This window comes from Scatophagus argus, chromosome 17 (assembly GCF_020382885.2).
Source record: "Scatophagus argus isolate fScaArg1 chromosome 17, fScaArg1.pri, whole genome shotgun sequence".
Lineage (NCBI taxonomy): Eukaryota > Metazoa > Chordata > Actinopteri > Scatophagidae > Scatophagus > Scatophagus argus.
The window spans coordinates 19,972,339-20,043,495 of NC_058509.1; the positions used below are offsets into that span (position 1 = coordinate 19,972,339).

The 71,157-nt window shown below is 40.5% G+C and overlaps 4 protein-coding genes across 14 annotated transcripts; 2 read left to right on the forward strand and 2 right to left on the reverse strand.

The window, feature by feature from the left end:
- Positions 1-1,859: 1,859 nt before the first annotated feature.
- On the reverse strand, positions 1,860-12,815 carry si:dkey-222b8.4 (uncharacterized protein KIAA0895). 4 transcript variants are annotated; one of them, XM_046418219.1, is made up of 7 exons: positions 12,460-12,815; positions 11,052-11,329; positions 8,414-8,557; positions 6,651-6,783; positions 6,055-6,360; positions 5,758-5,855; positions 1,860-4,054 (listed from the first exon to the last, which is right to left on the reverse strand). In XM_046418219.1, the coding sequence occupies exons 1-7, from the start codon at positions 12,482-12,484 to the stop codon at positions 3,896-3,898; spliced, it is 1,143 nt and encodes a 380-aa protein (XP_046274175.1). In that variant the 5' UTR covers positions 12,485-12,815; the 3' UTR covers positions 1,860-3,895. The 4 variants fall into 4 exon arrangements, with proteins under 4 accessions (XP_046274175.1, XP_046274172.1, XP_046274174.1 ...); XM_046418216.1 differs by having other exon boundaries at positions 10,656-11,329; positions 12,460-12,814; XM_046418218.1 differs by having other exon boundaries at positions 10,656-11,325; positions 12,460-12,813.
- Positions 12,816-13,655: 840 nt separating this feature from the next.
- anln (anillin, actin binding protein) lies at positions 13,656-31,414 on the forward strand. 5 transcript variants are annotated; one of them, XM_046417984.1, is made up of 25 exons: positions 13,656-13,866; positions 16,579-16,720; positions 16,836-17,252; positions 17,853-18,163; positions 19,460-19,772; positions 20,110-20,315; positions 20,428-20,535; positions 20,643-20,751; positions 21,580-21,887; positions 21,983-22,128; positions 23,321-23,462; positions 23,649-23,784; positions 24,155-24,337; positions 24,641-24,767; positions 24,942-24,990; positions 25,795-25,848; positions 25,923-25,967; positions 26,202-26,234; positions 26,346-26,364; positions 27,609-27,721; positions 28,005-28,049; positions 28,574-28,660; positions 28,761-28,868; positions 29,629-29,801; positions 29,917-31,414. In XM_046417984.1, the coding sequence occupies exons 1-25, from the start codon at positions 13,849-13,851 to the stop codon at positions 30,029-30,031; spliced, it is 3,507 nt and encodes a 1,168-aa protein (XP_046273940.1). In that variant the 5' UTR covers positions 13,656-13,848; the 3' UTR covers positions 30,032-31,414. The 5 variants fall into 5 exon arrangements, with proteins under 5 accessions (XP_046273940.1, XP_046273942.1, XP_046273944.1 ...); XM_046417986.1 differs by having other exon boundaries at positions 20,649-20,751; XM_046417988.1 differs by lacking the exon at positions 28,005-28,049.
- A 3,849-nt stretch (positions 31,415-35,263) lies between these two features.
- asns (asparagine synthetase) lies at positions 35,264-46,756 on the forward strand. 3 transcript variants are annotated; one of them, XM_046418040.1, is made up of 12 exons: positions 35,264-35,371; positions 36,496-36,751; positions 37,793-38,030; positions 38,141-38,326; positions 38,405-38,506; positions 39,838-39,965; positions 40,066-40,192; positions 41,971-42,077; positions 42,972-43,072; positions 44,091-44,172; positions 44,286-44,441; positions 44,766-46,756. In XM_046418040.1, exons 2-12 carry the CDS (start codon positions 36,503-36,505, stop codon positions 44,973-44,975), a joined length of 1,686 nt encoding a protein of 561 aa, XP_046273996.1. In that variant the 5' UTR covers positions 35,264-35,371; positions 36,496-36,502; the 3' UTR covers positions 44,976-46,756. The 3 variants fall into 3 exon arrangements, with proteins under 3 accessions (XP_046273996.1, XP_046273995.1, XP_046273994.1); XM_046418039.1 differs by lacking the exon at positions 35,264-35,371 and adding an exon at positions 35,579-35,714; XM_046418038.1 differs by lacking the exon at positions 35,264-35,371 and adding an exon at positions 35,986-36,054.
- Positions 46,757-47,314: 558 nt separating this feature from the next.
- Positions 47,315-52,362, reverse strand: tac1 (tachykinin precursor 1). 2 transcript variants are annotated; one of them, XM_046418041.1, is made up of 5 exons: positions 51,326-52,353; positions 49,937-50,039; positions 49,820-49,843; positions 47,605-47,661; positions 47,315-47,497 (listed from the first exon to the last, which is right to left on the reverse strand). In XM_046418041.1, the coding sequence occupies exons 1-5, from the start codon at positions 51,440-51,442 to the stop codon at positions 47,451-47,453; spliced, it is 348 nt and encodes a 115-aa protein (XP_046273997.1). In that variant the 5' UTR covers positions 51,443-52,353; the 3' UTR covers positions 47,315-47,450. The 2 variants fall into 2 exon arrangements, with proteins under 2 accessions (XP_046273997.1, XP_046273998.1); XM_046418042.1 differs by lacking the exons at positions 47,315-47,497; positions 47,605-47,661 and adding an exon at positions 48,452-48,756 and having other exon boundaries at positions 51,326-52,362.
- Positions 52,363-71,157: the final 18,795 nt, after the last annotated feature.

Below are 71,157 nucleotides of genomic sequence, written 5' to 3' on the forward strand. Positions count from 1 at the left end.
ACAGTGGACTTTATGGGGATATATATGTACTACATACAGTATGACAGGTGGCTGTGGCTCAGGAGGCAGAGGGAGGTCAGTGGTTCAATCCCTGACCACTGCAGACTACAAGTCAAAGTGTTCTTGGGCGAGACACTGAACCCCTAATTGCTCATGAATGCTGTTCCATTGGTGTGTGATTGCTCATGTGAATGGTTATTGCTCCTGATGGCACCTTGCATGGGATTCTCTGCCACCAGTGGATGAATGTTTGTGTGAATGGGTGAATGCTGGCTTGTGTTGTAAATCAGAATCAGATTGTGATTCTTCACTTACATGTTTTTATTGCCATGTAAGTGAAGAAGTTTCACAGGAATTTGTATTAGCGATGAAAACGGTTTGAATGGTGAGTCAGACTGGAAGAACAGTGTGTAAGTACAGTCCATTTACCGTCCATACTAGAAGAAAAAAAACAGTTGGCCTCTACATTCCTCTAAATGGTAAGATAGTTAATAGTTCCATGTGTTTTTATTATTGAGGTGTAGTTTTACTAAGGCCACCATATTGCAGCTGGTGTCTTTGTAACTTTGTCCCCTCAGACAGCTTGAGTCCAATGGTGGATAACTGATCAAAGTATTTGTTCATTTATTAAAATTTATCTGAATGTCACCTGAAATTATTCCATGGTGTATTTCATGACTGCCATTGACCTGTGGAACTGCAAGATTTCTCTCTCTTGAAAATACATTGTGTGCTGCTGTCCTCTAGTGGGGATGTGGCTCAGTTTCACATATTCACAAACTGGATGTCAAGGAAACAAAACAACATCCTCAACATTTCAGCATCAATCATATAACTCAATTTCATTGTTTAAATGTGGTCTTGCTAACAGTCAACTCTGAGAAGCTTGTTTCATCCTATAGTATAAATTAGTTGATTTCTTGATAATTATAACTTTAAAAAGTCATTAATAATCACTACTGTCAAGGCTGTGTTATTTGGAGTTCTAATCATTACGCAATTCATCCGTCAGATGATGATTGTTGTACAATGTAAAACGCACATCTCCTCAAAAAACTTCACATTTTCTAAAATTCTGTTTGACTTGACAAGAGAATTTAATTCAACATAACCCTCTGACCTGTCAAAAACTAAAAAGTAAATTAGTGCACTACAGAAAAGGGTGTCTAATAGGTCCTCAGAGAGTGCATTTTCATTAGACATTAACTCCATTTTGAGCACATTGCATTCATCCTACTAGAACCAAGTCTGAGGAGGATTAAGAATTGCTGTGTCTGTGTGTGTGTGTGACTGCGGTGTACTGTAGACTGATACCTATTGTCCATCATGTCACTGCTTGTAACTGTCAGTCACCACTCGGGTCCTCGGTGGTTTCTAGTTTCCCTGTGAAACCAGACTCTGATGAATGGGAAGTGTGAAACCTTCGGACAGGTTTCAGAGAGGTCAGCAGTGTGCGCTAAAACAGGTTTGGTTACTCAGATTGTAGGTGAGCACACTGAACTCAGGAACCTCTCTTCATTGAAGAGTTCTACCTGATTAGCACCCGACGTCAGACAAAATTAGTGACTTGTTTGTATGTACAACATTTAGCAGCTAAAGACACACAAAAATATATATTTTATCACTGGATGGTGGAGACTAAACCAGAGCAGGTTTCTAGATTATTACAGACCTTGTGGGCCATGTTTAAATAGGTGGGGTGTGTCAGCTGATTAATGTCATTCACTTTACCTGTCAGTGGTTTTAATGTTGTGGCTGATCTGTGCATATTATAAGCTGAAACATGACTGGTATGTGGGGGCTTACAACTGTGTGCCGAAAAGTTATATTACTGGGGGGGAAAAAAAGATACACAATCATTTTCAGGCAGTCCATTTTATTACTTTATTTGAAGAGTCTATCTATGAAAATCACAAAAAAATAATTCAAATATATAACATGACACAGAAACGCCATGTTATTAAATTGTACCATTTAAGGGGTTTTTGAGGAAAAAAGTAGCACACATGCTCCCAATTTTTAGGTCATTCTCGGTATTAACAACACAAAACTCATCAAGTATCACAGTAAAACCACGAGGCATTTGGTTTGTTTTGTAAAACGTGAAATATACCAATCTGTATAAATGACAACAACACAGAAACTGCCAAAGATCAGTGCAGTTGAAGAGTAGATCAAAGGTTGATCAACGGTAACAAAGTGCAAATAGTCTAACAGGGCTTCAAGTCAGTGCACTTGGACCACTAAGGCTTCATAGAGCATAATGAGGAACACACCGTCAAAATGTCAAATACAGTGTTACAACCAACTTTCCTACAAGGACAGTTTTTTCTTGAGGCAATGCAGAACAGTGCTGACAGGCTCAGCTTTAACAAGCAGGCCTGTGTGTGACAACACACACGGTCATCTGTTCATCTCTCTCCAGTAAGACAGAGCTGCTGTGAACCATCCTGCTTTCACTATCCTTCTCTCAAGTAGTAACTCTGTTTTAGTGCCTATAATCAGTACTACAACATTAGTCTTAAGTGGTATCTAGAGGAAATAAAGTGCAAGAATGTGTTTATCTTCTCTAAAGAGACAAATATAGGTAAGTACACTTAGATCACAGGTGCATGAGAGAAAGACAAACAATCATTATATTAGAACTGGATGACTAATGACTTCTTGATGCTAAAACTAATGAATATTCCACATTTCTAAATGTAACCATATTCATGCACAAGAGCCCATAAAATATAAGCATTCACATATTCTCCAAGAATTGAACTGCTGTCGGGCTAAAACCGCCTCTAGGGCAGCATTTAGAACATTTAGAGTCTGACATTGGCAATGAACTGTCACACCCGATTTCACATGCTAATTTAGCTCATCACAGAAATATCGGTGTGGCTTTTTCAAAAATATCTATCCGGAATAAATTTAAATGAGAAGAAAATTTTTTTGATTTGCTTGAATTAACTCAAACGCAAACACTCAGCCCTGTACCAAAATACAAATAATACCGTTAGATTCATCAACGGTTACTCGGTTGCCTTACTGAGTAACAAGCTAACGTTACTCAAGGCAGTTGCATTTTAAAAAAACAGCTTAGCCATTTTCCAGATTAAATGTTCAGTTATATTACTTCTCAAATGGTCCTGTGTCATGACTATCCTTTCAGTTGGCAAAGAGAACAACAAGCCTAGTTTACTGAAGGCAAAAGGGCAAAGTGAGTGTATTCTGAACTGTTAATTTTGCATTTTTTTGCTGTATTCAGAGGGTGGGTTGAAATTTCGTAATAACCAAATTTAAGGAAACTCTTATCAAATACTCTTTGTTCATGTGATGTATTTATGTTTTAAAAAGTCTCAAAAAGCAATATAAGTCTAAAAAAAAAATGAGTCATTGTGCCATTGTGGAACACTGAAACTCTCTTTTGAAAACTGGGCTAACAGAGCTACAGAAAAGCTAATAATAAAAATAATTCCAAACCTCAGACTGGGCTTCACACCACAAACTGAACTGACTATCAGAAACTGACACACACACACAAAAAAAGAAATGTTGGCAAGTGCTTAGTAAATGTAATAGAAAAGTTAAAATCAGATATTGAAAAAGTAGCATTTTTATACTGTATTGGCACAGGTCAAAAAAAAATTCTAACTACATCAAGCCCTAAACACAAAACAGTGAAATGATTCTCTGGGTGATCCTTCTATGTGAGCAGAGGAACAACCGAAAGCCAGCATCAAACTCATACATCCTGTCTAACACAACTCTACATTACATGCAATACAGCACGCTGCACAAGTCACACACTCATACTATGCACAATGGTGGTGCTGAGGCATGCAGGCCACGACTGGCAGTGGTGTGGCAGGTTTTATTCAGGTGTGATAAGGTTTGTGCAGTGGGCTCAGATGATGGCCTTGAGCTCTTCGTCAGTCAGCTGGTTGACTGCCATGATTTTCGTCAGCTGCTCGGCATACCTTGCCTGGTCCTGCATGAAGTGTGGAATGCGGATGTTCTCCATCTGAGCCAGTGCTTTCAGGCGGTCCACATCTTCAAATGACACCTGAGCACACGGAAAAATAGAACAGACACAATTAACAGCCTGCTGCACTGCAAATCAAATATCAAATTGTGATCAACCATTAGAACCAGTGTGTGCAAATGCAGCCACAGTAAGACATTCACTGCCATTAAATATCACACTAGAACACAAACCAATGCAAGTTGTATTCTCATTAAAGGAAGCAGCATCCAAACGCACACTGATCAACTCAGATCAAACAGTAAAATTAGGCAGTGCTGATTTTGTTACAGTGGAGCCATTATATTACAATATACTGCAATATGTCAGTGTACTGTTTAGCTTCGATATGAAAGCTTTTATGATGAGTCGACCGCCATTTTGCGTTCCGCTCACATTTTCAGATCAAACTGTAAAATTAGGATAAGATTCTGTCACTTCTTTTTTGCCATGTTTTCGGAAACATATTTTTGCAGGGAAGCATGATCGATATATCATCAAACCTCCAAAGGACAAGCAGTTATAGATAATGGATGGATGGATACGAGTATACAGCCTTGCGAGCAGCTCTCTTCTGTGAGCTTAATGCTGTGTTATTTAAAAACACATTACTTCTTACATCATCAAAACCTACAGCTGGAATGAGGACTTTGTTTAATTATCATTGCCTTCAGCTCTTCTGAAGCGGTCGGTTCCCTCCTTGGAGAGGTTATTATATAAGCCTGATTCAGCCTTGTTTTCCATTCATTTTACTCTATGTCTGAACTGTAATTGTCTTCCGTGAAGTTAAAGTTCTATTTTATGTGACTGAATGTCACAAATGATATAGTTCTGCGGTTACTTTCCCCTACAGTGGTGTTCTAGAAGCACTGGCAGAGAGCAAAGTGAACATAATTGACTGGGAAGTCAGATAAAGAATGTATTCATGTTTCTACGGGACACTGTCAGAGAAACACTGAGGCCTAATCTGCTACTCCGATACAAAGAGCCCATCATCATTGCTCTAATTTGAAGCTGAGAACATTTAGCCTTACAAATATCAGTCTATACTCAACGAATGCATCCAGAAAAGATGGAAAGAGAAGTGCCCAGCAGTGGAGGGGATCAAGCGAACAAGTCCACTGCTAGTATTACAACTATCACTACTAGCATTTTCAACTTTGTAGGTTGTTGTACCATAGTGATCATTTCAGAGCATGAAGTGACAGACTGACAGTTCTATCGGTGCAATATCAGCAGTTATACAGAGGATGTACCCAACTGTTGTCTGAAGGAAGAAGCAAGGTTTTCTGTGCACATGCAACTGGGAGGAGAACGGATGTCCGCGATATCTTGCTTAGCCTACCGCCATAGAATCTACGATTATATTGGGAGCAATGGATCCTAAGTACGATCCTAATGCACAGAAACTCAAAATGAAGCAAGCTCATTCAGCTCCTACAAAGGAGGTGGCCCCACAAATGGGACGCTGCAGCTGAAACCAAATGTCCGGACCTTCAGTGAACTTTGTGAAAACTTCCAGAACACGTCACAGTAAAATGCTTGCAAGTTTCTGCCAGACTGGAGGGCAAACGTTTGGATTCATTGGCAGGGACGAGCAGCCACACGATGCAGGTCCAATCAACCTGCTTGATACAGGATGGAATAATGCACAGAAACTGAAATGGAAGCAGTTATTCATCTACTGCTTAGTGACTCAGTAAATTGACTAATACCACCAGACAGAGATAGCTGAGCTGCCTAACCTTTCCCAGGGCCATTAGGAGTGGGAAGTTAATCTTGTCTCTGTATCTCAAGATCTTCAGGATACCATCTAGATAGACCTGGTCTTTACTGAAGCACCCTGCAATTTGAGAAGACAGAAAAGAAGTTCGACATATATAAACTGAAACACTGATATTAATACATTGAATGTTATTCTGAAAGTATGACATGTGAATCAATTTAGACAATCAGTGATGGACTGTCTGACTCTATCTCAAATGTGTAGTCAAGCCCAACATTTTGAATAACCTTTGAGTCTTGGCAAGTGACGTATATACCTGGCTGTGCTGTATCGGTCTGGCCTCTCTTGGCTCGGACACAGTAGTCCCAGCGGGTGTTGGGGTCCTGGACGAAGCGTCCCAGGTTGTGGAAGAGCTGAGAGAAGGACATGTGGCTGGCCTGGTAGACGGTGTAGTAGAGCAGGGCAGCGCGCCACAGCGTGGGGTCTTTCCTGAACAGGACGCTATGGATGCTGGCCAGGCCCTCCTCTGTGGGGTTCAGAGGCTTCAAGTTGTGCTTCTTCCTCCCCACGCTGCTGCTCCATGGCTGGTGGCAGTTGTTGATGCCACGGAAATAATGCGTGCCTGGTGGACCATGGCAAGGACCATTTATATAGTTATATTTTAGTTTGAATTCAACAAACGTTATAGCAACATGTACTATATCCATGCAATGGTTTACTGATGTAGTGTCTCAATATCAATATCAGTCTCTTAGGAGATACTAGATGAAAGCTAATCGGACCTGTGATTACAGTTGTTTGTAATGTATACACTGCAGTTGAATTGAAATGATTTTCTTTTCAGCTGATGACCTTCAGGAGTCCTGCATTAAGGAGATAAAATAAGCTCTGCATGAGAGCTTATGTACCCACCAATCTCATGCCTCAGCATGCCTTCCAGCCAGTGCTCACGAGCAGTGGAGATGTTGACAGTCAGTGTGGGCCTGCTGTTCACCACAGTCATGGAGGCTCTGGACAGGAGGTCATCTGTCACCTGGACTACAATCTGACAACACAGATACAAGACGTCTGGCATATTTTCCTTTAGCCTGTCTAATCCAAGATATTAGTGAGAACAACAACAAAAACACAGTGAAGATTAGCAAAATTACTGCATGGCGTCTATATTAGCTTGTATCAGATGGTGCATCATTTCATTTCTTGGAATGTGGTTTAGAAAAAGGAGGTCTGGGGATTCAGTGTGACAGCACCTGAAGCAAGGTCCTCCCCATTCACAAAGACATATACACTTCGTGTCGCAACATGATCCTGCCTTACACAGTGCAATCTGACTCTGTGAAGCTCCCATGTCAAGCAAATGTCAAAAGAGAGGGCATGACTGACCTGGTGTTCAGGAAGTGCTGATCATTAATATTCTTGTATATATAATATACAAGAATATTAAGCATATGCCCAAGTAATACAAGTAAGAATGCATGGCTGAAGTAAATCCAAGGACAGAACGAGTATTATCATTATTTTTTTTTCTTTAATTGTGAGCTTTTTTAAAGTGAGAGGCTGACATATCAGTCTCTCTAAAAGGCCACCAATACTAAATATACTATACTAAAATGAAAAAGAAAGTGTGCAGTCAGCGTATGCTCTCATAATCTCATGGGCAGTCGTGGATCAGCGGTTAGGGTGTCGGACCCGTAACCGGTGGATCGCTGGTTCGATTCCCCGTACCTGTGTCCATGGCTGAGGTACCCTTGAGCAAGGTACCTAACCCCCACTGCTCCCCGGGCGCTGCACGCGGTCGCCCACTGCCCCGGGTTTGCTGTGTGTGTGTGCACGTCACTTGGGTGGGTTAAATGCAGAGAACAAATTTCGTTGGAGTGAGTTCCCTCCAATGACAAAATATGTCACTTTAATCTTTTAAATCACTTTAATTTATAAATTTTAGGCTGCATTTGGATGTCCACACATATATCAGTGTAGACCCTCACAATTTAGGGCAAATGACAAAATGTTGTACGCCATGTAGACTCCTTATTATTATTCCAAAACCACTGAGTCTTTATATTGATGTATGACCTTCTTCTGCCATTTGTAGCTCCAACAACAAAACAGGCCTAAAAATTCAGACACTTGAATTTTTAGGCCTGTTTTGTGGATACTTCCCTTAATGCAATTCACTCCCTCCATTTTCACTTGTATGTCTAAACCCGCAGTACCTTCCCCAGCACACACAATGTGCTCTTGTATATGTGGTGTAATGTGTTCAGTGGAACATTATTAACTTGGTGATGTAACATGTATTTGTTGATGGTTACATAAACGTAGCTCCACATGAGCAAACTGCAGAATGACTTCAGTGAAGTGGCGGCTTTCTGCAAGGTCTTACTTTTCCCTGAAGCTAATTCACTTTGATGCTGTGTTGTCTATTCCTCTGTAATGATGATGTACAATCCATCATGACAAGCACTGCAGAATGCAGCTACAGAAGAATACCAGGCTTCAGCTTACCACCACTTATTAACCTTTTACTGAATGTAAAATGCTCTACGGCTGTAACTGTGTTGTGTTGTGTGAATCAAACTGAAAAAAATTATAACAACAACCATAACAATATGAGCATGTGCAAATAGAAATCTATGCATCTTCATCAAGCAAGCCACAGTCGCCTGTCCTCTGACCTCCCCCAGGCAGCCTTCCTTCTCCATGTATTTCTTGATGTTGTGCCAGATGCGACTCTTGGTGAGGAGGCTGCCCCCAGTGACCTGTTCAAACTTCTCATAGCTGCCATATCGCTGCAGGGCAAGCTCCATGATGTGCACCGCCTGCAAGAGATGATAAATTCAGAATGTAAAAGCTGCCCATGTCTAATAACTGTTACTACTGTACTTGGTAAAATTAAACCAGACAAAAACCACAGTCATATGATCAGACAGATATTAAAGCATAAGGGCACTTAGAAAGTGTGGACCTCTGCCAAGGCCAACAGTCCACTCTTCTCTCATATACAAATGTGCAAGTGCAACCACTATAAGCCTGGATATATTTTCAAAAGAATTAGAATTATTTGAAAATGTGCATGTAGCTAAAGTATCATCATCAGCTCTCACTCATCACTTATGAGCCACTAGAAGTACAAGGTGGCATCTGCAGAGATCCTATGTGTGCCTGTGTTCATCCCCAACACAGCAAAACAATAATAATATTTATTATTTTGCTGTGTTGGGGATGTTTCTGGGCATCAGTGTTTGGGTAGTGGGCTTGTAGCCCCCAGCCAGTAATAGTGCACAGAGTGAGAGGTCGTGCTATAGGCTAAAAATATCGAGAACCAGGTTCCATCTCTGTCTCTGTCTCTCTCCTCTGAGCTGCAGGTGTTTGTCTGTTTGATGTGGGTTTCATCTGAGTTCACACAAAAGAAACAGAGAGATGGCGCCTCAGTTGAAATGGCACCTGCCGATGCCAGCATCACTCCTTTCCTCTGTGACTCCCAAACTGACTGCACCTTGGTGTACTGAACCTGCCTGGGCTGTGCTGCTGAGTGACTGCAGAGGTGGTGATGGTAAAATGTCCTTTTTCATACATTTTGTAATACTCTAAACAGTCCAGATAGCCGTGGGGGGATGGCAAACCCTTTTTGTTGAACACTCTTTTCTTCTATTTATGTTACAAAGTTAAGGTAAGTTGCACATATATTTGCTTTGTTTGGTTAAAGTAAGGTTTGTGCTATATCAGAGTTTCCACTAGGCTGGGAATAAGGCTTTATATCACACTGAAATCATTCATGCTGAATATTAGCTTATGTCAGAAGGGATGCTCCACTCTTCCATGAACTATCATTCTGTGGAAGACTAGTGTCATAATACCATACGTATCACACTCTAACAGTCCTCTTTCAAAGTTCACCACGGAGTAAGAAAACATGACAACATGACACACTAGGGCAGACTCTAGCAAAAACAAAACAAGACACAAGCATCCTCCAAGGGATCGTTTTACTCTTTCCTTTCCTGAGTATGTTTGCACTTGGGTTACTAAAAGAGCCCACAACAGAACATACAGGGTGTGCAAATAATAATAAATGATGTGCAATTAGTGTGTGTGATTTTTCTACAGCTTTCTACAGATTTTTCTCCATTTGTTTCCTGAACTATTTAATCCCAGCCACTTTCAATAAGACAGCAGATTCAGCCTGTCTCAGCACTGACCAGCCCTGATACTAAGCAGCTTTGGCAACAAGACTGTGATGTCAGTGTCCAACTTGAATGCTGGCATGGCAGGAGGTTGGTGATCTAAAACAAGTATGCTCAGCACCAAGCTTGTGTAGTAAGGACACTGCTGCAGGTGTGATGAATGACCTGCCACTACCTCTGAGACAAGAACTGGTGAAATTCTGCTGCTTACCTCAGCTTATGTAAATTTAACACTTCACAAACAGGACCGTATCTATGATGTTAGAAATACAAGGGGTCATGAGTCCCCCAGAACGCACTGTCCTGACCACCTCGTGAAATTTTTATCGGACACTACGACAGAAAAACGCTGTTTCCATTCAGTTAGTTGACCCATTACAGGTTCTATTTCATTTGCTAACATGAAGGTTTAAATGTTGTTTCCACAATAATTAGAATCTAAAACTTTTTAGTTCTGTTTTGGTCTCCACCAACTCCTGAGGGATAAATATAGCTCTTGGGCTGCTAATTGCTAGACTAAAATACAAAAGAAAGTCAGCCTCAGTCAGCCTCCTCAATCATAGTTACATCAGTGTAGCAGAGATACTTACCATAGGAAATAACTACTTTTTCTGCATCTGCTACTATATGCAATTCTATGCAACCATGTCCAATTCAAGAAAGACATTATTAAACATTCCAATGAATGTTCGGCCAAACTAACCGAACCAAAGAACGAAAATTGCTCCCGTACCTGTGTCAGAAAACGATCTGAGGCGTTGTTATGCCGTGCCAGGACAATGGAAGAGACAGGGTTGCTGTACTCAAACTGTGGATTGTAGTTGAAGTCAGACTTAAAAAATTTGGCCTTCTCCTTGTCGACATTAAACGGCTTGATGGCTGTAAGGATGCAGAGCTTCTTGGCATTTTCCACTTCCCGTGTGACTGCTGCTTTATGCAAAGAGGGAAGTTTAGTGCGAGGGGAATTTGGAATGCACATCTTCCTGAGCTGTGGAACTGTGCGAGGGGAAAGGCCCATGGTGCTGCCTACTACTGCGATGTTCTGTGCTGGTTTAGGGAGATTAGACTCGCTGCCTGAGAGGACACAATTTGTGTGTGCAGTTTTTCGCCCACCTTCTGGAGCACGCACCTTTTTAGGTGCCATGCCTGGGCGGTTTCTTTTATTAAATGTGGCACCACATTTCAGTGTTGATTTTGGCCTCTTGTACGGGGACTGCTTAGGGCTTTTCTTTTCCTTGTCCTCAGCATGCAGCAGGATGTTGTAGCTGTTGGAGCCAGTGCTAAAGAGGTCTTTGAGGACACCCGAAGAAATCTTCTCCAGGTATACTTGGCTTGCACTCAGTGTCTTGTCAGTAGAGTTTAAGATATACTTTTTGGACATTTCTACCTCTGGCCAGTGGAGTCTTTCTGAAAGAAGATGAAAGACCGGTGAGGAATGACAGTACATGTACTTACTTTAGAATCATGTGCAGACCTTTTATAGATACCTTGATAGACTAATCCTCTTATGAAGGCAAGATAAAATTAGATCTATTCCAGCGTCAAGCTAAAAAAAGTTACTAAATAACTGCAACTTGTAATTTGTGTTTCTTGTAATAATGTGATCAGACTCAAACAAACCTAATTTCATTTGCTTTGAACCTCTGCTATGTCAGCGGTCCATCACCACTGAGTTTCATGAGTCAGTATCCTGCTATCACAGAGGAAATCATTCCCATCATGTTTGCAGTGACTGGCAGAACAACAATGAAGTCAGAGTGCAGCATCTCTGCAATTTTCCAGTAATGAGACCTGGAAAATCATCACAGTAAGAGCAGGCTCTCTGTTTGGACAGGAGCACTGAGATGGAATCTACACAACCACAGCCAGCAATGATCTCTGCTGCACAGTAATGATTGGGAAAGGGAAAGTACAAATAGAAGCTTCACTGGCCTGCTCTGCCAACACATCAGATACTATTATCTAACACATCATCTATCTCATCAGTGTGATAAGCTACTCTCACATCATATAGCAACTCAGCATTCCTATCTACTGAATACTGATGAACATTTTACTAAGTTAATTTAAGAAATTTTCAAACCTGAAATAAACGGAATAAATCAACAAATGAATGAACTGAACCTTAACGTAATTCAACTATACAAATCAAACAAATATCCAACACCTTAATAAAATCAAACAAATATCCAACACCTTAATTAAAATGACAGCGCACTAATGTTATGTTAAATCATATGTTTAGCAATGATCTGATGATGATTTAGCATGATTCAGCACTGAGCAACTTCGCAAGAAATGTTTTTCAGATTACGTCGTTCCGCCACAAATACGTAGGACTGCTGCATACATTATAGTCAGCCAGTCAAACTTAGGTACTTATGAGAAGTTAACTAATGACATATCACTAAGTTAGTTTCAAGAAAAGTTTCCTCTATTAATATTATTGCGGTATTGGTACCTGATATGTTAGTAATGCACTAAATAGACGAGCTCCTACCTAACGTCACAGGAAAATAAGAGAAATGTAACATTACCTGTAACCTTTATGGACTCCAGCATCCTCTGTTAAGGTCTCCGTGTAAACCACAAACAACCACAGTGCTGTTCGATGAATCCGAACGGTTCTTAGCAAATGAACCTAGCTAAATTAATCCGCTAATGTGGTCCAAACAGAAACAAGAAGACGTCATAGCTGTAACGAATATTTAATATAACCACTGACTGTATATGTCAGTGGTTGCGACACACAGAAATAATGGCTAACCGCTGAGCTGACATAAACCGTCCCGCCTACACTGAGCCCCGGTCAGGCTGAGAAGAAAGAGCCGACTCAGCCGAGCTGTCCGTGTGATATACTGTGCATTCACTGATCTGTTTCCATGGTTTCGTTGGCAACTACGCAATACAAATGGACACTCATGGGAAATGAAGTCCCTTTGAGAATAGGTTAGTACACTTGGGAGAAAATATCACGGTTTCTTAAGTGGTTTGAGATTCATTCAGCATTTGTATTGTCAGTGAACTGGATTTGTTGCTAATATAGACAACATGAATGTAGTTTTCGATGGACTGTTTGCACCTGCTGACTTTATCTTATGAATGTAATACACTTCCAGGGTCCAGACGGTCAAGATGTTTGAATCAGTCCACCGAGCTAGCCGACTCTATAGACTAGAGTGTGTAACGAGTTGACAGTTCAGTCTGTCCAACCATGTTTTACAGCTGTTTGCCCTGCTGGCATTTGCAAAATCATTAATTCAAACATGAAACTAAACGTATTTTTTGAAATTTAGTTTATGTCAACTTTTACTTTTTTAAAAATACACAACATAGTCCTTTCATTTGGCATGTCACCATAACTCATTTCTCCTTTTGTTTGAGTACCTTATATGATGACAAATGTTATTTGTGAATTTATGTATTGTGCATGACGATTATTTAGCTATAGTGAAAGGAATCTTCTGTGCATTGCACCGGTTGAAATTGGGTTTGTGCATTAGGGCTAAACAGCTTGTTTTCAATATTTGAAAACGCATATGAGTAATTCATGAAAATGTGGATATATATTGTGGTTTCATGGTCTGCGTGGTGGTTTGTTGTAAAGTGACAGCTCGTTTTCCACACACCCAGGTTGTGATTGGCTCAGCAAGTGTAAGCAGGGCTCGTTGATTCTGATTGGTTCTCAAGCATGCGTTCAACTGTCGGAGTCTGCGCAGTAAGTGCAGCGCTGAAATTCAAATTTGAACAGTAGTTGTTTTGTGCAGTGCAGACTGCGGAGAGAAGAGCAACCGAGAAGAGAGAAGAGAAGCTGAGAGCCGCTCAGCTCGCCTCATTACGTCCTTTTTGTGTGTATACAGTGGTGTACAAGACTTTTAAAATACCCACTTGTTGAAATATTGCTCAAGTAAGGAAAAACTGTCAAAATGGATCCATTTACTGAGGTGAGTAGGACAGCTAACTTTACTAGCATTAGCTGGTTAGCTATCCTCACATAAGTTATATATACGTAAGGTCCACTCGAAATAGTGGCGTCAACGTTACCTGCTAGTTACCGAACGTAACATTTTTATTTTTATATGATATACTATAGACATCGGGAGACCAACTTATTTACATTCATGGTTCTTTAATGTAAACGTTATGCAGAAAAGATAATACATTGAAACTAGACCAATGAAAACATGTCACGTGTTATTTCTTTGTCTTGTCAGTCATCAGCAACCACACATATGAAGTAAAAATAAGGTCTAACGGTTTTATATGTAGTTTTCTACGTGTTTTATCAATTGTCATTTAGTCAGGTTGCAGACTAACTTGCTCTTTATACAGTACTATAACACCCTTTGTACTATATATATATTTACTGAACCAAAACCCACCACAATTACAGCTTTGTCTCCATTTAAGGCAATGGTATGTATAAATACTACACTGCTTCATTTTCTCTCTTTGCCCTGATACACTCATGCTGTTGTTGCAAGCTAAAACTAGAAATGAATTATATCCAATAGCAATTCCTGTTACGCCAATATGTGAGCCAGCCAGTAGAGTTTGAAATTTCAAATCCAGGAGTGGCTCATTCGTAAAGAATGTTGGCTGATGTGACTTCAGCTTTTCCACACTGCCTGGAGAAAATGTGCAGGCGGTGCAGTGCAGCTGCAGGAATGTGTTGTGGCTTGTTAACGAACAGCACAGTAAATCAGATTGTGCGAGGCCAAGGGAGGGGAATGTCATGTAAAGAAAAGAGGAAGGAAGGCAGGCAAGCAAAGAGGGGCCTTTTTATATCTGTTAACAGACAATGTGCTCTGCCTAGTTGCAAGTCTCACAGCAACAAGATGTATAAAGAGTCCTTAATCTCAGATGCTGTGTCATAGCATAGAGAAATTTGTTGACTTGAGAAATTACAAGCTTTGCTGTAGAGCTAGAGTACATGTACAGTGAGAAGTTGTAAAACAGTCTCCTACTCGTTAGGAGTATTTGCGACTTCCCCTAATGGCAAATGCAAAACGTTCGGGGATTTTTTTTCTCCTTGGCTCTTCTAAACATCGCTCTCAGTGGCCACATTTGCACCACTTTGTGTTCATTGCCAATTGGAAAAATAGTGAATACAAGCTCCTCAACTGAAAATATTGTTTACCTCAAGTGACTAGCATTAATTCTGATATCGCAAAATACTTGTTATCAAATTGAGAGCGGTTCTTTAAAAATGTGATGTGTGGTTTCCAAGTGAACATCAATCAAGAAGATGGTCCAAAATTGCATTTGTGCACTTATTGAAGAACACTGATGTTTGTGTAATAAGTATGAAATTAAAGCTTAAAGGCAATCAAACCAGGGGTCAGACTGTTTCCATTCATAACTTGTTGGTATATCGCACAATGTCTTTTCTGACCAACTCAGAATATAGTTGTTTTGAATGGTCATACTTGAAAACAGGGTGAAAAGCTGGTTGTTGGGGTGTTGTTGTTTGAATATGGGGATAAAGGTGCATATTTCAGATCTCTGCATTTGTTTATTAAATGAAGGTGACAGAAATAGTTGCTATAAGAATGAATAAAGAGAGCTAGAGGAAAGTTCAAGTCCCGGCTCCACATCTCGGCACGGCCGTCCAGTCATGTTGTGAATGTGATTGTCTGTTTTGGGAAGTTGGAGAAATTTGTGGCTGACTTTTGTAGGTGTGGTGATTTTTGACATTGGCGCAAGTGGCTGCTGTTTGCAAAGAAACAGTTTTATTCTGCAACTCTTCCCGTTGTCAGAAGGTGTATTGTTGAACTTCGGGCAGAGCCAGGTTAGCTGTCTCCCTCTGCTTCAGTCTGCTAAGATTAACTAAGTGCTTTCTGGCTTGTGCTCTGCACAAGGATTACAGGGCACAGCAGCTTTAGAGCACATTCGTGTAGCTGCTGTAGGAGTAAATGAGACTCATTAAATTTAATTTGACTAACACACATCTAGCGATGTCTGCTCACCGCCATTGTTTTTCTTTATCATGGCGAATGAATGAGCACTGAAACTAAACTACATTAAAAAATAGTAAACACAGTTACTTTGGAGAATGTAATTAAAGCTTACTTTTTGTCTAGTGTTGCGGAGGTTGTATTTGTGCGACAAATCTATTGCTGAACTATGGCTGCCGCTAATGCTTTGCATTAAGTACAACAAACATGAGACTTGAAGACAAAAAAAAACAAAGTGAAAAACCATATTTCCCAAAGTGTGTATTGTTCTATTAGGTATGTACATCAAATTAAATCCTCCAAGAAATTTCACATTACAAGTTGTTACAATTATCCCTGCTGTTGTAGCATCAAAGCAGATGTTCTGATTTACTGTAATGGTGCTGACATTTGACTTGCTGTGGGAGCACTCCTTAGCTTGGCTTAAATAAAAAAACAAAAACAATTCTGCTATACACAGGAGATAGACATAATGAAAGCATCACCTGTGTAATGTAATACAGTGGTCCTGTTTTTTTTGTGTGTGTCATAATATAACATGGTAAGACTTCCCGTTCTTAATAATGTTTGAGTCTTTACTTTGTGGTGTTGTGTGGTACCTGATAATAAAACATTGTACAGGTGATTATTATTTGATTCAGTCCATATGTATAAAGTAGCTAAATGAGTAACAATTTAACTGTTTTTTGGTCAAACCAGAAACTGCTGGAGCGGACTCGGGCTCGCAGAGAAAACCTGCAGAAGAAAATGGCAGAGAGACCAAATGCCGCAAACAGACCAATGGTCAAAAGGCCACTGGCTGACACCAATAGTGTGATCAGTGAGCCAGTCATTGATAAAGGTATGAACACATTTTCTGGATTGCTGTGTGCTGAGACTTGTCAGTTTGACCACTGACGTGCAGCTCTACTCTTATATAATATATATGATGATATTTCTCCATCACCTCCTCCCAGTTCCCCAGGTGTCCTCCAAGCCTTCTCCTTCCAAGCGCAGGTGCTCAGAGGAAAATGTTCAGGCTGCACCTGGCGAGGAGAACCAGGAGCCAATGATGACTCGACCAGTGGCCCCCAGACTACCAGATCCTCCCACAGACAAGAAACCACCAGTGGGCCCTGCCAGCGTCCGAACCTCCTCCTCCCTGGAGAAGGCTGCTACCCAGCCTGCTGTCCAGTCTCAACCAGAGCCAGAAAAGATGACTGTCACCCCTGCTCCAGATCCTCCAAGCAGCAGAGAAGCAGAGATGATGTCTGCCAGATCAGCCCTGCGGAGTAACAAGGAAGACCTGATGGAGGATGCAACTCCATCTGCTGCTGGCATGAGGTCTCGTCTGCACAGACTAGCAGAGCAGAGAAAGTGTTGGGATGGTGATGGTAAGGCATTTTTGTGTACTGTTTGATATGATTTTATTTAATTTGATTAGCTTTCCAAATAAAATAATTTTAAAACAGCAGTTGGTCTAAAGGTCTAAACAAAGGAGAAGTTTCACACCAAAATATTAACAAAAGCTTTACAATCTACTATAATTCACTTACAGGATGTTTAATGCAAAAAAGTCAACAGAAACCAAATCCAAAGTTGCTAAAGATTTTTCATGTTGACTTTTTCCTTTTAAAACACACACATGCAGCTGGTCCACAACATTTAGACCAGTTATGCCTGTATGATTTTTATCAGTCAAAATGAATTCGGACTGAGTTGTCCTGTCTGTCTTCAAGTGGACCATCACTGTTTTGATTCTAGTAAGACTCAGGTGTCAAAGAAATAAAAGGCTACAGTGTCTCAAAAGAAACAATGTTTCACTTCTGTTTGTTCTGTAGTTGCACTGCCTGTTGTTGCAGTAGTGGTTACTCATGTGACTGCAGGCCGCTCGCTTGGTGTTTCAGGAATTCAAATCAAGGGTGTGATGTCCACTCTCTCAGTTGTATGATAGTTTGTCCCTGCCTAAATCAAACATATTATCACCTTTTCAGACACCTCCGATGCAGTTGAAAACTACACTCCCTTGTCCCTGTTGAAGAGAGATGCTGAGGTCCCATCAGCCACTGTCCACACAGTGTCCTCAGAAACTCCAGTGGGAAGGAGAGGTAGATTGGCCAACCTCGCTGCCACCATTGGATCCTGGGAAGACGACCTAAGCCATGCGAAAATTCACAGCGAGAATGCAAAAGAAAAGCCTGGCACAGCTGTTCCCAAATTAGGAGTCAGAGATGACACAGTGGCTGCCAGCCGTGTGGTGGCCAGTTCAACTGCAAGTAGCAAGACCACACCCACCTTTAATCAGGTAGGTTTACCAGAGGTTCTTTTCTTCTTTAACATAATCAGTTCTTTCTGTCTGAGTGATACATGAGCTGTCTGCTTTGGTGAATATGGCTACTTTTTAAATTCTCTCTAATGTGTATACAGGTGTGAATAATTTCTGTGACTGCCTGATCTGATATGAGCACCATTAAAAGGACTAAAATCCACTACTTTAGTGCATAATATGAATATGATATAGATTCTGAGAAGGGATGGGCATTGAGAAATAATTTCCATTTTTGAATACGCATTAAATTATTATTGAGAACTCAGGTGACTACAGGAAACATCTAACATAAGATTAGCGTCTAAAATTAATAACACCCAAGCAAAAATGCAGGGAGGTTTGCGTTTAGTGATGGCTAACCACTGTCACTGTCGTATAGTCAGTAGTAATAGCCACCTTGTCAGCATATTGCAGATCAACTTTCAATTTCACTACACTTTCATCATAATCTCACATCTTCTCAAGTCTTGTAGTTGTTGTTCAACGCAATGCTAATTTGTACCTCGACTCAACCATACGTCAACAGCTCAGGGAAGCCGTGTCCTTGCACTTAACAGCAGCAGATTTCCAGTCACCTTCGTCATGATTATCTGGTGACATCACCACAGCACATGCTAACCCTTCTGGCCAATGACATGATAAGACTGGTTTCTCCTTGTGATGAATGTGCAGATGGTTAATCACCAAACCACTTGTTCTCTGATACACAAGTTTAACATTACACAGATTGCGCTGAAGATTTATGTAGGGTTTTTTCGTTTGTTTTTAATAATTCCACACATCACTATTCACCTGCTGGTCACCTTTTTTTTTTCATTCATGTATGTAACATTAGATTGAATGATGAATTAGTGCAGATTAACACAAACCGTCATTGCATCACTGCACCCTGTCCAAAAATTAATGTTAATATGACCCTGGGCAACATACTTTTATATTTATTATATGAAAAAATGCCTTACTCACTACTGAATACTCATGCCAATCTCTTATGCTAACAAATATCTTGTACATCCTACATTATTTTTTTATTTATTACACTATTTTTATTTGCATAATGAAGAGTACACTTTAATTTTTATTGTTTGCTCGTGTCTTCGAGAAGTCAGTTTCTCATTATTCTTGCTGAATGACTTTGTAGTGATTACATGTAAAGCTGCAATGATAAGTCAAACAACAGAAAATAACCCCTCGACCACCAGGATGCCCCAACTTGTATTGTTTTTTTGTAAATGCTTCATACATTAATGGACCGTTGTATATTTTTATCAGGCTGCATATTCTCCAGGAAAGTCCAGCCGAGTGGTTCTCCCAAGCCCTCAGAAAGCTGACGTTCCTGCAACCGGGCCAGCACTTAAGTCAGTAAGCAGTCCTCAGAAAAGCTCCATTCAGGGAACAACGTTCCCATCCAGTCCTCAGAAGGCCAGCACCTCTTCCTCATCAGTGCCCCCAAGTCCCCTGAAGAATCAGCCCCTCTCCAGGGGTCTCAACCCCACTTCCAGCCCTCAGAAGCCAGAACTCTGTGCCAAGCCCAACATTGCTGGCCACTCTGTCCCCCAGGACAAGGCCACTGCTGGAGCACCTAGTGAGTAATGTTGCAGAAAATTGGGTAATGGACCGATGGTCGAGTTCTTCAGATCTCTTTCGGTTACTTGAAACACAATATGTCGTATCATGCTGTTTATTGACACAAAAATGACTTCATATATTTTGGCATGTCTGTGGAGAGCATTACAAACTACATCCTTGTTGGTTTTTAGTGCTAAAAATGATTAGAACTATCCCTAAGTTTATATTTATACTCAACCTTATATTTTAATCATATACACACACCAGCAATATTACAGCTAGATTTGTTTAGTGTCTGATGGTTTGGTTATTTTCCTCCACATGTATTAAAGTTTATGGGATATTCTTTATAGGTGTAAAGTCTTTCCTGGAGCGCTTTGGAGAGAGGTGCCAGGAGCGTACCAACCAGAGCTCCCCAGCAGGGGGCGTTAATCATGCCAACATTGCCCCTGGAACTCCATCATCAGTCACACCAAACACCAGACTGGTACAGGAAAGGCTCAGAGCTGTCCAAGCTGCAAACACAACCACTGCCGATCTCACCCTGAAACAGAAACTGGTAGGTTAATGTTAGAGATACTGTAGGGTATCCTGTTACTGTTGTACTCATTTTGTTTGATATCATGGTAGCAAAGTATAATTTAAAAAATATAAATAAAATTTTATTTCAGGAGCGAGAGTCAGAGCTGGCTCAGATTCGTAGCCGCTTTCAGAAGGGAAACAATATGTGGAAAAACAAAGATGAAGCAGCAGAAACCAGTAAACACACAGACACCAAGGTTGGCCAAGTATTACACACACAAATGACAAAAATGTCATCTCACGCAACAGTCACATATTCATAGAATATGCAAGATTACATTTAATTAATGATTATTCTTTCTAGGAACAGCTTAACAACCCTGTGGAGGTTGAAGTTTCCCCATGGCCACAAGATGAACCCACAGCACCTTCTGCTGAGAGTACAGATACTCCCACAAAGTGCACTCCTCCAGGTATTCAATGATATCTGAGACTGAGATTTCAGCTGTTTCTGTCGGTCGTGTGTTTGAGAGATCAGTTACAAGTACTGACAGTTTTTCTTCCAGCCACTGGGCCTTCTGATGCACAAAGTTCTCCTGTCTTGAAACTTTGGTTCATCAAAGCTGTAAGCTATGAGTTAAGAATTTCACACACTTTGAGGCTGAAAAATTTATTAGATGGAGCTAATAAGTTTTACATATAAGACAGCAGAGTGTATCCATTGCAACATTTAAAACACTAGCATGATGAAAGTTGTCAAAGCTGTAGGAGTAATTATTTGCTTTGGTTTTAACTTTACAGTCTTCAAAGTTGTGTCCTAATTTGAGTGTATGTGCTCCTGTCAGTTAAAAAACATCTTCCATCAGTCAAATTCCCCCTTCAAATTTCATGCTATTCAACACCCACATGCAACAGTAGTATGTACAGACAGCTTCTGTTTACACTGAAAAATAAATAATTTTTAAATTTGAACTTCCCGTAGTGCTGAAATTCGGTTGGTTGGAAGATTTCTCAGCAATTGGAGATTAAGTTGACAATTATAATATAATAAAATAACTCATTTTCTTATCTGATATTTGGTAAGAATTTCTGCTATTATTTTTTATTTAATTATGTATTTATTTGTAGCTGAACTCTGTCAGTAATTCAGTTGGCCTTTCATGAAAACGATGCGATAGAATGTTAAAACAGGTTTGACGGTTTGCAAGGGGTGGTAAAGGTGTTCAGTCGGCACACGCCTGTGCGAAATTCAGTTGTAAATTGGGAAAATAATTAACATAGATTATGTTTTAAAAAAACAGGTCATGAGTTGATGGTCTCTCCTCCGGCCTCAACATCCAGTCCTCTGAAGATGGTTGCCAATACTGTAGAGAAACCAGCTGATGAAACCCCAGATGACGAGGAGGTGGTTAAGGAGATTGAGATGAATGTGGACCAGTCCATCAACTCTGCAGTTATCAACGGGCTGTTTGATGGAATCCTGGAGCAGAGTGAAGATCAGAGTGATGAGGAGGGGGAAGATGCTTTGAATATCTCCTCCATGTCCCTCCTCACTCCACTAGCAGAGACTGTGGCTGCTGTTGTAAAGAGTCCAGAAAGAAGAATGATGGTAGGCACAGATGATATCTATCCCTTTGTGGGTCAGGCCAGCATGGCAAAAACAGCTCAACAAAAACATTAACATTTCTGTATGTCTTTGTGCAGACGTCAACTCCAGCCACCTCATTCATCATAAAGAGCAATACTCCGGACAGTACCAAACCTAGCAAGTTCCAGAGAACCAACATGATACGGACTGCCTCCTCAGACAGCATTGAGGCTTCAGATGAGGACCACAAGTTGCCATATAGGTAAGAGGAGCACTTTACCATATGCTCTATATGTAGCAGTCAGATTACTACTGTTTAGTCATAGTTTATTTTAATTCTCTCACTACACTACAGCTACAGCTAGCCGGGGTCTGCTCTGAGGTTTCTGACTGTCGTCAAGAGCTGGGTTCTCTTTATTACAAAATTTAAGAGTTTGGTCTAGGCCTGCTCTGATTGGAAAATGTCATGAGATAACTTTTGTTGTGAATTGATGCTATATAAATTAACTGAATTGAATTGAATAGATGTATTGAAGAGGTTGTATTACTCCCATTGCCAGGTACATGCTTTTTTTTAGTTGTCTGCTAAAACAGTTTTACATGCTTCAATATTCAAAATACATTTTTCTTATACTGTCGATTTCGATTCACCCTCTGAGGCCCATTTCTGCTCTGATTTCTCTTCTTGCCTGAGCCAGCACCTCCTGTCAGCTCTGCTGGTCTTTTTAGCTTCAAGTTAGCAACAATTCAATTGTGAATATCACCCCAGTAACTGCCTCCAAACCAAAATATCCACCAGCAGGAATCTGATCTGTATTAACCTTACATATCTGTAATGCCAAAAACATTACAGATATGTAATAGTGTTTGTACAGCGTGATCCAGCCTACTTCTCTCATTATTTAGTTGGCTTCAATTGAGGCTTTACATTCAGTTTGTTTTGACTGTCCTTCAGTATTACAACATTTGTCCAACATCATCCCAGACTGGGGACACCTAATTCAACAGACTAATCTGAATAATCTACAAATTAAATGGTAAAATAAACATGGCAAAGCTTCCATTTAAAATCAGGTCACAAACAGTTGGCATTGATCCATCCTTTGAGCTTGTACTGTTACTGGCCCTTGTTGATAATACACTCACAATTCATTCATATTTCCGTCATACTGGGGTTTTACATCCTCAGGTAGATGACAGTAGATTGAGACTTTGCTGCTTTTCTTGTACCTTCCACATCTTCATATAACAACAGCAGAGAGCGAGACAGATGACACATTTGCTAGGGAACAGTCTCCAAGATGAAGGTGATACTGCATTGTGACATAGATGAGTTGTAGAAGTAAAGGCTTTTCAGAAAAAAAACAAATAAAGCATAGTATGGCCTCTTTAAAGTTTGCTGTCCGTGCTGTATATGTGTTTTAATTCTGTGTGTGTGTGTGTGTGTGTGTCAGCATTGATGCATATAGGTCCACCAGGGTGAAAGAGATCGAGAGACCCAATGTGAAACAGGTGATTGTGAGAAAAGAGGATGTTTCTCACAGAGTGGAGGAAACCAGAGGATCCGGTCTCTTCAGTGTCAAGCAGAAGATGAAGGTTAGGGAAAATTTCAGAGTCTAAATTTTTCATGTGAACTCTGTTACACATTTGATTTACCTACATGAAAAAGGTGCACATTTGCTGAAAATATGCATCATTTTAGTGGCAGAATGTGTCAGTTTCAAACAGCCTTGTTTATCACATGGTGGACAGCTTTAACCATGACTCTTCATGTCTCTGCAGATTCTGACAAATGAGATGAACCTCCAGCAGACAGTTATTCATCAGGCCAGCCAGGCACTTAACTGCTGCACAGATGAAGAGCATGGCAAAGGATCCCAGGTGGAGGCTGAGGCACAGAGATTGCTACTGGTGGCAAGTGAGTGCTTGCATACAGTACTTGAATTATTTCAGAAGTTATTTCGCTTTATTAAAACCTGTAGCTGTCCTTGTGAATGCCTTTAAAATTAAAATTTCAGTATCAGGTCATTGGGTTCATTTTAATAATTACGGTAACTAGAACTCTGCCACTCACAAGCTAAATTTTGGGTGGAGGGAAAACGAAATACAAAAATAATTAATGCAAAAAGTCAAAGTACTAATGCATACAAGCAGCTAAGAGCAATCTCTTAGACATCTACTTTGTAAGACCACTGCAGCTCCTCTGTGTTAGCTTAAAGCCTCATATAGTAGGATTTAGCCCGTGTGGTGATATCAAAAACGAACTTTCGTTCTTTTGATATTCCTAGCGGAGAGGAGGGAAGCATTGAAGGCAGAGCTGGATCGCCTGAAAGGAGACCCAACAGGCCAGAAAAGGGCCCCTGCAGCGCCAGAACCTACAGCCGTGTCTGCCTCCAAGGGCTCCATCACCCTGCAGGAGTTACGCCTGCCTCTCAAAGCAGACTTTGTTTGCTCCACTGCTAACAAGCCAGGTAAGACTCCATATGCACATATAACCACATTTAAAGTAACAATCCACTGTTGAACATTTTCTCCTGACATCACTTGTCACTAATTCTCAGTGTTGTACATTTCTGTTCTCTTTCTCTGTCTTTCAACAAGTTGATATTTATCAAAACTACAATCTGTCTCTGTTAATAATTGGTCATATCTTCAGAGTGGTGCTAGTATATTTATAGATTTAATCCAGAGAAAGAAGCTCTATCTGCATTTAATCGCTGATTATTTACTCTACCGATTGTGATGAACGTCATTCTATTTTTGAATTATTTCAGAGGCAACCAAGTATTCCTTCTTCGTCATGATTCGTGCTGGAGCAGAGAACACTGTGGCCACACCATTAGCCAGCACACACCGCGGCCTGAGTGGAGACACCCTCACCTTCCCCACCAAGTTCACCATGTAAATAAAAACAGAATATGCACTGTGTTATTTGATACTGACTGATATCACATTACAGTGTTTAATGTGGTTGTTTGGTTAAATTTAATCCAGAACAGTGAACATGTCCAACTTTATGTAGATCATAATTGTTGAATATTGACCACAAATGCTCCTCTCCTTCTCCCTTTTCAGATCTGATGTCTCCAGTAACTTTGAAATTGATATCGAGGTCTATGGTCTGGTGAGTGTCTTCCCTTGTGATTGACAGATGCCAAATGATGATGCACTGTACACACATGGACTGTATTTTCTGTTTGTTTTTGTTTTGCTTTGTTCTTACATTTGTAAAGAAAGGCCCAAAACCTCTCGCACCTTTTAACATGTGATACAGCTATGAAATACTAATGAGGTATTCATCTCCTCAGTTTATCAGATCTGCTTCATATGTAATGCAAAACAAGTTTTTAAAGTCTTTTAAAATCTTTAATATCTTGGCAGATTTGTTGTTTTCATGATTGAACATGTGGTCCTTAAGATTCTGTCTTGTAACAACATTTAAATATATATATCTGTGCGCAATCCGTCTGCTGCAGGTGGCATTGACAAAATTATGTCATTTTCTATATGGATCATCCCAAAACAAGAAGCAAACTGTACCATTAGACTAGATTGGCACTATATAGACAAAAGTATCCAGAGACACCTCCTTATGAGCCTGTTTTTCAGGTGTTGGGCTAGGCCGCATACTTCCAGTGAAGGGAAATCTTAACACTTCAGCACACCAAGACATTTTGGACAATGTGAAGTGGTTATTCTAGTTTTTCAACTGTAATGATCCGGGTTCGCTAACTTGTTAGTATGGCTGTGTCTTGTTTTGGCTTTTGTTTTGTTTGTTTTTTTTTCCTCAAGTAATTTAATTTAAAAAACATTTTGAATAACTGATGCATGAATATTTTTAGTGTTGAGTCTCTGAGTAAAATTACTGACTACTTAGTGATATAAACTATATATATAGATACATAAACTTAACTGCTGACATCCCCAGGTGCAGAAGCGTGAGGTCTGCAGTGACAAGAAGAAGAAACCCAGCAAGTCAAAGGTAATTTCCCACAACAAGCACAGTGTCAGGCATGATGGATCCTTTAATACTAAAGTGAGTGTATGTTTGTCCAGATGATATGGAGGCAGGTTCATGAGGCCCATGATTTGTGTATGTCGGTATGAACCATTCCTGTTCCTCATATGTTGGTGGGTGTGCACTGTGTGGGCCAATAGCCTAAAGACCATCACTATTGTGAGACCTTCTCTACACAGCTTTGGGTGCTCATTTCATTTAGTGGAGGACAAAGTTTGCTGGCCAGCTACATGCAAATCACTGACACATTTGTGCTGTCGCTTCCATCTTTCCTTTTGAAGAAATATACATTAGTTGCTTTGCTTTCATTTTTGTAGGCTATCACTCCAAAGAGGTTCCTTGCCATCACTGTAAGTATTTAAGATTTCTTTTCAGCTTTCTTTCTAAGATTTTTATATCAGACTGTAACTTTTCATCTGTCTAACATTTGATCTATAATTTGTTCATTTTTTGTCTTTCAGAAAAGTGCCCAGACACCAGGTATGTCAAAATATAAAATCAGTCTGAAGATACAATATATAGCATTAAAGGAATGGCTGAAAATTCAGTCATTACCTATCTGTTCTTATCCATGTCAGTAACCCTAACACCAAACATTTCTGGATAGTCACTGCAAGACAGTGTTGCAGCATTCCCCCAAACAACCAGAGAAACCTGAGGAATTGTTTTAAAATGGGGGGGGGCAATAAAATGCTTCCATAGAACGTCTCCAGACATCTCCAGAAGCCCAAAGATCCCAAATTGATTTTAAGCAAAATATTTTCACTGTAGCCATTAACCTAAACATGTTAGCATGTCCCATGTTAGCATGTACCCCTAGATGAGATTAAGAACTGCCCATAGCTGCACACACCAGTGTTTACCTAGAGGCCCATGTTGCATCTCATCTAGTGCTGCATGTTTGAGCCCTTGAACCCACTTCAGATGGAGTGTGCACTAATGCCAATGACTGTAAAGTAAAGATGGATGACTTGACAGCTCCCCAAATGTGAAGCAAAAACATCAGGACTGTCCCCCTAGTGGCTGGCTGCAGTATAGGTCATAAACCCCTCTCCTCCTGTGTTCGCAGGTGGGACATGTAGCAGGTCTACACTGTCTAATAAACTTTTCCTAAAGATGGCTTCAGTCATTCTGGATGTTCTTTTCACACTAATGTATGCTCAAATGTTTTTCTGATGAGTTTGGTTTAAAATGGTTAAAGGCATAATGTGCAAGGAGAAAAAATTATATTAACTCATATAAACATGATCTCACTCAATCACCCTTTAGAAGTGTGTGGCTGATGGGGGTAAATGGGTGATGACTGAATTTCAGAATTCCTTTATTTATCCCTGAAGGGAAATTCTTAAAACTGTCCTTACCCTAGTATGGGTAAGGATCCAAAATCACTTAATCCCACTGTTCCCAAAATGCAAGTGGGATATATCCTTTGTTCACACCCTCTCTGTGTACTAAGTCTCCAAGTATTTCACACACTACTTTGTAACATAGGCTTTTCTGTTGTAAATTTGTGTACTCCAATCCAAAGCTGAGGTCTGGTAACATAACCTCTGATAACATTATCAGAGATATTTCCCCAGACTTGACAACGAACATTATACAATATTTTTCACTTGCTGAATAGCATTCATTGGGACAAGTAAACTAATCTGGATGTCTTAATTGGTGGAATGGCCCTTTAAACTTCATATGAAACTGATGATATCTTCTTTTTCTGTGTGTAGTTGTGGCCAGTCCAGGGGGCCCTAATGCTGTTCGCACCAGTAACTTCATTCTGGTTGGATCACACAAGCTCAATCTGTCGTCTATTGGGAAAAACAAATTTCCCTTGGAGAAGGTATAGAAGCCCCTGAAAGCACCTTTTCGTGATCTCCTCCTGTATTTTGTCCACACTTAAACACAGCACGCACAGAGTTTTGTTCTTTATTCTGAATTTTGTTGGGCTGGCCTTTGACTGAAGACTCTTCTCCATGCTTTACATATGTTGTCCAAAAGTAATTATCTTGGATCATAGCCATGTTTGCACAGGCTTTAGAGACTCACAGTAACCCTGTTTGTTCTCGTGGAACAGTGTGTTCTGCCTGTGCACTCATTCACCTGCCCTGCTATCTTTCTTTTAGATGAAATATGAAGGAGAACTACTCAGTGGCATGTTTCAGACCAAGGTTACTACTTGTATTTATGTATGTTTCTTTGGTGCTTTTTGTGTGGGAAGAAAGGTGAACACACTATGGCAAGTGATATTCTTAACATCAGTGTCACACTAACATCAGCTTCAACTACTCTTTTCTCATTAGGGAATGTAAATTGCTTTTTTTTTAAAATCAGTTTATGATTGTGAGCTTGAAGTAGGGATCAGCTATGAGATCCAATTTTCAGCATTTTTCATTTCAGTGTTTTTGTTTCAGATAAATATAATTTAATAGTAATAAAAATTCTTGAAATAAATAATAATTTAATTTAAAAATAACAATAAATAATTACACACCATAACTGGTTATTCTAAGTTTCGATGCTACGATTTTCGGTTGTCAGTTTTCCTGATGGCTACTAATCTGTATTGGCCTTGAAAACATCACATCAGTCAATCCCTACTTTTAAGCAACTGCAACCTTCTTTAAAGAAAAGCATTTCCAGTAACTTCAATGTTTTTGAATTGTAAACATGATGCTTGTGCTTTGGATTTAAGGTTCCGTTTTTGTGCCCTCTGGAGGGCCACATCTACCTCAAGATGCAGTGTGAAGTTGGCTCAAAGGTGGAGGAGAAGGGCTTCCTGGTGAGAGCAAGCAGGTCCAGTCGTGACCACAGATTGACTAATGCTAAGGTGGCCACTGATTTGCTGATCCAGATGTCATAATCTACATTTGCCTCCCCAGACAATGTTCGAAGATGTTAGCGGATTTGGAGCCTGGCACAGGAGGTGGTGTGTCCTGTCAGGATACTGCATCTCATACTGGACTTACCCAGACGATGAGAAGCGAAAGGTATCTGAGCTCTTCTAAAGCACAACTGTCATTTATAGAGCCTCTGTCAGTTTATCTGGGAGAGTGACACCATCTACAATCGATTAACTAGTGGACAATCTGCCCTGTCATTACCCCTCCTGTCAACTAAGTACTGACAATCACATTTGCTCTAGAGGCAAAGTAAGAAAGGGATGTTCTCTGGTATTATGTGCCTCCTTTAAGCTCTGCTGTTTAATGTAGGCTTTCTTCTACAATCGATTAACTAGTGGACAATCTGTTCACTGTTAGTCCACCTAGTTGGTGCGATGAGGTACTGAAAGGAAAAGCAAGGTGAGCAGTTTAAAGTAAGTTGTGAGTAAACACTAAAATAAGTCAGAGGGTTAACTCGAAAAGTGAAATAAGCTATAACCTACTTGAAATAGGGTAATGTATTCTTTCAGATATTTTCAAACTTGAGAAAAAACAGTTTGTCATAGTTTTTTGCCAGATCACCCACTCCTAGTGTAAAACAGAAGACTAAGCAATTAATAATTACAAGTCCTACATTTCACACTAGAGTTTTCAGTGATTTTGCAGCATGCAGCCATCCAGACATTGCTCAAAAATAAACAAAATAAATTTTATTTTAAGTGAAAAAGAAATTGATGTCATACTGTATCTCATTGTTGTATGGAAATCCTTTTGCATGGAATAATCCTGGTATTTTACCCACCTTTGTGTAGACCCTGTTTTGTTTTTTGTATTATTATTATTATTATTAATTGTCCTCTTCTGTCAGAATCCCATTGGTCGCATCAACCTGGCCAACTGCACCAGTCACAAGGTGGAACCAGCCAACAGAGAATTCTGTGCCAGACCCAACACATTTGAGCTCATCACAGTCCGACCACAAAGAGACGATGACAAAGAGACACTCGTCAGTCAGTGCCAGAATACAATGTGTGTCACCAAGTAAGTTCATATGATTTATGTGTTTACTGATCAACTTGTGTTTACTTATACACACATCCTTACGTGTCTATTTAAATTTCTGTCTATCAATAACACTGAGTGTTTTTCTGCACAGAAACTGGCTGAGCGCAGACACTAAGGATGAGAGGAATCTGTGGATGAAGAAACTGAACCAAATTCTGATGGATTTGCGTATGTGGCAACCAGACTCCTGTTACAGGCCACAGTGATTACTGCACTCTGTCAAAGTCAGCCATGCTGTTATTTGGACTGTCAATATCAATGACACATGCAGTTACTAAGTGCAATACATTATAAGAGTTGTTAAAGATTTCCATTTGGAGATGTTTCACAGGAGAATAAGTAAGCAAACATACAAGTTAAGGATCAGAGGAAAGTAAATAAAGCCATAAATTTGAAACATTTCAGTACGGTGTTTCGTGTAGGAGGTGTGGAGGTTTGGCACTATATTTTATACATTTCTAGACTGGTTTGATATCTAATGTTTTGGGGGTATTGTTGAGTTGTCACATTATGTTAATGCCAATCTTCAGTGCTCATGGCATATAATGCATGGCTTTAAATTATCTGGTTTCAGTGCTCAACATAATATATACGCGGTGTTGAAATTGCAGATGAATATTGATTTGAAGCACACCAGTTTTATTACATTTTATCCTGCATGACAGCACAGAACTATACTGAATGATACCTTTTGAGAAGTTTTTACTTTATATATTAGCTTTTATAACTTGTCGCAGGACATTCATGTGCTTTTGCTTAATTGCCGTGCTCAAGTCTTTGATAGGCACACCCCAGATTTTATTGTATTTGTAATGTTTGTTCAGTGTTCATTTAATTATTAGTGTGTGGAAGTGGAAGATGGATAACTGAGGCTAAGGTCTGTTACATATTCTACTTTAAACCGATATTGATGTGTGGGATCAAAAATCAGTAACATTTTGGCCAGTATGTTTTTCATATACCAAACGAAAAATGTTTTTTTATAAGGATCCAATTTTTGATATTACAGACTTGTAACCAACAAATCAAAAAAAAATTAAAAGTTGTCAATCACTCTGATGGACAATCTATGTAACAGTGATGCTGTAAATGACCATAAACACACCTTTTCTTTCTGTTTTTATTCTGTCTGGATTTTTTTTTTTATTTTTAAAGACACAGCTCACCTACACAGAGGAGGCTATTTAGTTCTGTCTGTGTAGCAATGGGCACTGAGAGTTGTGTTCTGTTAGCCTACATTGTTACTGGCTACAAACGCAGCTTTGTCAGGCTTGTGTATCCTGTGTAAAGAAGCATATGTGACAGACTTTACAGTGAAGCTGCAGGTGTTGGTGAACAGATTTCAGATTGTCAGGTTGAGGTAAAAGACGGTGCTTTTTCATCATGTTTATAATGAATACAAACTCACCAAATTAGTTAAGATGAATTAATTTTGCACACTTTATGCTTTTCTTTTCATTAGGATGAGTGTAAGTGAGCAGGGAATATGTTAGTAGTTTCAACTTCCTTACTTCAAGAGACTTTTGTCAGCTTGTTCAGGTATTTGTGGATCACTGAGACTTCAATAAATACCTATTTTGACCAAATTGGCCCACGTTACTAATGCTTTTTTTTTTTTCTGGGATTTTGTTAATATACCACATTAAATTCAATGTACAAGTTTGGAAGCTTTGGGATTTTAATGTCATGGTGTGTTTTATGTACTAGAAAAAATAAAAATAATTTCTGTTAACTTGAACATAAACCAAAATATTTTTACAAAGAACTCTATCCTGCCAATTGACACCTATTAAAATCTGTTTATATGTATATATATATATATATATATTTGAAATTATTGTTAAATAATCAGTATAGAATAAAATGCCAGCTTTCCTTTTTATTTGTAGCCTATGAAAAGGTTTGATCCAGTTCACCCTGAAATGTATGTGCAGTTGAATGGACATCAGGTGTATGCATCATGGATTATGAGAGTATTTCTTTTAATAGTGAGACTTTCTTTTCCACAGTTGAAGAATGATGATGTCATAACTAACAGCTGTGTCGGTTCTGTCAGCCATTCGATCACTGCTGCACAGACTCCGACTCCATGTGATTTCACCATGGCAGCACTCCACTGGGAGGAAGTCATCTTAGTGTACAGTCTATAGGCCGAATTAAGGTTGCACTCAATATATGATACTTTTATGTCTGATCATGTGATCTACTTTTATAACAACAGTAAATCAATGGCTACATGAAATTTGAATTAGATGCTCATAAAGACAAACTCAAAGAATTATCACCAGCTGCACTTCCCCTCGGAGGTTTTTTTTTTTAAAAAAAACAAAAAAAAAACAAAAAAACATTTATTAGCTCATTGCTGTTTTCAACTCTGCTGTTTTGATTCAGTCCTCACTGCTCTCACTCCCAGCAGCTGGCAGCTGATAAACCCACTGTACACTATCTTCAGCATGAAATCATATCACATGATGCTGTGATTGATGACTATGCAGAAAGTTTGAAGTGAATAACTTTTGCAGTGTTTCTGTTTCAGGTAATTGAAAACTACACTTAAACAAATAATGAATAGTAAGTCACAAATAATAAACCCTTAGAAAATACAAAAGTGGTTATTGAGTTCTAGGTATTGAATGTAAGAATCATCATTGAAATCATTGTTAAAATGTTCTAAATTAGTTTCCTATGCAGGGTGTCTGGACTAATAAACGGGGTGAGGACTCAGATATCCATAAGAAACTCAAAGTAGAAATGCTGCTCCTTAAAATTCTGAGGAGTCAGTTGAAGTTGTTGGGTGCCTATTCAGAATTCCTTCCTGTCACTCCCTATGGAGGCATTCTGCATATATTCAAAACTTAGAGTAGACCCCATGGTAGACCCATATGACACTTTGGGAATTAAACATCTAGCTTAGGAACTCCTTGGGTCCCTGGGCACAGCTGGAGGGCATAGCTAGGGAGAAGGGTGTATGGACTACTTTGCATAGTTTGTTGCCAGTGTGACTTCGACACAGATAAACTGTGGAATGGACTGATGGGTGGTATGAGGTGATGCTTCGCATTACTGATGTTGAGTTTCTGACAGAATGTTTCCTCCAGGCTCCAAGTCCCAGAGGGGCTTCAGAGGAAAGTGTTGGTTTGATGGAGGAACTTGACCTGTTTGAGGTCCACCGCTGCAACACATGGGTACATCCATTCATTCATTGTTTCACTGTTTCCAGCAGTTTTGTGTGGCCAGTGCTAGAGTATGTACATTTAAGCTTTAAAAACTATGAAACTGTATGATTAAAGCCACTATGTACAGGATTGCTTTTTTTATTTTTACATTGAAGTCATCAGGTACAAGAAAAACGCTGTGACAGACAACAGTATATGCAACAGGAATTAACCTGCTTGTATTTCATCAAGAGTGCTTGTCATACACTGTATGTATTTTAATTTAGCAAGAACTATGCCTGAGGAGCTCCTTTTTATCAGATTTTGCAGATGTTTTATCATCTATTATAATGCTGGACGAGGTCCTCACAGTTGGGGACTTTAGTCCTCATACTGATCTAATATTGTTTAATTCTTCAGTTTAGGCAACATGTGTCTGTCTCTGCCACATGGGTGTGCACGCTCTGGAGTTTTGTTTTACACATAGACATAGGCATAGATCCTACATTATGTTGGCTCTAAGGATTTATGTGTCAGTGAACACAAATGTATTTGACATTTGCTTTAATTTGGACGCTCAGTCTTCAGTATTTCACAGACGAGGCCATGACTGTCAGTTTTTCAATGCAGTACTGTAATTCAATGCAGTACTGTCACAATAGATGGAAATGTGTGGACTTAAGTGCGACCATTTACTAATAACTGCTGGATAAAGTAGCTCCTCTGGAGCTTGGAAAGACTCTCTCTAAAAATCCATCCTCATGAATAACTGAAACTGTGAAAGGTATGTGAAAGGTGCTATATAAATTAAATTTGCTTGCTTGCACAACACTAGCTACGTTAGTAAAGTTGATCAATAAATAAAAAATTGTACACCTACACACACATTGTGTGCTTATCCTTGGCATCCAGCATGACATGATCATGTTAAAATAGCTATTAGCATCAAGAAATGTAGTTGAATAGGTGCATCAGAACATTAAGGCAGTGTGCATGTTGCATGTTGTGTGTGCATACATGTTTTTCTGGAATCCACCAACTAAGCTGTGTTTCTCTTTATTTACAAAAGGACTGCATTTTGTGCTGGTAAAAATGTAATTATAATGCTCCATATCTTAATGGCTTTTTTAATCTTTCAGTAGTGTGCTTTTATTAGTATTTCATGCCTTTTTATCTTATGTCTGTGGATACTACTGGAATTCTGTGAATTTCCCCTGGGGATGAATAAGTATCTATCTATCTATCTATCTATCTATCTAGTATAAGTATTTTATAAAGTATTTTTTCATCATAAACATTATTTTTATACTTAATAATTCCATGCTTATCATTAGGAAGTACCAAACTAAACAAATACACCTGATCTGTCTTGGTCCAAAGATATTCCAGCATTCTGTGGACAGCTTTGTAAAAAGCTATATGACCAAAAGTATGTAGACAGCTGAGCAATGCATCCTTATGTTGAACATGTCCGTCCTTACTTCCACCAGCTCGTGGAACTTGGCTGCAGGTATTTGTTACCATTTAGCCACATGTGTGAAGTCCAATATGCTGTAGGATTAAGACTGCACTCATCTGAAACCATTTTAAGCTTAAACAATCCCCAGACTAAAAGTGCTCTAAAGAATTATGCATGTCAAGCCTCTGACTGAATTATTTCTGACTCAATTCGTGTGGTTGATTGCAAAGTTATTTGATGTTTTAGTAGGATTTTTTTTAAATATTTTGTTTAGGTGCTGATTGTTGCATCAGCATGCACCCTTCCCTGGTGATGCAACCTTGCATGTAGAGATTCAAGATGGCAGGGGGAAAACACAAGCATGTGGACCTAAAAATAAAACCCTTTCTACTGGAGCTGATGGAGTAAAATTATTTATGTCACGTCACTGTGCATCTCCACAGTCAAGGATCTCATTGGCACATAGCTAGGCCATTACCTTGGCACCTATGTCCGCATTCAGTGTAACTACTACTTTACGTGATAACACCATTGACTACAAATGCCACTTCTGTAGGTGATGCAACAGCACTTCGTGTTGCAGTCGGACGTGAACCGTCAAATGAACAAAATTGAAATAACAATCTGTCGCCATATCCTTCAAAATAAATCACAAATATGATGTCCATGCGACACACAACTGCTGTATGTCTGTCAAGCATTAAGCAGCTCTAAAAATCTGTCGATTTCAAAACGTGATTTAATTTTAGCTACATTGCCGTTGCTTTTCTTGGATGAGTGTAGGGCTAGTAGGTAGATTAACCCTCTTATTTTGAAGACACGATCACTGCTTCCGGTTGCACATTCCTCTTGCCTAACTAGAGTCAGTACGAACGGGCAAGTGCTGCAACTGTCTCAGTTCTCATCTCTACGGATATCATTTGGAGAAAAAGGTGAGTGTCTTAGCTTGGACTGAATGTCTGTGTTGTCTATGCATTTACATTCCCGTGGTGTGGACAGAAACCGTGACTTTAACTCGAATTTAGTTTTAAAACGAATCCCGCTCCCCAAACTCCTGAAATTTCAAATGTACTTTATTGGGCTATCGATGACAAAGCGCACATAGGCTCTTATAGAACATGATTTTTCACCAATTCAGAATTAGTGGGATGTTTCTGAAAATTCGGCGTAAACACGAACCACCGAGCAGCATCTTGACTCAAGATATTTCATTTCACGTTACTTCCGTCCGCTCGGTACGCCTGCTGCTATAATGATGTTAAAGCTCACGTTCAGGTGAGTCGTTGAACAGCCATGTCTGTATCGTGCACAGAATGAATTTTAAATATCTCACCGTGTCTCTGAATACCTAAGCCAATAATTCTTTCAAAGGATGAGCGGATATTTATGAGTCAGCCATTGACTTTGTGTGCTCATTTATCAAGAATTAGCCGCCTACGTTATTAGATAAATTAAAGGAAACGTGCTTTTGAAAAGAAAATCCCACTAATAGTATATTGTGTTCTTCGTTTGTCATACAGTTCAGTATGTGGTTTGACAGCATTTCGGAAAATGTAGCTGCCAAGTTTGACGTCCACATGTTAGCTGCTGCATTCAGGCGTGGGAAAGTGAAAATGTGTGTGAGTTAGTAACCCTGTGTGTCAACAATACCAGTCCTTTCTCTTCCTTGGACAAATGAATCCTCCGGCACATTGTAGCCGGAAGGCACGGCATGTCTCTGCGGACTTGTGTGCTTCTTTCTATCTGTAAACTGATCCTGTGTGATTCAGGAACTCAAGGCCAGGTGAAACAGCCGCCCCTTTGAATCTGTTTGTTGCAGTAACTCCTGCCTTTTTACTCACATTAACTCTTTATACTACCTTACTTGCATTTCTCAGAAATCAAAGCTTTCAAACAGATTAGGAAACTTCCCAAATGATTAAAATCAAACGGTTCTTGATACTGGACTTTGTTATTTTTTTTTCCATTTCAGATTATTACTATTTGGTTGTGTAATTATACAACATACTAGTCATCACTGCATATGTCTGTCTCTCTTTTCTCTCTCCATCTACAGCTGCAAAATGTGTGGTATCTGGGCAATATTTGGCAGTGATGAGTGCCTATCAGTTCAGTGCACCAGTGCCATGAAGATCGCTCACAGGGGCCCTGACGCCTTTCGCTTTGAGAATGTCAATGGCTTCACCAACTGCTGTTTTGGCTTCCACCGGCTGGCTATTGTGGACCAGTTGTATGGCATGCAGCCCTTGCGCATCAAGAAGTTCCCTTTTTTGTGGCTCTGCTACAATGGAGAGATTTACAACCATCACACTGTAAGGATATGCTGAACGCCTCTGTTATCCCCTAACATATTCACATACACTATTTGCAATGAGCTAATAATAATAATAATAATAATAGTATAATTTCCTGGTTGTTTTGTTGGTCAGGCTCCAGGTCTGTTTTCTTTGTATTGCATGCCAGCAGCAGCTTCTTCTGTTAGCAGTCTTTACCATGATCACTTTCAGTAGCGCCAAACACTTAGTACAGCTGCAGCTTAGAGGTAAAAAACCACAGTATTTGGTGAGTTAAAATTGTGACCTCATGATGGTGCAAGATGAATCATAAATTGATCACAAAAGTGATTACACTTGGTCCTGAACGATGAATGATGTGTGTGTCAGATTTTATGGCAAGACTCCAATAACTGCTAAAACAGTTCACCTGAAACCACAGTGTCAACCTGCTGGTGGCGCTACAGGTAAAAGTCAGTGTCAAAGCCAAATGGTTTTGCCCTCTGGGAACCCCAAATGTCTGCACTGAATATTATATTAGAGACCAAGGTGGTGGACCTACAGCCTGACTCAATAGCTACTTTTTATCTTCATCATCAGGTAATAATTTCAGTTTGTCCAATACTTTGGTTTTTGACCAAGTACCTGCAACATGATGACATTCCCATCAGCTTCAGTTGTATTTTGTCTGCACCACTTAGCAAATGTTAGCATGCTAGCGTGCTAAACTAAAGTGGAGAAGTTTGTAAACAATTTTACATGTGCTAAACACAAGCATGTTAACATTGTCATTTTAAGTTTGTTTGCATCATGACAGTGACATTAGCACCACTGTGCCAAAAAACAGGATCACAGAGCTGCTAGCATGGCTTTAAACTCCCAGGCTTGTAGTATCAGCATGTTGTTGTCCTTTTGTTTCAGTCTCTCTGTTCCTTTCTTCATACAGCTGCAGCTGATTCACATTATTTTGTAACATAATTCAGAATTTAAACCCTCTTGAAATGGGGGTATTGTTTCATTTATTCATTACAGCTGTTGTGTCTGCTTAAAATAACCCTGTCTGTGCTATATCTCCAATAGCTGGGGAAGGAGTTTGAGTTTGATTACCAGACTAAAGTGGATGGAGAGGTGTTGCTCCATCTGTATGAACGCTTTGGCATCCAGAAGATGGCTTCTCTCCTGGATGGTGTCTTTGCTTTTGTTCTGCTGGACACTGCCAACAGAAAAGTTTTTCTGGGAAGAGATACATATGGTGTTCGGCCTTTGTTCAAATTCCTCACAGACGATGGATTCCTCGCAGTCTGCTCAGAAGCCAAAGGTAGTGGGATAGTTTATTGCTACTGTCTACTAGTCTGAGTCTTTTATAGTCTTGTGAGAAATGTTTTACAGCTCCTAGCATCGGTTAATTTATGGTTATTTCAATCACAGGGCTTACAGACCTTACTCATCCATCTGAGACCCCTGTGGACATCGTCCCCTTTCTCCCTGGACACTTTGAAGTCTTTGATTTGAAGCAGAATGGCAAAGTTCAGTCCATTCAAATGGAGCAGTTTCACTGCTGCACAAAGGAGCCTGCGCATGCCATCTACGACACCGTGGAGAGGCTGCCCACAAGTATGTTGTTAACTCACGTTAAAGTATGCATTTGATACGTGTTTGGAATTTCATTTTAAAATACCGATGCGCCCACAGATTTTGAGGAAGAAACAGTGAAAATCACCATCAGAACCCTGTTTGAGAATGCTGTAAGGAAACGTCTCATGGCCCACAGGAGGATTGGCTGTCTTCTGTCAGGTAAGCTAAAGTTGTGCCATGTACACTTAGCAAATTTTCACAGTTGAAATAATAGATTTAATACTGTTTTATGCACATAAAATTTTTTTCTCTCAGATTTTAAGCACAAATTTGTTAAAACCTTTCTTAGTGAGCACCTCTCCTTTGCCAAGATAGTCCATTCAGCTGACAGATGTGGCATATCAAGATGCTGATTAAACAAGTTATTACTGCGTAGATACGGTTTGGACTGGTCACAATGGCAAGGTGCAGCTATGAGCTATGGGCGTGACATGATTAGCTTTGCAGATGTGCATTTTTTCACAGATACCCCACAGAATGGGGGATGGTGGGTCAGTATCTGGTGTGATGACCATAGGCCTCTTGCAATGCAGCACATTTCCTTCACATAGAGTAGTCGAGTTTGCTGCCATACGTGTTGATCCAGAGCATCCCAAACATGCTGAATGGGTGACATGTCGGATGAGCAGCTTGTTGGCTAGCAAGTAACACGCTGGTCCAAGTCGGCCATAGCTTGCTATCAAGCAGGAGTTAGCACGGTTTCAAAGTCGGTTGCTAACTGGACAATAAGGTACAAGGGTTAATTCAGGAAATGCATTTTAAGGATCAGCTTCAGTCTCAAGAGTGACTGCAAACCATGTCTTTTGTGGAGCAGTTATCACAGTAGAGAACTGTAGAGAACTAGTATAAACTGATTTAATAAAACTGAATCGATTTTATTTTGGACTCCATGTTTACTCAAGATAAGAACTGTTGAGAAGATTCCTATTGGCCCATGGCACAGATTAGAGTGTGAGACTGGGCATACGCTGAACTGAATGAGTGAATTCATTCAATTTAGCATCTCTATTGAAAGAAAAAAAAATTGAATTAATCACTGCATAAACACTGGGTGTGACCAACCCTAAAGCTAACTTCTGTATAGCTGATTGGCACATGCTAATTTTCACAACACATTCAGTAAATACATAAAAAATAATGTCAAGAGAATGTAAGATAGAGGCCAGTGGTATGGCTTGTTGTCAGTCCAGGCATTGGGTCTGCTCCAAGGTTTCTGCATCTCTGCTCTGTAATAAAGTTTAAAGAGATGGACTTGCTCTGTTTTGAAAGTGTCATGAGATAACTTTTGTTTTGAATTGGCACTATTTAAATAAATTGAATTGGAATGTGCTTCTGCTGAAACATTAACAGTAAAATTTTCTTTCATGCACCCAAACTTATTTCATCTATATTTATGTTGTCACCAACTTATCCTGAATTTAGTTATTTTCTGGAATGTGTCCTTGATGAAACAAGTGGAGATTAATGTGTTATTTGTTCATGATCTTCAGGTGGTTTAGACTCCAGTTTGGTTGCTGCTACACTGGTGAAGCTGGCCAAGGAGGAGAAGCTGCAGTATCCTATTCAGACATTTTCAATTGGGTCAGAGGACAGTCCAGACATCATAGCTGCTCGCAAGGTGAGTCCTTCTAAGGCTTTCAGATGTTTACCTTGTCAGCAAGGTTAAAGGAAAAGAACCAGATTTTGTGTTTTAAGTAAGTCGATTGTGTTTTTGTCAGGTTGCAGCTCACATTGGTAGTGAACATCATGAGTTGAACTTTACTGCGGAGGAAGGCATCCAGGCTATAGAGGAAGTCATCTTTCATTTGGAGACCTATGACATCACCACCATACGTGCCTCTGTAGGTGAGTGTGGGGTATAATGTGGGGTATTTATTTGTATAGCCCATTTTTGGTGGGCAGGCTGGACCGTGAACAGGGGAAGCAGGAGCAGCAGGTTGGTTGATGAGCAGGGACGGCAGGTAGGATAGAAGCAGAGGGAAGGAGGTGATGCAGGTGGAGGTTGGTGCTGGTGGATGGAGCTCTGGAGAAATCTGTGAAGACACAGAGAGAGTGTGAGACACAAGGAGAGGAGAGGAGATGGCTCCTTGTATCCTGATGAGTCCTCCAGCAGTCTAAGCCTATGGCAGCATAGCTATAAAGGGCTATAAAATGAGGGAGACATTTAATTTAATCCATTTTGGAATGAGACTGTAACATAACTAAATGTGGAAAAAGCAAAGCTGTGTGAATTCCTTCCCAGATGCACTGCATGATGTGCTTAATAAACTGGTAACTGGCATTTAGGCTTTTAAGGTTATTTCTTATTTTTTATACCAAGTGAAATAATCTTACTTATTCAGTGTTTTGTATTAATACATATTGTACTTTATATTTTTTGTCTGGTAGGAGGTATAATTTGTTCTCTTAAACTGTTGGCATCTTGCATTAATTCTGTAAAAGATATCTTGTTTTGTTTAAGAAATAAATTTACATTTCTCACACTGGACTAAAATCCACCATGACAAGATGTGACGACAACCGACTGAGCGTGCCCAACAAGGAATTCATAGCTTCAGAATCTGTGCACACTTCTGATCCAAATTACAGTATGCAACCAAAATGTAATGCAACAGTAAAATCGTTTTGTGTAAGTGTAAACCTCTGTACGACTGAAAGCTTCACTGTTCTGCTGATGTGACAGAAATGTGTCTGAGAATGCCACTGCATTCCTCTTCCTCCTGACTGACCTGTTTCAATCGCTGTGGAATCCAGTAAGATTAGTGAAATGGTGGAAGGCCCTGGGGGTCAGAATATATTTTCACTTTCACTGTGCCATAACCCAGTGCTACATCATTATATCAGTGAAAAAATATGAAATCAACAATCCAATAATGTATAATGATATATAGTAATAAAATCTTCAAATATGGAATAACTGAAACAAACTCACCGTCTTGAAAAATGAATTGTGTCCATATACTGAAATCAAACACATTATACTTAAGTAGCATGTATTTATGTAGAGTGCATTCATTGTGAATTATGTCGTGTATGTTTTTATAGTACCGTAATTTCCGGACTATAAGCCGCTACTTTTTTCACACACTTTGAACCCTGCGGCTTAAACAATGATGCAGCTAATTTATGGATTTTGCCTCGAGACGAAAGTGACATTGAGAGAGACAACGAAAGAGAGACTGACAGCGTGGACACCTGCGGCTTATAGACAATTGCAGCCTATATATGTACAAGTTTTTTTTTTTCTTTTTAAATTTAGTGGGTGCGGCTTATATTCAGGTGCGCTCAATAGTCAGGAAATTACGGTAATTCATATTTTGCTGTCACTTTATTTTACTGGTTGAAAACTTGAATTTGGTGTAGTTCCATGACATTATGTTGAGCTTTGGCACTGAAAAGCGCTCCACAAGAGAACATCTGTTAGGAATGTCCAGCCCTTCATGACCAGCCTGAGAACAAACTGTGTGCATCAGTGAGAATCATCAAGGCTGTATTGTAGTCTGCGTTCAAATGCTTCTACATGCATCATTTTATTCTACTGTCGGAATTTACATTGTCATTTGACAGTGTCGTTGTGCCGTCGCTTTGTAATCACACGTGTCTCTCTTTGTCTTCCACTACAGGGATGTACTTGATTTCAAAGTACATCAGGGAGAAGTCGGACAGCGTGGTGATCTTCTCTGGAGAGGGTTCTGACGAGCTAACGCAGGGATACATTTACTTCCACAAGGCAAGTTCTCCAGAAACCACTCACTTCTACTCAGGTCATTTTGTTTTTATTATTTATTTATTTACTTTTTTGCAAACAACAAAAAGTTTGGGAACACCACAAATCAATTTAGGAAAAAAGAACTGGAAGTAAGTAGGAATATATGGAATGCCATGTGACCAAGTGCAACCCCTGAAGGTAGTACACAGTGCTAGATTTTGTTTTTTACTGAAAGACTGATGTAGTTGAACTAACCAAGTGTGGTGAAGATAATCAGATGTTTAGCTCTTCTCTGGCAAGTGTTATGTAACATTGCTGGCTCTTACATTGATGTTCCTTGCTGCTTTTCTCAGACACGATAGGACATCTAAAGAGAGAGAACAAGCACTGAATGATGGGATGTTGAGTTCTTTCATGCTGTATGTCCATCATTTTGCTGGATATTCACTTATTCATAAATGCACTTGGCATGACTGAAGATAAAAAAATATTAAGAGGAACATTTGGAAGGGGTTTAAATAGTTTTCATAGACTGGTATGAGTAGAATCTCCTCGGTAAATTAAAACAGGCTCTTTCCTGGTATTTTATGGTTTATTAAATTGATTTTATTTTCTTTGTGGATAAGAGATGAAGACTGAGGTAATGCATTTATTACATTGACGTAAGAAAACTGAATCTCTCAGTATGTTTCATTGCGCTGCTGCAGCCCTTATGGTCATCAGACCTCAGCCATATTGGAAGTGTTACAGAGATTTTACTAGGTTTGGTCTAGCACAATGTCTTTGGGACCTTTGTGTCTAAGTGACATGACATCATGTGTCTGTGTTAAAATGCCATCAGGTGAATGCAGCGTCTGAGTTTGAAATGGGCTTTAACAAAGCGTAGACGTTAACAGAGTTGTGTTCCTCCACCAGGCTCCATCTCCCAAAGCTGCTGCGGAGGACAGTATTCGACTAATGAAGGAGCTTTACCTGTTTGATGTCCTCCGTGCTGATCGCACAACTGCTGCGCATGGGTAACACCTGTCACTCCGTTACCCAACACTGCCACCACTGAGGAATTCAGGCAAACAAAACGAAACAAAAATTTTTGATTATCTTATCAGATAAGGAAATCAGAACTGGTGAATAGAGCCGGTGATATAAAGACTGATTTCTTTCATTTACAAATGCAGTATGGTGTTGTCACGCTCATGACGTCAAAGGGCTGCGGTTGGGTAAAGCCACACACAGTGTAGACTACAGTTTGTGAAATGTGAAATTATCATTTAGCTTATTAGTATCAACTGTGACAAGTAATTAACAACAACAAAATACACATTGTACATCCCTTAACACCTGTCTTGCCTGCACCTCTGTACTCAAGAAGAGCATATACTCCAATAGTATACTCTGATGTTTTTTTGTGCTTTCATTTTGCAAGTCAGTTAATTAATTGAGAAGAAAAACACTGACTTAATGGACTGAAATTAGAAATTGCATTAATTCTTAAAGTGAGCTTTTAGGAATGTTAATTTTCAGTAGCCTTGATGAAGCACCTGAAAGGTTTTCAGATCTTTTTTTTGTTTAATTTAACCACTAAAAGTAACTCCTTCATGAGGGGAAAAAGATGAAGTGGACAACAGTAACGCGATTAAAGTGCGTTAACAAGCAAAATCACTCATGCATTATAATTAGAGCAAAGATTTAATTAAATAAACCATGATTAGCAGTCTGAGCTACAGGAATGAAACCAGCTAAATAAGGTAATACTGGTTTGATATAAAGAAATTAATTAAAAATGAAAGTACTCCAATGAAGAACACTGATAATTGATATTAATGGGGCTACTAACTGTTTTAAAGTGCCAGTGCCTTTAAGTTATATGGTAAAATGTAGTGAGAAACTGCAAATAACTCGGAATTATTTGCTGTAGTTTGTACTCAGAAGTCCCGCAGTCTTCCTGCCTCTTCGTTTGTAGTGATTAATGATGAATTATGGATTGGAATTTTAGATTTTTATTTAACTGCTCTGATCTTCCTCCTTATCTTTCAGCCTGGAGCTCAGAGTGCCTTTCCTGGACCACAGATTCACGGCGTACTACCTCTCTCTGCCTGAGGAGATGAGGATTCCTCAGGTCGGTTGATCTCTCCAGCTGTTTCATCATCTGAGCACATGAAACATTGATTATTGAAGACAATGTTCTAGCATTGCTTTGTAGTAATAGAGTTCTATGTCCTGTGTAAACAGCATGGATTTGAGAAGTATTTGCTGAGGGACTCTTTCAAAGGTCTTAACTTGATTCCTGAGGAGATCCTGTGGAGGCGCAAAGAGGCATTCAGTGACGGCATGATGTCTGTGAAGAAGTCCTGGTACACTTTCCTCCAGGAGCACCTGGAGTCCATGGTAGGTGTTAGTGAACGACGGGAGACCTGGAAGACCTGTGACTGTTCTGTTGTTCAGCAGTGTGTTTGACTCAAGCCGCGAAAACTCTCAAAAAAACAAAAGTAGGGAAATATGGTCTGATCTCGGGCTTTGTGCCCACCAGGAAGGTTCCTATAAGTGTGGTGGAGTGAGGCCTCAAACGCGTGTTAGACTGAAAACAAAATGTTTTGCAGCGAACAGAGATCTCAAATGTAGCTGTATTTCTGTCCTATGTGTTCTTCTTCTGTGGAAGAACACAGTATGTATGGTCCCGCAGTGTCTGACTTGCCCCTTGTACTCTCTCAGGTGAATGACGACCAGATGGGGAAGGCACATAAGACGTTCCCTCACAACCCTCCATGCTCCAAAGAGGCCTACTACTTCAGACAGGTGTTCGAGAAGCACTACCCAGGCCGGGCTAAATGGCTTTCCCATTACTGGATGCCACGCTGGATCAATGCCACTGACCCATCAGCCCGGACCCTGTCTATCTACAAAACCGATAAAGATCAATGAACAGCTGTAGAACAGCGGTGTGCCTTTGTCTGTCTGTCTGTCAGCAACATGTTGGGGCTTCTTAACACATTCATGAAACGTTCTACATGTAGCGTATTTAGCTTTACATTGTTTAACTCAGATTAAATTAGACCTCATTCAGTGTGATGTCACAGATTTAGCACCAGTTATTCAATAGCTTTGAAAAAGTAGTGGAGGGCATCTTCTGGGACCACTATTTATACATCTGCAAAATTCATTCACATACTGAACGTTAGGGTCGTACTGTATGCAGTGTATTTAAGTGGACCACACCTGTGAGGTTGTTTTCTGCTTTGTTTTGTGCTGGCCCACTTACTACAAATTGGGTTTTTTGTTTTTTTTCAACTATTTTGCTTTCAAGCACAGGACAGTTTTAAATTCATACAATGTTTAATTCAAAATATTTTACACATTTTGTCCTATATATTTTTAGGCTCATAATTTCTTTTGCCTTAATCATTGAAAGTATACAATTTGCCCTGAGTTCTATTTCTTACCCTCCAGGCAGACATTGCTTTTCTTATATCTCATTAATTAAGTGATTAAAATGAATTTGCAGAGATTAGAAATGTGATATTGATAATCCTTTGCATTAATCACAAGCCTCATCTTCTTTTAGGGACTCTAAGACAGACTGCTGCTTAGCTGCTACGGTGTCTGACTCTAAAACCTTCCCTGATGAGCTGCTTACCTGGCTAAAACACTCTTGTGTTGCATAAATCTGAGCTTTAGCATCATGTTTTACTTGCTGTTAGACTAGATTTGGAGTTTTTAGGATTTTTATTCAAGGGCACTAATATGTTTGGGGTTTTTTTACCATATCATTTTTGATTAAACAAAAAACAACTGTTCTCAAACGCCACATCAGTCTTGCTCTAGTGATGAGGCCTAACCTAAATCACTGACCTGAATGAGGTTGCCTTCTGAATGTGGTATTTTCTTCTGGAGGGACAGTGTTGTTATACTGTAACTGGACAGTTCGGGAGCATTTTCCTGCTGGTACTTCTTAGATACTGTGGCCTCATAAGTTACAGTAGACATGATGATGAATATATTTTAATAGCTTGAGATCGACTTGCCTTTATGCTGATTATTCGGCCTGTCTGCATTGGACGCCTGTTCAGAAAATGGTGTATGTTGGTTTGGAGTTTAACCACTAATGGATTGCTCTGTTTAGAGGTGCTAATACTAAAATGGCTGATGCTCCAGCTTGTTGACAAGTATATTATGCAATTTGTGTGAAGGACATCTTAACAGTTTCTCATGGACAGAGGTGACTCATATGTGAAACTGACATGGCTTTTCACACTCATTAATGTCACCTCTGCCGCTCTGCTCTGGGAATTACGTCTTTGGTTAGGACTGGCTATGCAAACAGACATTTGTTGCAAGTGTGTTACAGGTATATGTATGTCAGCTTTTTGAATATTGTAATAAAAAAGTTAAATACAGCATGTCAGAGGTTTTCATCCACGTGAGATATGAGAGCAAACTGCAGAAAATTGGAAAAAAATATCTCCTGACAATATACATGCAATTCAATAACTGTTAACTACATTATCAATCTCTGACACCTTGAGGATAAAGTGATCACTGTAAGGTTCGTATTTCTGAAAACCATTTAATTCAGGGCTGTTTCATCAGATTTGTAGTTAATTTTGTCCAGCTCATTACTATTTAGTTGTTTGTCTGAATTTCTTCCTCCTTTGTGTCATTGTCTCCACTTAATGCTGCTAAAATAAATTCACCTCTAAAGTGTATCGTCTTCGTGTAGTGTCTCTGTTGTCCACCAGAGTGCGACCTTGAGCCAGCCAAGATGCTCTGAACTCCAGGTTTATTTTTTTATTTTGATTTTTTTTTTTCACTTAAATATCGCAAGGAATCCACAACTTCCAAACTTAAGTTGAACCAGTAAAGAAAATAATTTTAATATTTGATAAACCACTGTAACACACAGGTGTCCTGTCGTATCACACCAAATGTCCAGGTGGAGAACGTGACAGCTCCTCTAAAGAGACTTGAAAGCCAAAAATGAGAACCTGTCCCAGTGTGTTATATATAGAACAATCAGTTGCAATTAAACAGTTATGAGGCACTATGCAGTGACTTTGGCAGTGCAGTTTTCAGCATACCCTGGGGTACAGCCTTGCTTTGATGGTCCACAACAACATTTCGTCTTTGTAGCGTGACAGATGGTGGAAAACGCTCGCAGAAAACACTAACATCGATGATGACACCATTTCCCCTCCCCTCGCCCTGATCTCCCTTCTGCTAGGAACGAATGAAACTGGCACAGGCACAGCACTGCTACATCACTATGATGTGGAAACAGAATCATTTTTATTTGACTAACAGCTACAGACAGTTTGGAGAAAACAAAACCAGCACTGGGATCCCCTCCAGCGGATGAGGAACGGCCAGATGAGAAGCAGGTGAAGGAGAAGAGATGACTGCTTAGCGGCGCTTGTCGTACGTCTGTATTGTGCTCCAGTCATAGGACTCTGCAGACGGAAAAGCTTGTTAGCTTAAGCATACATTTTGCCCCATTTTTGTAATCACTTTCATAGATAAAGTAAGAACATTGATGTCTGAGTTAACTTTAAATTACCTGGCTCCTCTTGGCTCCTTTTCCCCATCAACCCGACAAAAGAGTTGACTTTATGTCCTGAGGGGGGAAAAAAAAGAAAAAAGATAAAGATATTTTCATTTGAAACTGTCCTCTTAGACCAAATTGTCTAAATCATTGGTATTATTCAGTTAGCTTAAACCAGTGCTGTAACCAACATTTTAGAAACCCTGAGTTCAAAAGATCCAACTCCCTGATCCAACACCCACCCTCTCAGAAATCTGATGGGTCATATTTGAGTTTCTTGATTTTTTTGTTTGTTTTGTTTGTTCTTGATTGCTCCACACTGCCAGATTACTGGTGGAGATACACAAACACTTTCCTTTCGTTTAATATATTTTTTAAAACAGTCAAATTTCAAGACAATTAATCCAGTGGTTGAGAATCTTTGTGTCTTAAAACAAAGCTCTGCTTGGCTGCAACCCGTCATCAGGTGATACATACTGTATGTCTGCAGGTCGTAACCACTCAAACAACTTTAAATAGTGAAACAGGAAGAGAGAAGAATATCAACTCTTCACGGGGGCCTGTTTGCAGCACTTTTCACCACAGAAACAGTTTTGTGAAAGCATACCAGATTGGTTCAGGTCCAATATGAACTCCAATAAGACACTAGGTCCTATCAGGTTTACAGTATTGTAAATGTGATGCACACTTGCACCACAGACTGACTGGAGCCCCTGTCAATCACAGTAATGGGCTGTAATAAGATCATATGAGGCGTGTGTGTGTGTGTGTGTGTTGGGGGGGTGTAAAGCTCTGAGGGAATATCTTACATTATAGACGTCAATATTTGCAATAGACCGATGAGAATTAATGGTACATTCATAGAATATGCCCTTGTTGCTCAGAACTAAATATTGAACTTGGACTGAAGAAATGACAAAATATTGTCTTGCCTTGTCCCAGTCTTTTTGTCTCTTGACTGATTTGTCCCTTTGTATAAAAAAACAAAAAATTGCGTAAGAGTGTAAGGGCAGAAGGCATCCTCATTATCAGTGAAGTGAAGGGTGAAATGCGTAACTCCCTCTATCCATCACAAGCGTAAACAATCCAATTGAACTCTCAGATGTCCTTGGGGCATTGATCCTGGCACTCTCCCTCTCCCTAATGATGACTGACTTATGGTCATGCCTGCATAGGAGGAATAAATTAGATGTATACTTATTTATGCTGTGCTGCATCACTGAGTGGGTGACTAATTTAAAAAAAAAAAAAAAAAAAAAAATCGCCGACAGAGAAGAGGGAAAATCCCCTCCTCCTCGTTCCTTTTTGCTCTGCAGTCCTTATCGGTCTCCTCCTCGTCACACACAGACGTCTGAACCACCTTCCTTGCTGACAAATTAATTTGGCCCGGCGTTTCAAAAGAAAAGCAAAAATGGCGACGTACAAAATCATCTGTGGTCACCATCAGCTAATTAAACCCTGTAAAATAATGCGCTCCATTCAATTCGCCCACTCTTTCTTAACCGTAAATATACATATTCAACCCACTGAGGCCAAAATATGAGAATATTTGCTTTGTGCTTACACTTATTCTCTGTTTTTGGAGCAGAGCATCTGAAACACTAAAACCAAATGTCTCATTCCTCTTTCAGTGGGGGTGAGTTTATGTCTGTAGAGCAATGTTCTGGGATAAACCCTAAAACACCAGCTGGCTCCATGTTTCTAATGTTTCTTACTGCTGTTAATATCAGTTAAATAAACGCAAATTATAGCGAAAACCCTCAAGTTCATCTGATTTCTATGAGTATATGAAGAAACAGGAATCCAAATTTGATCATATAGTTTTAGTATATGATGAAGAGCAGTGTTTTTTAGATAACTCAGTGGCTTTTGATGAGCTTTATTTTAAGTCTAAGACACAGGGGCAGGGCCGTGGCTACCACTGAGGACACTGATGTCATTCTCCAATGGCATCCAAATATTGAGACGAGCTGCTTTTTACTGGACGGTGATCAAAGAGCGAGCAAGAATAATCAGATATGAGGTATGAGGCCAATCACACAAATGCTTCCTAACTGGAGTGGGGAGACTTGCCTGATAAATGACTACGTCTTTGTTCTGGGGAATTTATATGATTTCATGCTGATTTTGATAGACATCCAAGAAGCTGCATGGATACAATGGAAGCTCAGTGTTTACCTCTTACTGACTTTTGAGGAAAATTGACAAGTGGCTGTCATATGATACTTACTTTTGTGGGTGATCTGTGCATTTGCTGTGGGAGGAAAGGGAGAGGAACATTTAAAAACAGGTCCACAGGGGGGGAGGGGGGAATAAAACCTGCGTGGTGATGAGAACGAGCTCTTACCCATGGAGCGTTTCCCCATCAGACCGATGAACTGGTGTGGCCGTGGCTTTCTCGTCATCCTCAGGAGGATTTCTCTGAATGGGTTGTCGGAGAGCCAGCCGTCCTGAAGGGAAAATATCTCAATGAATGTTCAAGGAGACATCAGATGAATGTGGTGAAAGTGAAAAAATGTGTATTTATATAATCAGAATTAGAAATGTTTGAAGTCTCCAAACTCTTATTTTAGGTTAACCTAAAATAAGGTTATCCATCTATCTGCCCACTACCTAACACACACACACACACACACACACAAACTGCACAGAGTCATAATCCATATAAGGCTTGAATACTGAACTTTCATTAACCGTTTCTATTTCCATCTCGGGATATATTTTTACAGCATGCATTAGTCTAGCTGAGATGTAGACCTGGGGGCCACTAATGTCTCACGCGCTAAGCTGTAATGATTTATTGTGGGCTCATTCATCTGCACAATGGCCCCAGCCTACAGTTTACGTTATTGGCGCATTTCCAACTCACAATGTCAAACACAGGACGTGCCTTTCATCTCAATGGAAATGGTTTGGGATTCAGCTCCTACTGTACTGTGCACTTTACAAAGATAATTTCATTTCCTGTTGGCTGCCCAGAGCCCTCCAACAGTCTCATGTTGCTTGTTAATACTAAAAGCTTATTTTTCCCTAAGTAAACTGTTTCATCTAGAAATCAATTTGTTCCAAGATTTATTTATTTTTAGTTAAGAGTAAAATATGCATTGATAATCATTAATAATATAATGGCTAACTGAATTTGCATCTGCATTTGCTGCTTGTGCGTCTCTGGACTGACACTCATCTGGGAAAATGAATGAGACTGCACTGAAAACAGATGGAGTTATCTCACGCTGCTGCTTTTGGAAAATCAACCTTAAAGCCTTAAAGGGATGAACGATTCACTTGCAGGGTAGACTTGAACCATCTTCAGTTCCTTGTAGTGGCACAATGCGACACTGTGCATATGTTAATGCTCTGGTCTCAGGGCTAATTAGTAATTAATCGTGTTCCAATCCAGATTACGGTTAATGGAGAGAGAAAAGAATGACTGGAAATGGCAAAACACCACCAGACCACAACATGTCTGGATTTAACGAGCTGATATAATAATCAACATGTCTAATACTTTATGCATATTATCTCATCATTTCTGCTCCATTAGAAAACGAACTACTCCAAAATTCGGTGTTGAGAATAAGTTTATCTCAGTAAACTGACACCCTTAAGTTAAAAGTTAAGCCTCTTTTCAGTTTTAACAAACTACCTTTAGATGAGACAAACTTAATCTTTACTTTTTTTCCCCCCCTGAATGACAGAATTGAGAATAACCCCCTGCTGTGCTACTACTCGCTACCTGGATTTGATTAGTGCTGGTCCAGTAGTCAACCTCCTCTTTTGGGTCGTTTTCCTCGCAAAAAACTTGGGCGACGGCGAAAAAAGCCATCAAAACAGGTAAAAGCAGTAACTTCATGGTGCCAACTCTGCTTTGTGCCGACGCGGTTAGATTCAGTTAGACTTACCGTTGTATTAAAATAACCGTCTATTATCAACTTCCAAGTTAAAAACAAACAAACAAACAAAAAAAACAAAAAAAACTCAAAATGAGCAGGCTATGGTTTGAGGCGCGAGCAGCTGCTGTACTTTGCGCGCACTGCGTCTTTCCTCCGAGCTCAGCAGTAGTCCATAATGCGTGCGTGCGTCAAAGCTCTGTGCAGGGTTCCGGTCACTGTCTCCAAAGCTTTCCGCGCGCTCTGTCTTCTGCAGCAACCGCTTCGGTCTCGTGCGTCTTCCTGACCACTGAGGTTCGCAAGCTCTCCTATATAGGAGCCCAAGCGGCCAGGTTCAGTAACGTCATTACAGTAGTGTGATTACTTGCGCGCAGTCACGAGGACACAGTGTAATAATTTAGTTAGAGTACCAGACGAAGCGCTTCTGACGGCTCAAACTGGAAATGATGTGCGTCATTAAGTCTAAATTTGATCTGATTTGATCATACATATTCAGAAATTCCTTGTGACACCATAGCATACTACCATTCAGCATTCCGGCTAATTCTAATGGTCTAATATGCCACATCATTAAACTACGTGCGCCCTCGCGATGAATGGGCTTTATGTGGTTATTCTTCTTCACCTGGAAGAGGTTTCACTGACCCAGGATCAGAGTGACGGGACCACAGTGTTATACTGACGTTTAGGCCTCCACTCAGTTTCAACTCATAAGCTATAGCAAAGTCAAAGTCGCAGTTGAAGCGAAATTTAGTGACTCATTTTGTAACTTTCTTTACTTTAGTCCCTTGTCTTCTGAAAGCTTTGAGGAGACATTAAAATTAATAAATAAATCAATAAAAATTCTGTTGACGTCTTAAAAGCAGACGTTCAATGAGAGCTTGGATCTACGCTCACATAACAACACTAACGTAAGCCTATGATGACGCACTTGGTTTTACGTAGCTTTTAGTCTGTAAATCGATATATTTTTATTTTACTAATTGTACCGTTTTAATATTGACTTTTATGACACTTTATATCGAATGCCTCATATATTTAGCTATATATAATTATATATAGCTTCCTCCGACACTCAAAGAAAACACTGCATAGCCTACACACCCCTCATATCAAAGCCTGAGTGAAAAAAGAGAGACGTGTGACCCGAGGGTGCCACTGATTTCCATGAGAAAAGCTGTGTTTTAAAGAGTAGGATGTTCATGATGAATAGAGGACTTCACTGCCTCACCAAGTTCAGTGTCCACGTACCTCAGCCAGTGCTTGATTTGCTCAAGTGCCTTTATTCCATTAACAATAAGTTCATTCTATTTACCCATGTGCTATTGGCAAATGCAAATGTTTTCCCCAGGGTGGAAATGGACTTAAGTCTGTCTTATATGGCGAGTGTTATTCATCTATTTGTTCAATTAATTTAAAATGGAATACCAATTTACATTAACAGGAGGATTTTTGAAGGATGCTTTGCGTTGACTGGCTCAATGATGTTGATAGTCTGTATATTTGATTATTATTAATTTTGAGAATTAAAGGTCTTGACCAAACCAGAAACATGATTATATTTCTTCTTCTAAATTGGGGAACTTAAACTGAAGACTGACAAACTTCCTTTGCAGGTGAAGTGACTTTGGATAGGTTCAACACTAATATGCGTTGGGAGGGGGTTGTTCACAGAGCCACTCCCGCATGGAATTTAATCATCTTCAAAACTGTGACAGCTCATCCAATTATCAGACAGAAGGGGGAGGTGAGGAGAAAGAGATGGAGAGAGAGAGAGAGAGAGAAAGAAGGGAGAGAGAGAGAGGTGATGGAGCTGTTGGAACCATGGGAGGGAGTTACCACAGAGGAGGAGGACTGAGAAGCAAGACGTAGGAGGTAAAAAGAGCAGGACGCCACTGAAGTTGGGGCATGGAGATAAACAGATATGGAGATTATGTGGGGAGATGTGGACAAATAGGGCACGAGTCCAGAGAGACTGAGAGGTGCTTGCAGTCGATACCGCTGCGTAGGTAATATGATCAGCTGGACTGCGTAGTTGGTCGCACTGGATACACTTTGAACTTTGATTAGGAATCTGGTGGCAAATGAGACTCTGACATGCACGCATATATTAGAGCATAAGTTGATTTTGTGCATGGAATGAATCCGAAACAGATCATCTGTAGGAAGAGATGCCTGAATCAAAGGAACACAGTGCCTGTACATGAGTAATCTGAATTGAAAAATTCCTGGTGTAAAAAATGAACTTACATTTCAATTAAAATAGCCTGGAGGATGTAAAATAAGAATCAGGTTGTTTAAATATTTTAATGAACAGAAAATTTGCACAATTGTATTTTGGTCTTACATGAAAATATACACCAGAGATAAGCACATTTCTGGATATTAATGAAACTGCAATTCTTTAATTGTATATAAAGTAATCTAAGACATTGTCAAATGAGGGAGAGGGTAATTCATTTGACTGTAATTACACTGGCAATTAATGTGGTAATAATTTATTGATGTTAAAATGATACATGTGGTACCCTTACCAACTCCTTGAGACTCGATACAAACACACTCACAAATTACATTTCATATTTTCACTCTTTTCAAATTAAAAATGTGGAGATAATTTAAATGGGGCTACCGCATGTTCATGTTCTCTCCAGATATTTCACAGCAGGTGCTTGTGCAGTTAATTTTCTGATGTGAGAACCTGGTGCAGCAGCAGATAAGGGCTGACTCAAAGAGTTCCTCTTCTGAACACTTGTTGCTGTATAAAAATAGGACTTGAAATTAAGTTCCAACGAGTCCTGAAACCTGAATGACAAAACAGGTTGTTTATCATTGCCTCCCAAAATGACCTAAATGAACGTTTTCATATTTTATGCCAGGACATTTATTGCCAGTACCTTTTTATGTGAGAGAGATGGTTGTTATTCACATGAACACAACACAGTGGCTACACTATGTGGCTATTATCTCAGATAACATACCCAGATGTGACTATGGTGTTTATAAAAACTATTCATCCCCTTGGTTGTTTCCCCATTTCAGTGCTTTTATAAATGGAATAATAGTCTGTATACTTTGGCTTTTTTGACAAAAATTTACAAAAAAAAAAAAAACATCTTTAAACTCTTTAATCAAGAAAAACTGGTCCAAGGAGAAGGCCCAGACAAAGTGCACTTCAGTTTTGGTGGCCAGGTGCTGGAATGAGCGCTGGAAGAAGCCCCTATTGGGGGCCCTGTCGTTCAGCATCCTGGTGGTGATGGGGGACATGGAATTGGAGTGGCCATGCTCAGGTGACTGTTCAGAGCTCCTCAAACTGAAGGAGTCTTACAGGGCATGGTTGGTTTGCGGGACTCCTGAGGCAACTGACAGCTACCGGCAGGCCAAACGATGTCCAGCTCGGGCAGCTGTGGAAACAGAAGCCCAGATGAGGGAGGAGTTCAGTGAGACCATGGAAAAAGACTTTAAGTCAGCCCTGAAGAAACTCTAGCACCAACCAACTCAGCAAAAGTGGCACTTCGTTCATACTGTTTACAGTGGGGATGGAGAGCTGCTGACCTTGATTGAGGAAATAGTCAGATGGTGGAGGGAATACTTTGAGGATCACCTTAAACCCACCAGCATGTATACCTTGAAGGAAACAGAGCCAGAGGATTTGGGAAAGGGCTCGGCCATCACTGGGGGGGGGGGGGGGGGGGGGGGGGGGGGGGGGTCGGGGGGGGTAGCAGTTACACAATTCCGCAATGACGATTCCCCAGGTGTTTTTACACTAAAATCACTTGAGACAAGTTCACTGCACTGAAGTGATCTTTTTTTCACTAATTGTAAGATTATGCGCACCAGTTGGCTCGACCTCTGCTGAATTAGGTCAGTCACTTTAAAGTGGGTGAATATTTATGCAGTCACTTATTTAACATGATATATTTTTAATTACTTGGCATTACTTTGTAGAAACCTGTTTTCACTTCAACATTAAAGAGTTTTAGGTAATTTTTTTGTCAAAAAAGTCAAAAAAATGTTGTGTGGGAAAGACCAGACAGAATGGAGGGACGGAGCTGTTGTTCAGCTGATGACAAGCCATGATAGGAACGCTCAGAATTACATTTTCGCAAAAAACTTTTGGGATTAAGAAGCATATTTATCTGTGCTCTCAACCTGTCTGCAGTCGTGAGTAGTGCAATGTAGGCTACTGTAATTATTCTCACTTTGTCCTTGTTGACTATTGAGTGGAGGTGAAATATTTTTCATGACATTTTCCACAATGAGAGGACAATTTAAGCATCAACACTTGGAAAAAAATGCCCTTTATGTTATCATTTTCTGTTGTGTATTAAAGACAACCATCTAATGAACTGTCACAAAAAAGATATTTATCCAGCTCAACATAAAAGCTAGACTTTTTATGAGATATTTAATTTATTGTGTGATATGCTTGTTGCAACCCTGTTACAATTACTCACGAATAAGATACATAATTATAAATCCTGTTTCAGAAATCAAAGATATCCAAATTTTAGTATAATTAACAATAGATTGCTGCTGGCTGAGAAGCTGACAGCGATGCAGGTGGATGCCCCACTGGTGTCCTGGATCGCAGACTATCTGACGGGCAGACCGCAGTACGTACCCCTGAAGTGCTGCTTGTCAGACAAAGTGATCAGCAACACCGGGGCTCCACAGGGGACTGTCCTCTCTCCCTTCCTCTTCACTATTTACACCACAGACTTTACGCACTGCACAGAGTCCTGCCATCTTCAGAAATTTTCTGATGACTCTGCAGTGGTTGGGTGTATTACTGGGGGGGATGAGAGAGAGTACAGGACGGTAGTGGACAACTTTGTCACATGGAGCGGGAAAAACCACCTACAGCTCAATGTGACAAAGACCAAGGAACTGGTGGTGGACCTGAGGAGGACTAAGGCTCCAGTGACCCCTATCAACATCAAAGGGGACACTGTGGAGGTGGTGGAGGAGTACAAATACCTGGGGGTGTACTTAGACCACAAACTGGACTGGTGCAAGAACGTGGACATGGTCTACAGAAAGGGCCAGAGCCGCCTCTACTTTCTGAGGCGGCTGAGGTCCTTCAACATCTGCAGGACGATGCTGAGGATGTTCTATGAGTCGGTGGTGTCCAGTGCCATCACATATGCTGTTGTCTGCTGGGGCAGCTGCCTGAGGGTGAGGGACACTAACAGACTCAATAGAATCATCAAGAAGGCCAGCCATGTTGTGGGAGAGGAACTGGACTCTCTGACAGTGGTGTCTGAGAGGAGGATGTTGTCCAAAATAAGAACTATACTGGACTTTCCCTCTCACCCTCTCCACAATGTGCTGATCAGCTACAGGAGCTCGTTCAGCAACAGACTCTTACTGCCACGATGCACCACAGAGCGACACAGGAAATCATTCCTGCCTGAGGCCATCACACTGTTAAACTCAGCACTGTGACGGACACACTCACTTGTATATACAATGTACATATTGGCTACTTTTACACATTGTACATACCTGTATTTTTAAATTTTCTTAAAAAATTTGAATACAGTCTTTTGTAAATACCTGTACTTGAGATTTTAGTTTATAGTTTAGTTTTAGTTTTGTTTATCCTATTTTTATACTCTGCACTTTTCTCCTTTCTCGGTCGGGAATACTGCATGTGCAATTGTCTGTAGAAACAAGAATTTCCCTCCAGGGATTAATAAAGGAATTCTGATTCTGATTCTGATTTGTGAGTGAATTGGAATAGATGCAATTCTGTTACTCCAGTGGAACCTTGTTACTGTAATTACAGTAACACAGTTGCAGGTAACAAGGTTGCAAATAAATACTTATGTCAGTTTTGTTGCAAGAAGATAAGATGCTAGCTGTGGAATGTAGTGCTACTGTCAAGGACAAGGACACACTTATAAAAATAAAGAAACAAAATTTGTACAACTGATGAGTAACAGTGACACACCCAGTCAAGAAAAAATATGAAAAACACAAAAGAGGACTTACCCTTGGTCTACCCATGTTGTTAGTGGAAAGTTTTATTGTATAATTTCCTCTGACTGTTTTTACTTTTTCTCTGCCAGACTAAATAGGTTTCAGTAATAGGATTGCGTGCATGTTGTGGGACACAACTTCAATGCATAATTGTGATTATTTTAAATAGGTGCCGATGGCTAAAAAAACTTTTTAACGTTTAAAATATACCTAATGTTAATACAATCATACAAAAAAAAAACCAAAGAAACAACAGAGTTATAACCAATTTTAACTGTTTTATTTGACATACATGCTGTAAAGAGTGCAAGAAAGGAAAAAATATTTTTTGTAATCAAGAAGAAATAATATTTCACGTCCTTTAATTTAAAGATTCAAGGATATGAAATAATATTTCAATATTTGATAGTTGACCACATTAACTTCACATGAGGGTAATTCATTTTGCCATTGCATTTGATCCATTTAAATGTGAGCACAAAACACCACACTTCAGGTCCAAGGAGGCAAACATGAACCCTCCCAAAATGTGTATGTGTAAGACTGTGGTTAATCTTTCCAAGTAAGGAACTCATTTGGATTTATTGTTGATTGAAACTTAAATCTTAACTTAAATCTCGAAACAGCATCATCCCATATTTTATAGGTTTGCTGAATATGCATTCTGTGTTCCAACATCTTCTCGTTTATTTTACATTTTGAGTGTCTTGTGGGATTTTCCTGTATAATCAGTATCCTGCTTGTGGAATCTCAGTACTTTGATTATACCTAATGGCATTGTTTACTCCTGTGGTTCAAACTCTGGTGCCCAGGGGCTATTAATAAGCCTCCCAGCAAAAGACTTAATTAAATCTCACCACAGTGTTTGACTGAATTACATGCCAAGGAACACAAATATCAGATACATTCCAGATATGGAAAGATTTAGGACCACAAAGTGAGAACGTGTATGGTTAACTGTGCTGTGCTGATCAAATTTATACTTTTGGGTCCTGAGGATGAAAATACTGGTCAATCTGTTGGTTTGTGTTTCGTTTACATATCTTAAGTAATACTGACAATTTTGAAAAGAAACCTAATCATTTACAAAAGGCTGATTCATTATTTTCTGGTAACACCTAACTAAACATTTCAACTTGTTCAGAAATGTCAGAATCAAGTGAACAGATTGCTGTGAAATTTATGATCATGGCCCCCACAAGGTCTGCGCAAATATACACTATATGCAAAAGTATTGGGCCACCTGACCATTACACCAATGGGGACTTTAATGACATTGCATTCTAAATACATAGACAGCTTTGCAGCCATAACAACTACCACTCTTTAGGGAAGGCTTTCAACAAGATCTTGGAGTGTTTCTGTGGGAATTTTGCCCATTCATGCAGTAGAGCATTTCTGAAGTCAGGCACTGATGTTGGACAAAAAGATCTGGCTCGATATTTCTGTTCCAGTTCATCACAAAGGTATTTGATGGGGTTGAAGTCAGGATTCTGTTTGTGTTCTGGCTGTGGCTGCCAATCAACTCCTGCTGCCAATCTGCCTGCTCACCTGAGATCCATCCACTAATCATCTCCAGCAGTACAAATACCCCGGCTCTGCAATTTACTCTCTGTCAGATCGTTCAGTCTACCTTGTGGTACTAACCTTGATAGCCTTTTTTTCCCCTTGTAGGATCTTTTGCTAAAGACTTGTCTTTTCTGCTGCAGATCATTGCCTGTGGATCTCCTGTGAGTCAGCCACCTGTTTCCAGCCTTGGTCTGTCTGCCTGCCATGACTTAAGATGTCCTTTCTCTGTTGTTTAAAGAAAATAAAGCCACTTACAAACGAACTGTTTTCCAGATCTCGCCTTTGGGTCCAACTCTCTAAATGCATTGCGCAACAGCTATCTACTTCTACAGAGTAAGAACAGATTGGAAGTATAACTGAAGCTGACAAAATCAAACTGGTCAGTGGTTCCCACAACTAAAATGCTGGACCAGATCTGAAAAGACTGGAAAATCTGCCTGAACTCAAAGTGCATACAATAATTCTCAAAATACCAGACAAGTCCAAAAACAGACAAGAGTCCCTAAAGTGGTCTGAGGACATTCAGACATGAATAAATAATTTGAATAATTAGACCTAATCCATATTTTCACATGGATTATATATATATTTATATTCACATATTTGTCTTTTGTTCTTATATTACAACAAAATCTGCTCAAGGTTTCTTCCTGTTACAAGGGAGCTTTTCCTTGCCACTGTCTGCTTGCTCGGGGGTTCAGGCTCTGGGTCTCTGTGAAGCACCTAGAGACAATTTTGATTGTATAAGGTGCTATAGAAATAAAATTGATTGATTGATCTATTAGAGTTATAAAGAAAGACATTGTCTGCATCAAGAGGTGTGAAATTTAAGCACTACTTGCTCAGAAAGGTACTGGAATGCAAACACATTTCAAGATGTGCAACAGTTATTCAGTGTTTGAACCACAAATATACACAGTTTCATGTTCAAATACACCTAAAACTCACACTCACAAGTGTCAGAGTCTGTCAGATCTTCCATTTCTCTGAAGATATGTTGTTTAGTAAAAAGAATAACTTTAGCTCTGTTACACAATGATTACATTTCTAGTTGTCTTTCATCAGCTATGGCACTGGTTCTGCAAAGTTTCTGGTTGTCCATTTGAAAAATAACCTGAGATCAAGTTTGGTTTCACCAAAACCTGTTCTTTCCCTTGTGGCTAAATTGCTTTATATGCTGAGAGTTTGGCTGCATGAACAATGCTGTGACCTTCTGATGGAGTTGGTCCTTTGGGCTCCATCTAGATAATGGATGCTCGCTTGCAGGCGGGTGGCTGATGTGAGAGGAATATTGATATCTGTCTGAGAAAAGAAGGAAACAAACATCACCATAGACACTGATGTTAAATTTGCAACACAGGACAGTTATCAGGTAACTTCTCTTTCTTCAAGTGTGGGTTAACGACTTTACCTCCATTAAAAGATAAGAATGGAGGCTACAAGAGTTAATACAGAAAGTGAGCACACTGATCCACAGTGGCTCTGCTGTGGAGATCAACAACTGGCTAACATTTGGGGATGGACAGAGCAGAGGAATCGGATTTATGATCACTTTGGCTGACCTTTTCCCTGTGTTTTCCGAGCACATTATGGTGTAAAGAACGGCACACCATCACTCAAACTGTGGCCAATGAACAGGATATTGTTTTTGGATAGTATACAGCCTTGTAGAAAATGCTTACATGGGAGTCTTATTTTAGGACAGAACTCCCTCACGTGATACACTTGTTTTAGATAGTGGTAGTCTAGCAAAAGTTAGTTCACAGAGAGTTGAAGTCAAATCACATTTACATTTCATCCATCCACCTCTTTTCCATCACTTATCTGGGTGTGGGTCACAGTGGGATCAGACTAAATGCGATATACCAGACATCCCTCTCCTCAGCCATGTCCTTCAGCTCTTCCTGTACATCCTCAGGCATGTCCAAACTAGATGTGACATATAATCCCTCCAGTGCGTTCACAGTGTGGTCTAGGTTTTTCCTCTGGGACCTGCATGACAACCCTCCTATTTCTTATTAGGCAAGGAGAAAGAGGAGCGGTTCTACTTTAAACTCCACCTGACTGTCTGAACATTGTTGGGATCTCTGGCCATGCGCTCTGGAGAACAATAGAGCGGCCTACATGTAACCCATAAAGCCTGAGTTAGAGTGACCAACTGTTAGAGACCCCACTCATGATGTGCAACTAGTCATAAATTCCTGAGTTTAAACTCAGAACCGGCACGGACATTGGCTGCGTGCCAGCCATCTCCACGGGGGTCCGAAGTGACGTCACTCAGGTAATAAAAGGTCACTGCGACCATCAGCATGCGCCTTTTTCCCCGTGCGTGCTGTGACAGTGAGAGCTTCTCCAGGCTCTCCAAATGTCCAAACCGCCAAAAGGGAGCAACAATCAAACGTTTTGATTAACATCATTTTAGATCCCGGGTCACAGTTCTGCAACTCGCAGGCCGAGAAACAGACTGCTGTATTTTTTCTGTAACTTTTCCTTTTTTCTTCATCCGACGTGGATCGCTGGGCAATCAGCTGATCGCACGTTAACGAGCCAACGCGCCGACTTTGTTAAGGACGAAACAAAGTTTGTTAACTTCTTCACCGGTGATTTTCTCCGCTGCCGCCGAGAGATCAACACTCCGCATCATCAGAATAACGGACCGTCAGCATCCCGCCGAGGACGACGCTGCGAACGTTTAAGCGGATCATTATTTCAAACTCCGAATGATCGGAGCAACACAACGTAAGAGGCTTATGTCTGGGCAGAGATAGTGTAACGTAGGGTTGTTTACACATGATTTCTGTAACTTTTAAGTGCTGCATTCATTGATTTTGTTTTCCGGTCGGTCATTTCCGCCGTTTCAGCGAGACCGCGCGTCACCAGTTAAAGGACCAATAGCTGAGTAGATAAGCTCCGGTTTACTGACTCCGCTATTGTGTGGTGACACGCGAGTTTCTAAAGAATTAGAGTGGATTATTTTATTGGGTTGTGTTTTCTTGTATTTTCATTTCTATCTTTCCTCACACTCTTCTTTCTGAACGGTGAGGCGAAAGTCCGAGCACGCGATCACGAACCGTAACCAAGGGGTACGTGGCGCTCAAAGGCTTCCGCCCATCGTTCTCTTCTGTGACCACAGAAGCAACATCACATTGGTTATCACCACCTTGGCTCTGAATAATACGGCCGGCGTATTCTTCCGTAGTCATTGTGGGTTTTGCTGAGTCATCACATGCGTGTGACTAGTTTTGTTTGCTGAGTCATCCTTTATGTGGTTGTTCATCCTGGTGTGCTGACCCCTCCTCATGTAGTCCTCCACCATTTTGGTTGTAGTTTCCCCACTCGCCAGTCTGGTTGTAGCTCCTCCCCTCATGTGGCCATCCGCCATCTTAATTGTAGTCAGCCACTAGCTTGTTGTTAGCTGCTATCTTGTCTGCTGCTATCTTGCTAACCGCCATTTTGTTTGTTTTTAGCCTGTAGCTTGTTAGCCACCCTCTGGCTAGCTTGCTAACCGCCATCTTGTTTGTTTTTAGCCACTAGCTTGTTAGCCGCTACCTGGCTAGCTTGTTAGCCTCCATACTGTTGTTATCATCTCTCTCTCACACACACCCATACATACACACACACACACACTCCTGTATATATGCACACCTATGTATATACTCTTGTTGCTGTACCTGTGTTATCTTAGTTAATAGTTAATGTGTGTTGATAAAACTTAGATTATAATAGTGTTTATTACAAAGTGATACTTATCTATGGATGGTTGTTGCTGTTTAATAAATCCTGTTATAGTTTAACCTGTCGTTGTCTGTGGTTATTGTGTATGTACTTGTAATACCAGCTGAATTCATGACAGCCAGTGCTCGGATTCATCCTTCACAATTTTAAGAGACTGTTTTCCCATTAATTAATTTGGCTATTGGTCCCTGGTAACAGGGTGGTGCCCCGATATTTATGTGTATTAAGCATACACTGATTTTACTTTAATGATTATTTCCCATAATCATTGACTCTCTGCCAATAACCAAATTGCTCCTACTAAGTCGCACAACATCATTGGTGCCCCGTGTGAGGCTGTCTTATTCTAGCTGTGTTACAGTATAAACACAATAACAAAAAAAGGCTAAACCAAACTTTTCCATGGGTCCACCAACATAATTGGGGTCCCAGGTGAGTTTGTCTAATTCCAGCTGTGTTACAGTATCACCACAGTAACCTGCTACTGACGGTTTAGAGAATTTCTTTTCTTTTGTGTTGTTTTATTATTCTCCTTATTCTCCTCTTTTCTCAGAATTAGAGTGAAGAAGCCGTCCCCTGCATTTTTAATTGTTAACTATTAATTACGGGTACTAAGAGTATTGGTTGTGTTGTGTTGTGATTGCACTAAGAGGTGCCATAGATTGGACAGTGGATTACATAGGTTAAGTAGCAGAACACAGACCGTGTTCTTTTGCTTTCCTGGCTCTGTGAGTCCTGTTTTGACGTGCACTAACTCCCTTAGCATAAGGTATAGTGCTTCTGTGTAACTTCAGTTACAACTACTTAGCAGCCATAGTTAGCCCAGCACATTGTTGATTTTTGTAGGTTTGTAAGCCACAGGTTGAAGCCCACCTGTGCAACTTAAACTTGCTCAGTGTAGCAGTTTTGTGATTTTTGTTTTTGTCTGTTCAGTGGAAAGACAAAATGAGCAGTAGGGATTCCCACACCCCAGGAGCTAGAGGCTCCCAAGAGGCAGATGACCTGGACCTGCAGGCCACAGTCACTGGCCTCATGAAATTGGCAGTTAATGGCATGAGTGACCTGAACAGCTACAACGCTAGCACCTGTGATAAGAAAATACAGGAAGTGGTCACTTGTCACTTGTCCCTCATTTCTCAGATGCTCAGTCAGGTAACAATGCTTTATCACCGTAAAGCCCAGTTACAAACTGCAGAGTATATGGAGCAGATTACAGTGTTGCAGACCAGCTATCATGCGGAGCAACACAAAAACTTGATCCTACAGCAAGAGGTTAAGGACCTTAGGGATCAGCTGATTGAAGTTAAGGAGGAAAATGAGACCATCCAGCAGGATTGTCCTTATTTAAATTTGCAGCTCCAAACGACGGAGGATCAGGTGAAAGCAGCCTTGATCCCTGATCCGTCTGATATTGGTTCTGACCCTGATGCAGCCCCTGTCCCAGAAGAGATGGTTAAAACGCGAACGGCGGACACCATGGAGGACAAGCTGCGGGCTAAACGACAGGCATCCCGAGCACGGATAGCCACCATATGTCAGGAGCTTGAGGGTGCTCGACAGACAGTTCGAGCCACACCCACTGATCTGAGGACAGTTAGTGGAGAGGTAGCAGCCCCTACTGAGATGCCCGACATGATCATTCTTGACCAGTACACTCCTCCACTGGTCCACCATAGACATGGGAATGCCTCATGCACAAGAAGTGCAACTTCATCAGCTCTCCAGCGCTCCATACCTGACTTTGCCAAAGGAAGAACCTCCCTGGAGAAAGGTGGACATCAGCCATACTCCTTGAGAGACGACAGGGACTTTGGCCCCACACCGGCCGACATGCCATATCTAGGGCGCCGCTCACGCCCTCACTTTGACCAAACCTCTTCTCCACAACGAAGGAGGAGTCATGGTCTTTCCCCCCAGGACTTGAGGAATCCAGAATCCTCAGATGACTCTGACGACGCCAGCACCTACTATCAACAGGGTCTGCGCATACGTCAGCTTGAATCTCTTGCAAGAGACATAGAGAGCTTTGACCCCAGGAACCAGGAGTCATCCATCGATGACTACTTGAGGGAGGTGGATCGCTGTCTCCTTGATCTTCCCCATGCATCTGCCCGGGAGAAACTTCGCTTGATCTGGAAAACCACCTCCAGGAGTGTCCGTGTCTTCATGGAGACTCTCCCACCAAGAACCAGAGACCATTACTCAGCGCTCTGCCAAGCCCTGCGGGAAGAATACTCCCACTACACAGACCATGCTTCCGCAACTCTTGATGCTTTTGCTATCACGCAGAAGAAACTTGAGCCTCCCTGGGAGTATTACAGGCGTCTCAGAGCAGCATATTTCCAAGGGCGTAATGCGCCTGGATTAGAGGAAGAGCATGCTTTCAAATCTCTCTTCCTCCATAACCTGCACGAGAGCGTACGCTACGACGTGACCATGCACTGCCGCACTAACAACCTCAATATGCAGGAGATGAGGCGATACGCGCAGCTGGCATGGGAAACACGAGTACGCCCAAGTAGGACAGCTGACAGCAGTGCCAGGGTACTGGAGATCCAGCCGTCCGCCACTGCAGAGGTGGCACTGGAAGGCGGCAAGATGCCTCGTGCCCAGATGCAAGCGGGACCAGGTCCCCCGGCATACCAATCACTCCGCCCACAGGGTGGACACCCCAGTCAGAGGACCAACAGTCCTAACTGGTCACAAAACCTGAGCCCACCGGCAAAAGACACTCGCCAGCCAGACAGAAAGGTCAGGTTTAAACCCAACTCCAAACAGGGTAGGAGGTATGGTGGCAAAGCCCCACTTCCATTTAAAGAGGAAGACTTCCAAGAGAAAAGTTTAAAAGAGCTTATAAGGAAGTGTGTGGCTGAGACGTTCAGATCGACCACTCAGGCTGCCTAGTAACTCAAACATACTCCTAACACCAGAAACCCTGTTCCTTTAACTGCTTTTGTTTTTTTTCCTTATATATATATATATATATTTTTCCCCTTTTGATTTTCTTATAGCATCACCAGCTGTACAGGATAGATTAACCCGACCAGCCACAGGGAGGGGGGGGTTGATGCTCACACACGCCCTAACTCACCTGAGGTGGTCACCATGGTTACAAAGCCACTCTCCAGACACTTCAGCAGGTTGCATATTGGACATCCATGAACAACGACACCAGAGGTTAAATTCAAGGATGCCTTACCTGCTGTCATTTGTAACTAACCATCCTCTGAATCGAGCACAAACTCAGGGAAAGGGGGGTCACCTTTTCATGTTCTAATCTTCAAGTCGGTTAGATTGAACCAGTCCCTAAATATACTGAAGGTAATAAATCCCTCCTTATAATTATCATAGACCTCTAGAAATTGGAGCTAGACTCTGTTTGAATTGTAACTACCATAGACTGGCAGAATGAGCAACTGAAGTCTGTTTTGAATGTTGGTTTTGGCAAAACAATACACACGTATGTCATCTACACTGGTGTATCATGAGGGAGACTCCTCATTGTATTTTGAACCTTAACACATGTACCTGAACCAGGAATATCCACTGGGTCTGCCCCAGCAGCCATTTGTTAGAGATGTGAAGGATCTCTGTGGTTTGAGAGTTGACTCACCCTAGCAAACATGCCAGGGTACCGTGTCTGCAAGAACAGAGGAAAGTGAGATCCTCGCAGAGTGAATTGGCCACCTATGGTTGGTGAATACAGTCACCACAAAGCTCATTAGCCTACGACCGGCATGATACAGCCACTAAGCTGCTGGCTACATTAGAATACATAGCCAATTCACTGATACTCCTCCTCTTCTTTCTCCTCTCTTTCTTTCCTTGGGTACCTACATTGAGCTATGCTCTTTTGAAATTGTGTTAAATGTGTTGTTGAAATGCCAAATAATCATAGTAGAGTTAGTTAGCTCATTATTCATACCTGCCCAGACTGTGCCTCAACTCTGTCCAGACATTAAAGCCTCAATGAACTCTGAACTAAAGCCTCAATGAACTCTGAGCTAAAGCCTCAATGAACTGTGAACTTTGAACTGTTGATCACTGTGTCTGCTCATCAGCCAACAGGAAGGAAGCCAGAAGGATGACCACCTTCAGCGCACATGGACCATTCGACCTTAGAGAATGTTGCTCTAAAGACTGTGGCCCCTACCCCATTCTTCAGACCAAAGGGGGGATGTTGGGATCTCTGGCCATGCGCTCTGGAGAACAATAGAGCGGCCTACATGTAACCCATAAAGCCTGAGTTAGAGTGACCAACTGTTAGAGACCCCACTCATGATGTGCAACTAGTCATAAATTCCTGAGTTTAAACTCAGAACCGGCACGGACATTGGCTGCGTGCCAGCCATCTCCACGGGGGTCCGAAGTGACGTCACTCAGGTAATAAAAGGTCACTGCGACCATCAGCATGCGCCTTTTTCCCCGTGCGTGCTGTGACAGTGAGAGCTTCTCCAGGCTCTCCAAATGTCCAAACCGCCAAAAGGGAGCAACAATCAAACGTTTTGATTAACATCATTTTAGATCCCGGGTCACAGTTCTGCAACTCGCAGGCCGAGAAACAGACTGCTGTAATTTTCGGTAACTTTTCCTTTTTTCTTCATCCGACGTGGATCGCTGGGCAATCAGCTGATCGCACGTTAACGAGCCAACGCGCCGACTTTGTTAAGGACGAAACAAAGTTTGTTAACTTCTTCACCGGTGATTTTCTCCGCTGCCGCCGAGAGATCAACACTCCGCATCATCAGAATAACGGACCGTCAGCATCCCGCCGAGGACGACGCTGCGAACGTTTAAGCGGATCATTATTTCAAACTCCGAATGATCGGAGCAACACAACGTAAGAGGCTTATGTCTGGGCAGAGATAGTGTAACGTAGGGTTGTTTACACATGATTTCTGTAACTTTTAAGTGCTGCATTCATTGATTTTGTTTTCCGGTCGGTCATTTCCGCCGTTTCAGCGAGACCGCGCGTCACCAGTTAAAGGACCAATAGCTGAGTAGATAAGCTCCGGTTTACTGACTCCGCTATTGTGTGGTGACACGCGAGTTTCTAAAGAATTAGAGTGGATTATTTTATTGGGTTGTGTTTTCTTGTATTTTCATTTCTATCTTTCCTCACACTCTTCTTTCTGAACGGTGAGGCGAAAGTCCGAGCACGCGATCACGAACCGTAACCAAGGGGTACGTGGCGCTCAAAGGCTTCCGCCCATCGTTCTCTTCTGTGACCACAGAAGCAACATCACATTGGTTATCACCACCTTGGCTCTGAATAATACGGCCGGCGTATTCTTCCGTAGTCATTGTGGGTTTTGCTGAGTCATCACATGCGTGTGACTAGTTTTGTTTGCTGAGTCATCCTTTATGTGGTTGTTCATCCTGGTGTGCTGACCCCTCCTCATGTAGTCCTCCACCATTTTGGTTGTAGTTTCCCCACTCGCCAGTCTGGTTGTAGCTCCTCCCCTCATGTGGCCATCCGCCATCTTAATTGTAGTCAGCCACTAGCTTGTTGTTAGCTGCTATCTTGTCTGCTGCTATCTTGCTAACCGCCATTTTGTTTGTTTTTAGCCTGTAGCTTGTTAGCCACCCTCTGGCTAGCTTGCTAACCGCCATCTTGTTTGTTTTTAGCCACTAGCTTGTTAGCCGCTACCTGGCTAGCTTGTTAGCCTCCATACTGTTGTTATCATCTCTCTCTCACACACACCCATACATACACACACACACACACTCCTGTATATATGCACACCTATGTATATACTCTTGTTGCTGTACCTGCGTTATCTTTAGTTAATAGTTAATGTGTGTTGATAAAACTTGGATTATAACAGTGTTTATTACAAAGTGATACTTATCTATGGATGGTTGTTGCTGTTTAATAAATCCTGTTATAGTTTAACCTGTCGTTGTCTGTGGTTATTGTGTATGTACTTGTAATACCAGCTGAATTCATGACAGCCAGTGCTCGGATTCATCCTTCACAATTTTAAGAGACTGTTTTCCCATTAATTAATTTGGCTATTGGTCCCTGGTAACAGGGTGGTGCCCCGATATTTATGTGTATTAAGCATACACTGATTTTACTTTAATGATTATTTCCCATAATCATTGACTCTCTGCCAATAACCAAATTGCTCCTACTAAGTCGCACAACATCATCTTACCCTGTCTGTATGAGTGAAAGAAGCTCATTTCTGTCACCTGAATGAGGGATTCTGACAAGAGGTGAAAGTTGAAGCATAATTCCAGGGCAGCCCATATAGGTGAAAATAAGGAAAGCTTTTCGGGTTCATCATGTTTATCCTAAATATAAGCAATTATTACAAAATTTTATTTTGAACCGAAATATTTAACAGAATTAACATTTTGGCTATTGTTGCTTTATTAAAATGTCACCTGTTTTATCTGGTTGTCAGAAAAGAAAAGACATAATGCAATAACCATGGAAGCATGGCGAGGTGGTGATTATCACGGTCGTCTCACAGCAAGAGGGTTCCAGGTCCCAGTCCAGGTCTGGACCTTTTTGTTTTGCTTGTTTCGGCAGAGTTTTCTCTGGGTGGTCATGCTTCCTCCCACACCTCCAAAAACATAGATGTTAGGTTAATTGGCTGCTCTACATTGGTGTGAGTGTATGTGATTGTCTGTCTTTGTGTGTCAACCCCCCCATAACCCTGCACAGATAAAGCAGTATATAGAAAGTCGATGGAAATGTAATAGCCTGTTCAGAAAGCTGATCCCAGCCAGGCTGAAGAGATGAACAGCCAAGGGATAACATTAGCACTTAAGTTACCTCCTTTACCAGCATTAAAAAAGCCAACACGATCTGTCACAAAGACGTTGATGTTGACAATATGTAGGATAGAGAGAAAGAGAGAGAGGGCATGTGCATGCATTGATATGAGTAAAGCAGATTTGTGGAGGTCAGGGGTCGGCAACCCGCGGCTCTGTGTGACTCCCATGGCTAAGAGAGGGCGAGCATATTTTGGGGGAAAAAATGGTGTGAATAAATAACGGATGCTTAATTTAAATTGATTTCATTCTATTTATTTATTTATTTTTTCATTGTAATAGTTCATTGGAGATTGAGGTGCTCTTGTGACATTAACATAAAACTTGTTTTAATATTTTGTCAGTCAAAATATTTGTCACGTCTTGTTTGCGACACCTGTTGCTACCAAATAAGTGACTTATTTGGCCCCCGGTAAGCTAGCAATGGACAAATCTCAAAAAAAAAGAGAAAAGATTCAGATGAAAATAGATCGTTTAATGCCTCATGGACAGATTCGTTTGCTTTTACTGCTGACAAAACTGGTTTACCGGTATGCTTAATATGCGGTGAAAAATTAGCAAAAAACAAAAAATCAAACATTGAGAGACATTTCCAGAATACGCACGCTACCTTTGCTGAAAAATACCCAGCTGGAGGTGAGCGAAGAAGTACAATTTCGGAACTACTGCGGAAAGCTGATAATAACTAAACTATTTTCATTAAGTGGATGAACTCGAATTCAAGTACTTCTGCTGGTTTTGCAGTTATTAATAAAAGGAAATATGCTACAGCTGTGTGATTTTCACAGTGTCGGTGCAGGTAGCCTTCTTTTAAGTTTGAAAAAATTCTAATTAGGGAAAGACTCAAACAGACCTGATTGTATGTTTTATTTGAAAATAAATAAAGTGCCAGTGTCTTTTTCTCTCAAAGTACAAAAGAATTAGGTGTTTTGCATTATTAAAAATGGAAAATTAAAATTTGTCGTTTTCTATTTAAAGTTTACTGATTTCATAAAAGTAATGCATTATAGGTCCCATATATAAAGCATAAGTTTAAGGAAACTATGTGATGTTACCTTCAGTTTAGTGGTCAAATAAGTTTTGTGGCTCCGAGTGGGTTTTAATTTGGTGGTAAACGGGCTACATGGCTCTTTTAATGCTAAATGTTACTGACCCCTGGTTGAGTCATTTCAGTGGAGGAGCCTGTGTAAAACATCATGTATAGAGAGCTTTGTCTTCAGGCTGAGCTGTCTCTATATAACAGTCCAGTACAACACTCCGACACTGCACCATTTCGTTGTCTGCATTTGCCAACTAATTGCTCCAGAGGGGTTTACTTCAGCTGCTGTCAAGTTTGCACACTTACATAAAATTATTTAGCTACAATCTACAAATGATAGTATCCCCCACAAAAAGGCCCACAAACCACGATTTTGTCACAGTAAAGTCATGACAAGTGAAGTGGCTGTGCTTGGCCATCAAGCACTCAGAAGCACCAGGAGTGGGGGGTTGCCTACAGTATGAGAGCCATTTGAACAGACCCATGTACAACTCTCATCTGTACTTCACATTGTCAACTTCAGTTAGCTATTGTTAGGTAAAAGTCAAGTACATCTATAGAAAG

Coding starts and splice junctions, on each gene's coding strand:
- tac1 (XM_046418041.1), bottom strand. CDS start 51,442: ATGAAGTTACTGCTTTTACCTGTTTTGATGGCTTTTTTCGCCGTCGCC. Junction 47,662..49,819: donor TGCACAGATCACCCACAAAA/GTAAGTATCATA, acceptor TTCCCCCCTCAG/GACATAAAGTCAACTCTTTT. Junction 47,498..47,604: donor AAGGAGCCAAGAGGAGCCAG/GTAATTTAAAGT, acceptor TTCCGTCTGCAG/AGTCCTATGACTGGAGCACA.
- anln (XM_046417984.1), top strand. Junction 20,752..21,579: donor CACAAAGTGCACTCCTCCAG/GTATTCAATGAT, acceptor TTAAAAAAACAG/GTCATGAGTTGATGGTCTCT. Junction 21,888..21,982: donor GTCCAGAAAGAAGAATGATG/GTAGGCACAGAT, acceptor GTCTTTGTGCAG/ACGTCAACTCCAGCCACCTC.
- asns (XM_046418038.1), top strand. CDS start 36,017: ATGTTAGCTGCTGCATTCAGGCGTGGGAAAGTGAAAAT. Junction 36,055..36,495: donor AGGCGTGGGAAAGTGAAAAT/GTGTGTGAGTTA, acceptor CTCCATCTACAG/CTGCAAAATGTGTGGTATCT. Junction 44,173..44,285: donor AGGAGATGAGGATTCCTCAG/GTCGGTTGATCT, acceptor CTGTGTAAACAG/CATGGATTTGAGAAGTATTT.
- si:dkey-222b8.4 (XM_046418216.1), bottom strand. CDS start 12,484: ATGCTGGAGTCCATAAAGGTTACAG. Junction 11,330..12,459: donor GGAGTCCATAAAGGTTACAG/GTAATGTTACAT, acceptor ATCTTCTTTCAG/AAAGACTCCACTGGCCAGAG. Junction 8,558..10,655: donor CAGATCGTTTTCTGACACAG/GTACGGGAGCAA, acceptor CATCTCTTGCAG/GCGGTGCACATCATGGAGCT.